Source organism: Vicugna pacos, chromosome 9, assembly GCF_048564905.1.
Source record: "Vicugna pacos chromosome 9, VicPac4, whole genome shotgun sequence".
Taxonomy (NCBI): Eukaryota; Metazoa; Chordata; class Mammalia; order Artiodactyla; family Camelidae; genus Vicugna; species Vicugna pacos.
Genome location: NC_132995.1, coordinates 72,803,232 through 72,875,320, shown reverse-complemented (window position 1 = coordinate 72,875,320; position 72,089 = coordinate 72,803,232). Strand labels below are relative to the sequence as shown.

Below are 72,089 nucleotides of genomic sequence, written 5' to 3'. Positions count from 1 at the left end.
ACCTTCCGCACCTCCTTCTCAGAGAGCCGGGAGATAGCAGTGCTCGGCGGCAACGGTCAGGCTGGGTAGGGTGGCCCCGCAGACTCGGAAGGCTGCCCCAGGAAGATTCCAGGAGAGGAATTTCCATCTCTCTGTTCTTCAGTTCTTGGCATCTGGCTGATGCTCCTTGGGTGTGAGTCACCTCTAGGGGCAGCCAGTGAGGTGCAACTGATTAGCAATACCAATAATAACAACTAAGGAACCCTCCTCCCAAGGATGACAAACACTCTCTGTCAAGACTCATCCTCTTCTGTCAATAAACTGGAGACATATTTACATACAACGACTCATCAACGCAGGTGCTTGTCTCCCTTCGGAGTCAGCAAGAAAAACGCTCAAAAGCCAGGGAAGTACGTAGGCAAAAACAGATGATTTTGTTGGGATTCGCATTCAGATGAGATCATCCTGTGAGCCCCGGGATGCCATTTGCACCATTTATCACAACATCTGTAGTAACAGGATCTCGATAGTATGCATCTGGAGATTTTCTCACTCACCGTAGCATTTGGTCTTTCTATCTGTCATAACTGGGTATCATGAAGAGTCATCTATAGAAGTGAGCTGTCACACTGCATAAGACTTTATCTTTTTTTCCCCCTTTATCACCCTCATTTTCTGAGGTCTACCAAGAAGGAGGTTAGCCAGAAGCTTTTCACTTACCCAAGCGTAGTGTGTAAAGGGGCCCGTGTTCCTTTTTGAGGAAGTTATCCCTCCTGCAGAGAAAAGGCTGCTGTCTGGGTTCGATGTCTTCGTAGTGAGGGTCTCATGATCTGTGCTCACTGCTGGCAATTTCCAACATTTGTCGCCTAAATAATCCAGAAAGTGAACTCAGAGAGGAAGAACCCGTCTGACCTCTCCGATGGTCTATCAACAGGACTGGTCCTATCTCATCTCACAGATGCTACTTTTTACATCAAGAAGCTACAAAGCATTTGTTCTAAGGCAATAAAAGCAGCAGGAAAGACTCAGCTTTACCTGCAGCACAGATTTCCAAAGGTGCCATAATTTTGATAAATGTTGGTTACAATGGATGTTTCCTGGGTTCGTAATGGGATTTCAAGGCTGAGAAAATCTCTGTCTTGAGATCCTACTTGAGTCATTAGCATGGTGCACATCTGATGTCTCTGTGTTTGACCAGAGCAGTGAAGCTGAAGTCAGAATCCCTGTCAATAGCCACTCAGTTTTTTCTGTCCTTTTGAGCAGCACAATAACGGACAAGTTACATGACTCATCTGAGGTCCGTGTTCCCCCTCTGTTAAACATAGGAAGCGTTTGTGTGGACTGAAGCAATGTGTGCAAAAGTATTTCAAATGTTATAATCTAAATGTTAGAAATGTCAGGCATTGTAGATGTGTATTTGAGAAAAAAATAATGAACGCATTCCTCAAAATTAGGCTAACCACAGTACTAATGAATATACAAGAATAGTGTAATAACTAGTTCGGGTGAAGAGCATTGCTCTGCGGTCAGAATCCTGGGGTTCAAATTCTGGCTCCTCTACTTCGGCTGGGTGACACTGGGCAATTTTCTCAACCTTTCTGTGGGTCAGTCTTTGAGAGAGACTGCAAAGTGATGTTAAGGAAAGTGCCTGTCTCAAAGCACAGCTTGAAAGACTTAATAGTTAATGATCTAAAGTTCTTAGAACATTTTCTGGCGTAGAGTAAGTGCTCATGAAAAGTTAGCTGTTACCCTCATCCTTGTTACAACCCAAGGTCACATTTAAAGCGTGAATGTAAGTGATGAAGTTATTTACTAGAGAACATGGCTTTTACCTTGGATAAAAGGTATTCCTGTGTGCTTTCAGGAACAGAGTAGCTGCCTGTACTATTACATAACTGCAACATTTATTAACTGCTCATCTTTATCCCTAATAAGACACCTGCAGCTTATACAAATGTTGTAGACTGTAACACGATTCCAGAATACCTTTTTCCCTAATAATGTAAATCTTTTCCTTTCAAAACTAGTTAACTAACTAACTAGCTTAAATATGAGCTTTCTGTAACCCTGGGTGCCCTGGGCAACGTCCCTGGTTTCAGCAGGACTAATCCACGAAGAACTTAGGTACCCGGAATCTCCTCCTCTGACCTTGTTCTCTATAATTAAAACCATGTGGCTTGTTTTGGAGTTAAAGTCTTGGTGATGTTCAGTAAATATTAGCCCTGAATAACTGATGTATGATTTCTTTCATCAGCTTAACTACCCACTGTGTGAATAAATTAAGAATTCTCCTTAACCCAGGTTGAACTTAAGCTGGCCAAAATCATGACTTTTTCTCTTCACCTGTCTATGATTCAGTCAAAACAATGCTTTTGGGAAGCTATCTGACATAGGTTTACACCCCTCCTAGCACAAGGATAAGACAGAAAATTAAGCTGATTTATAATTCTTGTTCTGGAAGACTATACAAAGCTCTAAAACATGTTCACAACGTGGCATTAACTGGAAAAAAATCAAGTGAAAAATGCTGTAATGCTGCAAAACTCATTTTCTTGAGAAGAGGACTTAAGGTAGACCTTAAAACGATGGTGGTGGTTGGCTGAGTCCTGAGGCATGAGTGGCTTTTGTGCGTTCCCTTGTGCACGTCAGTATTGTCAAACGTCCTGTACAAGGTAGGAGTTACCATTAGCACCTGGAACAGGAAGCACATGCACGACAGCAACAGTGACGCATTTTTCTCCTGTGACGCAGAGAAGTAAAGGGAAGGCGCACCCTTCACGGGGCAGCGGGCTCTGAAGGGATCAGGACTTTCAAAGGAAAGTCACTGGGGGAAGTGCCACGTGGAATCTGGGGGGAGCTTTTGGGCACTGACTTGAATAGGAAGGAGAGAAACACGTAAGGGGCAGTGGAGAGCTGTAGGAGAGAGAGGTTAGAAGGGTGTAGAAATAACCAGGGATGGAGCAGGCGCCCCCCTCGGTCTTCCACATTCTCCTCTCTTTATGTTCCCTCATCAAACATGCTCTGTAAAACAGAAGATTCTCATTCCTAGACCCCTTTGCCTCCACTGCCATGGCTGGGCTCCAGTTCCCCATGCCCTTGGCCGTGCCCTTGGCCGTGCCCGCCCTGGCCATCCTTTGGATGCACAGAAGGCCAGCCTAGATCACAAGCTCTTCAGGGGCAGGAGGATCTTCCTTGTCTTCCTCTCTGCTGGGTTCTGCCAGGTGCCCTGGGTGTTGGAGAGTTTCAGTTCACAGAAATTCAAGAGCCCTTGAGCCGGAAGGTCGTCCCTTTGGGAGGTCGGGAGGGGAAATCCCAAGAGCTATTAGCTCATTGCAGGCGACTCTGAGCCCACTTTCGGGGGAATTTAAGTTAGCGGACACCCCTGCTTGTCTTCACAAAAGCCCTTCCCCTCGTCAGAGCTCAGACCTGGACCCTGCCTCAAGGTCTGTAACAGGAAAGATGCTGTTCTTGTTACACTCTGAATTCCAGATGTATAATCAGTCAAGTGCTCTCGGGCCCAGGGCTCCCGAGGTCGCCAGGTGCAAGGCGACACTTTCCAGCACTCCCCTAAACCCCCAGCACCAAAGCTGGAAATGCTCGGTGCCTGAGCCCCAGATGTTTGCTCATCCATGCAAAGCCACCTGTACAACCATCCTGTCACAGAGGGGCCCCCTCTTCTCGGAGCAGAGCCCCAGGTGAGCCTCGCAGTGCCCTGCCTCAAACATGCTTCTTTTTCAACAGGATATGCTGAAAGTAACCGGGACCCCTGCAGCTGCTAGAACTCCTATCCCCGAGTTCCCACCTGAACCCAGTAACAGTGTCACTCTCAACCACATTCAATATATGTGAGATCCAAAGTTTAAACTGGGCTCTACTCTAATGAAGTGAAATTTAAAACAAAAAAATTTAAAACATAAAAAGCATGTTTCACACTTCTGTTTTTAAATGTTATATGTATGGTGTTATGCTGCACCTCTAATTCTGCAGCTCACCTTTTCTCGTAAAATTCTGCTACACGTAGCCCAGGTGTGTTTTTTTTTTTTCAAACTGGGGTTGCTCACGCTATAAATGTACCACAATGTATTCATTATTTCCTTGGATACTTAAACTGATGAACTGCTGTCCTTGAAAGTCAGAATCTTCAATCACCAGAGTATCCCTGAACCCCGGGGGTGTTCTGTCCCTCGGGGACAGGGGAGCTCCCTCTGCAGCCCGCAGGAGACATAAAGGCCCTTCAGCCAACAGTCTCCTAAGAGGAGGCGGCTTTTTGATTTTCCCTCACTTTCCCAGGTGGGAAAATTCAGGGGACATGGTGAAATGTAATTACAGCTCCCTTTTCATCTTATGTATGGCATACCGAGATGTTCCTTTCTAATTTACACACATAAATTAGAGTAAGAAAGCAGAGCACTTCAAAAAAGAAGAGGAGATTTAAGTGTTTTGCAGAATGTGTTTATTCAATCTCAGGGCCACTGTGGAAAAGTCAAATATAAGGACTATTAAGAGCGATGGTCCCAATGTTTTCATCTCATTGTCTCATGGCATTTCCCATAGATGTCCTGTAACAGCCCTCTGATTTCGCGCCTTGTGAAACTATGTCAACACGTATTCTTATGTGTGCTTGCACACACGTGGCTGGAAAAATAGGTACCACAGAGCAAAGGTTATCCTCTTTTGGTATCAAAATCATGGGGACGTTCTCTGTGCGCAGCGTGACCCCACATCCTCTGTGCTGGCACTAAACTGGACTCTGGGACACCGTGGGCAGCTCCACACTCACAGCCCAGCCCTGCACTACAATTTTCTGAATGCTCTGCTCTAAACAGGAATTAATTTTAAAATAAGACAAGTAATCAAAGTTAACATTTTAAAAGAACCTATCAGATATGCGGTCTGAATTAAGCTCTGAATGGGAAGAGAGCATTTGTATTAATTGCAGCTGTTTCACTGACAAGATAAAATTGCATCGTTTAAGATGCTGCTAATATGGTTGAGTAAATTCTTTTGCTGAGATCACCGTAGCCATTTAAAAAAGAGAATGGGGATAGGGAGGGAAAAAGGGATCAACGTCCACGGCTTCTACCTGTCTGGGAATGGGGGCAGGGTGGGGATGGAGGTTAGCTGAGCAGAGCTGTGTGAGCTGGACTTCGGTGTCCACAGCCCTTTCTGGCTCACCCTCCCCACTGGTGGTCGGGCTGCCGAAGCTCACACTTTTAAGGTCTTTTTACAGAATGACTATAAACTTACTCTCCTAGCCCTGACTCCTCTTCCTTTCAACTTCCAGCACAACCACTCTGAACATTGAACCAGAAATAATTCTAATATTACCTGATGTTTTTACTAAAATTAATTTACAAGGAAGTTTCAGCCCCTTTGCCAATGGATGTATATTTTCAAAGTTTTCTGGTTTCTTTCTTTCTTTCTTTCTTTCTTTCTTTTTTTTTTTAATTTCTCTGATCAGGACTTCTTAAATTCTGAAACCATCCGCAGCAACTTCATGGGCATCCAGCCAGGTGAATCCCAACCTGGGAGACTGGGAGTAACCCGCAGTCATGCCCACAACCCATTCATTTCTTCAAGGGGACAGCCACCTGCTCATTTTGGCCTTGCTCTGTTTCTCTCTCCCTTCCATCTGAAGGGTAAGATCTCTTAGGGCAGCTCCAGGTGTAGACTTGCCAGCTGTTCATCCGCAGTGGTGGGCAGGGCTCTGGCACTGAGTAGGCACTTACTGTTACGTCATGAGTCAGTGAGTGGCAGTCTGCACGGGCATTTCAGTAGAAAGTCAGGAAATGCTGCAAAGGCAATTTCAATACCAGACACCACAGGAAGCTGGAATTCAGTGGGTCTGATCAATTTGTCTCCATGGACAGAGAGCGCATGTACTCTGGCCTGGCCCCTGAAGGAGAGCCACGGGCTCAGTGCTGGACTAGCCCCTCATCTCCCAACCACAGGGACACCCCTCTAGTGAATGGTTCTTCATGGCCTGGCTCTGTGCTACAACTGCGGCTCCTCCAGCCACCAAAATAAGCATGTAACCCTTCAGCAGAGACTTGCTACTGGAAAATTTCATGCAAAAATCTGCTTTTGTCTTTGTAAAGCCTACGAAGCAGGCAATTCAGAACCAGGTCAAACGGCGCAAACTGTGGACACGCGAAGAGGTCTCTTCTCTCTGCCCCTTAACCTGAAGTCCCTCCCAGGAGCCTCAGAAGGAAGCCAGCTTTAAGGCTTTCTATTGTTTTCTCTTCAGAAATCGCCAACCGAAAACATCAAAACTGAATTTCTTATCTTGCCTTCCCCCTTCCAACAGCTATTCCTCCCAGACCCTACCTCTTTCTTCAGATCATCTAATGGAGCAACTCTGAGATCAGCTTGGGTTCGTTCCGTCCCTCACTCCCTGTACTAGCCTGCTGAGGCCGCCTTAGCAACAGGACGCAGGCTGGGTGGCCTGAACTGGAAGCGTATTGGCTCTCAGTTCTGGAGGCTGGAAGTCGCAGATCAAGGTGTCAGCAGAGCTGCTTTCTTCTGAAGCCTCTCTCCTTGGTTTGCAGACGGTTGTCCTCTCCCTGCCTCCTCCTACCATCTTCCTTTTGCACAAGTCTGGGTCCTCATTTCTTATTCTGACAAGCACACCAGTCATATGGGAGTGGGGTCCCCCGCAATGACCTCATTTTCATTGAACTAAAGAGCTTATCTCTAGATACAGTCACATTCTGAGGTACTGGGGGGTCAGGACTTCAACCTATAAGTTTTGGGGGCAGACCATCAGCCATAACCCTCTGCCACCGCTCAGTGTGGCCGAGTGGCACCTGGAATCCAGCTGTGCTGTTTACACCACGTGGGCTTAGAGAGCAGCCCTTGAACATTCTGAGTCGGTCGGGTTTCTTAGTTCCTAGCAGGAGAAACTAACCCTAGCTAATTTAATCAGAAAAAAGTTTATTAATGCTATCAGTGGCCAACAGAAACTGCAAGAGGGTCAGAGAGCCAGCTTGGGGATTAGCAGGCAAATCTCACATGGCAAGTCCAGACACAGCGCTGAACCACAGGCCATCTTTCCTGTCACAAGTGCTTCATTTGCTCTCTGTGCCTTCCTAACCTCACAGGCACTGAGAACCTAAACGTTTAAAACAAAAATGTGAAACATGCTTTCTACGGGATTGTCCGCGTGTCGTAAAAATATGAAATACACTTAAGAGTGATGCAGATAAACTTCAGGAGATTCACTGTCTTAGGGGAGGAAAAAAAATGACATCACGAAGGGGTCCAAGAAAATTGGAATTTCATCTGTAATGTTTTGTTCCTGAAGCTGAGTAGAGGGCACTTAAGTGTTCATATACTCAAAACCATTTTTGGTGCCAGAAATATTTCAGTCTTTTTAAAAGCAGATGATATAATTGACATCAGATACTTGAAGACCCGGTGTGTGAGTGGTGGAGGGTATCCTGTGACTCGCAACCAAGACTATGATGAAGGCAAGTTTTGGGTCATTCTTTGGAAAAACCTGAGAGGGTTGCGTAGAAGATGAAGTGTCTCCCATATGGTTCAGGAGCGAAGGTCTTCAGGAACAGCAAATCGCAGTGGAAACAGAGTACACTTCCCTTTGCATTAAGAAGATGGATTTCTTTCCTCCTACAAAATTCCCAATACGTATCTGGAGAAAGGTTCACATTGCGACGGCCTCAGGGTGAATACCCGCCCTTCAGTCTGTGCCCCTGGACGCTCCGCAGCCCCACTGGGCTTCGGCTTCGCGGCTGGCGCCCCCCCACCCCCTGCTCCGCCCGCCGACACCGCCGCCTGGCTTCCGTCCCCACCGCCCACCGTCCCTCCTCGCGCCAGCCCGCAGGACTCGCCGACATCCCGGTGAGATTAGGAGTTCCCCATGGTTGGAGATATTAAAAAAGAGATACAAAATGATTTTTTTCTCTGCATAACTCTTTAGTAATATGGACAGATTGCAAGTCATGGAGCAGGCTTAGGGTCACTGTTCTTCAACGGTGGGCATCTGTTTTTCTTCTCACTCGCTGGGACTCGTTGTGCTTCAGCGTCGCTGGGACACTTCTCCGCGCAGCTTCCAGGGACCATCCTCTTACTCTTGCAACACCTTCTATGATGGAATCATCAGGACCTTCATCTGCAACCCCCAGCACCGCAACCCCCTCGGGGCTAACGTGAGCCCCTCCCTGCAGCCCTGTCCGCGGCTCTTCAGGGCCGGGCTTGTGAAGGAGGGTTTGATCCCTTTATTCAAAGGACAGCAGGCACCTCCATCATCTTCTATCACTTTCTATCACTTCTTTCACTTTGTTTTTGACTTTGGCTTATTTTTTTTTAAAGCCAAAAAAAAAAAAAAAAAAAGCCCACAACAACTTTAGACACAAAGTCAAACTGAAACCACAGATTGTGGAAAGAGGCGGGGACTTAGGGAAACAGGGACAAAAGCGGCCAGAGCCCACCCCACAGTCTGAGCACGGGGGCCCAGCGGGCGGCTGGGGCAGGGTGTTCACTGGCAAGCACGCCCCGCACTGAGGGCTCACCAGCGCCGACTCCAGTCCCGTGACGGCCGGGGAGACCCCGCCCCTGTCACTCGGCAGGCCTGACACCGGCCAGGAGAAGGGGCCCACGCTCCCAGCTCCGCATCTGGTCGCGGAGGCTAAGGAAGGGACTCTGGTGGTCTCTGGTACGTTGGAGCAGGTGAGCTCCGAGTGTTTCTTTCTATATGTATCCATTCAAGAAATACTGGATGTTCACTTTGTGCAAGTCACCTTACCTGTTCCCTTTCTCTAGTTCTAGGCTTCGTTTTCACAAAACAGAAATTGAGACCCAAAGGGAGAAGAAACTTCCTTAAAACAAACCATCGGGCAGGTGGGCTGTGATCTGCAGACTCGTCACTTTGAGTCTTACTGGCAAGAGCACGTCAGGAGTCTCAGAACATTTTGGAGATAACCGTTAAGTTCACAGACTCAGAGATACGTCACCAGAGAAGAGAGCGCAGAGGTCACCTGATTCAAATACTTCCTTTTACAGATGAGGAAACTCAAGCCTGGGGAAGTTCGGTGGCTAGCGGATTGCCAGATACAGTATTTCCTTCCCAACCTTGAAGGTCATGGTCCTGAAAATCCCTGAGGTAAGGAGAAATTACGTTTGAGGAACCCCTGACCTAAAGAGGAAAAAGGGTTCGGGGAGTTAGACAGTGAGTGAACTGAAGAAAGTTACCGTAATTGTTTTACATTTACTAACATAAAATAATACAGAGGCCACTGATAGTCCCTTTATTTTATAAACACATTTGTAACGATGAGTCCTGCAAGGCTGACTTTTATTTACGTTTTAGAATTTACGTTTCGAACCTACCAAGTGTGTAGGTTGGCCCTGTGTACGGTATTTAAAAATTTCTTGTCGTTTGTTTTCCTTTTTGCAAGTAATAGTTACAATAGATAGTTTTGTTTCATTTTGAGGGGGGAGGTATTTAGGTTTCATTTATTATTGTTTTCAACGGAGGTTCTGGGGATTGAACCCAGGCCTCGCACACGCTAAGCACACGCTCTACCGCTGAGCTAACCCCTCCCCTCGCAATGGACAGTTTTCTGTTTCAGATCCTGTGGTCTCTATTTTTTGTGCCTTTGATGTGACCCTTCTTACTTGCAATTCTCTCTTACCTCGACTCCCTGACAATTTCATGTCCTCCTGGTTCCCCTCCCGCCTCTCCAGCTGTTCCTTCTCTGTGGCGCTTTCACGGTAGCCGCTCGCCAGGCTTATGCCCTAAGCTCTCGCCTCCTCTCACTCTCTCCTTAAACAATTATTACTCTTTGATAACTAGGACCTGTCAGATAAACCTGTGGAGTATTGTTCTAATCTGTGTTTCCCTGCCCTGCTACTACAGCCTTAACTCAGGACACTGTCCTCTCTCACCTGGACCCCTGCAGTGATCTCTTTGACTTGTCACGAGCTTCCATCCCTCAAATGCATTATCTGCATTGTGATCTGAGTGACATTTTTCCTGTGACTGCCTACAGCTTTCAGTGGCTCCAAATTGCCTATGGAACACTGCCCAGACTCCGAAGCATTTCATCTAAGGCCCGTCACCTTCGCTCTTGCATCCTTTGCTCCAGCTTTATTAATCTACTGAATCTGCGTAATGTTTCCTGATGCACCAGGCGGTCTGTTATCTTTGTTCGGTGACTTGGTCACTTGGTCAACAGACTGTCCTTCGTTAGGAACACCCTTCCATCTGACCCTCCACTCTACCCATTTCCCCTCCCATGGGCACACTCACTCTTCTTTGAAGACTCTGCTCAACCATTATGTCCTTTCTGAGGGTGCCACTCCCTAGTCTCTTTCTGCTCACTCCACATTTCATTGAGAAGAATAGGAGCTTTCTACCGCAAAATCTGAAAGCCTCTGCCCACAGTTTCGATTGTCTCCTTCTCTCCTGCAATCTAGAGTGTCTTCTTTTAATCAAAGTCCTTTCCCTCAGTCCTGCTTGGGACTTCCATTCCTCTCATCTTCTCAGGAACTTCGATGCTTTTGTCATATCTTCTCTACTAAATTATTCCCATCAGTGTATAAAGCTAATCTAGTATTACGATCCTGAAAATTACAAAAAAAAAAGCTCTGTATCAATCCACATCGCCCTCCAGCTACCATACCATTCTTCTTCCCACTGCACAAAAAAACTCCATAAAATCGTTGTCTGGACAGAACACCCTCCCTTTCCACTCCATGTTCACTTTGTAGTTTACTGGAACCTGACATTCACCCTCACTATCCAGTTGGTCATTAATGACCTCCACGTTGCAAAATCCACATTAGAACATTTAATAATTGACCATTGTGCTGTTACGATTCTGTCTGCTTTTGGCTTACATGGCTCTATACTTCCCCAGTTTTCCCCCGCTCCTCTACACATTCCTCCTAAGTCTCCTTTGCGTCTCCTCTGTGCATCGTATCTCTAAGTATTACATTTCCTCAATATTCGCACCTGAGTCCCAACCCTCACGTTTCCAAAAATGACCTTCTCCATTCTTGTGACTTAAAATACCATCTTTAGGTGAACAAGTCCCACATTTGTAACTAGTCCTAACCTTCCATCTGACCTCTTAACGTCTATACATTTCACTGAAACAGATCCAGGACCCACTTTTTATTTTCTGCTGAGAACCCCTCTCCATCTTCCTTTTCTTTGGCATTAACATCTACCCAGTTGTCTAGAACTGAAAGCTGAGAGACACTCATAATTCCTCCCCATCTCCCTTCCTCTAATTGATCACTAAGTCCAATCACCTTTTGTTTCCTAAATGTATTCCAAGGTGACCAACCTCTCCCCATCTTCAATGCCACACTCCAGTCCAGGTTATCATGATTTTAGACCTAACTTCTGCAATACCTCCAAACTGATACCCGTGCACACAGAACACAGCCATTCCCATCCCTAACTGATTCTGTACACGACCACAGAAATCGTCTTTCCAGAAACATAAATCCCAGCATGACACTCTCTGACATAAAATCCCTCTTTGCACTTTGTTGTAAGTCCAGGCACATCGATGGGGCTGCCCTGCCGGTCAACCTCCTGCCCGGTTCCCCAAGCTCATGTAACATGGTATTCCCTCATCCTCCAAACTCCAGTCACTGACTGCTGGCATTTCCTCAAGCAGAATAGTTTCTTCTTCATCTCAGTCCATCACACCGTGTTGCTTCGGTTTAGAACTCCCCTCACTTTGAGGTTCTCATAAAGGACTCATACATCCTTAGGTGCTGGCTTAATGTCATCTCTTCAGAGAAACTTACCCTGGTGACTTTATCTTCACTGGGTCTTCCATTCATTCTTTATCTCTGTGCCTTGTTTGTTCCTATAATTTGTAATTATATATTTATTTACTTATTTTGTTGCTCTTTGATTCTTCCCATTTCTTCTACTTGACTCTGTAGAAGGCTCTGCAGAATTGACCAAAATATACCCAGTGCCTATCAGAGTGCTTGTCAACTAGTAACTCTTAATATTTGTTGAATAACTTATTCTGCAATCATATAAGTGGTTTTTTTTTTGATTGACTGAAAATAGATTGCCTGAGGTGACGGGCAGGATCAAAGAGCGAGAAGTTGAACTTAGCACCACTTTGGGGTAATATTACACATCGAAGTCAGCAGCTCTTCAAGACACAGTTAGCAGCATTCCTGGGGCCAGTAAGCCATTATTCACTCGAGTCCGCTTGAGCACATTAGTGTCTCCACTTACTGACCTTTTGCATAGAAATAAAATAGAGAGTGCGTGGAACCATGAATACCTGGAGTTTGACATTTGAAAATTCATCCTCAGAAGAAATAATATCCTGATTCTCTTTGATTTTCTAAAGGGTTATTTTTAACATTGTATTTTGTTTTGAATACTCCATTAGTGCTCCCCAAAGAAACAGAACTAACTAGATGTATAGATATATAGATATGTAGATGTATATGTAAAGAGATTTATTATAAGAAATTGGCTCACATGATTACAGAGGGTAAGAAGTCCCAAGATCTGCAAGCTGGAGACTCTAAAGAGCTGATGTGTAGTTTTAGTCCAAGTCCAAAGGCCTGAGAGCCGGGAGAGCTGATGGTATAATTTTCAGTCCAAAAGCTGGCAGGCTAAGAGACCCAAAAAGAGCCAATATGTCAGTTTGCATCCAAAAGCAGGAAAAGACTGATGTCCTAGCTCAACCAGTCAAGCAAGCGGAGTTCGCTCCTACCCTCGTGAGGGTCAGCTTTTTTGTTCTTTTCTAGCCTTCAACTGATTGGATAAGCACCACCAACCCACACTTGGGAGAGCAATCTGCTTTGCTCAGTCTGTCTGTTCAAATCTTAATCTCGTCCAGAAACACTCTCACATCACACCCAGAATGATGTTTGATTAAATACTGGGCACCCGGTGGTTCAGTCAAGTTGGCACACAAAATGAACTTCACAAATATGTGGCACATTGGCAATGGACTCATGAGGCTCAAAGTTAAAATTCCCTTTGTGTTTATCAAATAAGTTTTACAGTTTTCCTCATGTAGGTTGCCTACATTTCTAGTGAAGTTTTCTATAGATGTTTTAGGTCTTTTGCTATTATTAATGGAGCTTTAATTTTTAAAAATATTTTCCACTTGGTTGTCGTCTATATATATGAAAACTATAACAATAGAAGTAAATAGATAAATTTAATCTACATAAAATAATAAATTATTTCATGTTCCTTTATAGTTAGTCTTCAGTTGATTGGCAGTTGTGGCTAAACACCTATATGTAAATCATAATAGATTTACCTCCTTATAATTTTTATCTTCAATTTCTTTCTATTTTTTAATTTCATAAATGAATATTCTCAAATAATAGTAAATAATAGGTATGTAGGAGGTGATGGTTGAGATACATATTATGTTCTTGACTTTGATGGAAGTTGTTCCACGATCCCACCATTAACAATGATGCTGGAATGTAATTATGTCAAAGATGAGTTTTAGCAAGAGTAGGGTGAATATGCTGTGCTAATAAACAACCTAAAAGTCCCTGTTATGTAAATTATTTTTTCTACCTTGTTGATGATGTTGTTTGGGTCCCATCTGTCCTTACTTATTTTTAGGTCACTTGATCTGTCTTGGACCAAAAGTGGTGAAAAGAAGCCTTCTACAGCTGACGTCTTCCTATTTCTCCATGAATTTCTGCAAATTCTGCTGTATTATAGGTGCTGCCACTTTTATGAATATATTCATATCATTATAATTTCATTGTCCCCTTTAACATTACAAATTTCGTCTTTATTTTGTTATGCCTATTAGCCAAAACTCAACTCGGCTACCAAGATTTCAAGCCCTACTTAACAAGTGTACGTGTCCTTGTTGGTCATTTGGAATTGGTTTTCCTGATGATTTTTCATCATATAAACTCAAGTCTTCTTCCGTTTCAGGAAAGGTTTCTGAAATTAAATTAAATTTTTTTCCATTTTATTGTTTTGATTTTCTTTGGGGGGAAATTTACTACTGCACAAATTAAGTCTTCTTTGTCTTCTATAGTTCCATTTTTTCTGTATGATTATTTTTCAATTTCTTTCTTCATTTCTGCTCCACTTTGCTTTTCTAGTGTCTGTCCTCTGCCTTTTACACTCTGTAGTGTTTATTCCCTCAGTGCTAAAAATTAATCTTCACTTCTGGAATTACTTATTTTATCCACTTTTTTCCTGAGTTCTGACAGTAACTGGGTTACCTCCTCCTATTTTTTTTGACGACTTTGTTTTAAGCAACACATCCATGATCTCTTATATTTTTCTGTTCTGTGGTTTTCTTTTATAACAGTAATTGTTCAGTATTGTTTTAAAGTTAGGTTATAATTTTTATCTTCTTTGAAGGTATTTTTTTTTCTTGCTGAGTTTTTTTCATTTGTAAAATAGTTTTGCTAAGTTTTAAAGGCATTTTGTCTTGTAGTGTCTGTGTGTGTGCTGTGCTTAGCCTTGGTTTGGCACTCATATTGAGTGAGTTGGATTTTTCTGCATTTGTTAATAGCCGGAGTCACTTGGAGAAAGGAGTAGGGGTAATGTATCTTTCAAGAATTTAGGTAAAAGACTCCTTTTGCTGCTACAAAGAAAGATATTGTCCTTAAAATATGCTGTCTTCTAGAACCTAACTTAATTCAGGATGATTGATTCAGCCAATAATACATTTTCCTGGTTCCTTCACCAGCTGCTGCCCCTCCTCACACCCAGGTAGGTACAGGCCTTGCCTTCCAAGATCATCCGCTCTTTTTAGAAGGTACTTGTATTGATTTGCTTATTTACTTACTATTTGTTTGTTTTTGTAGTAGATTCCAAGATCTACCTTTGGGCCCCAAGATCTACCTCACCCCTCCCTCTGCTCCCCCACCGTTTGGTTCCTGTAAGCGCTCAGTCTAGCTCCCAGCAGTTCTTGCTCAGGGTGGGGGTTTTTTCTTTCTTTTTCACCATCTATGTTTTCTGTGTATTTTTGAGATCTGCATCCACTGAGCCCCTCACCCTGCCCACACCTTCTCCCCATTCTGTCTCTGTGTTCTTCAGAGCACTTGACTCACTTATTTAGAAGATTATACGCTTGTTTGTTTCCTAGTTTCAGCGAAAATAGAACTGGTGGCTATTTTTATACATACTCTGGTTGCTCTGTTTGTTTTCCAGGAGGAAACATGGAAGTATTCAGAGTGAAACTGCTGCTGCTTTCCTGCAGGAAACCCTACCAAACTCGTTCTTTGTTGCCATCAGGCCTGTCTCCAACGTTTACAGTTATAGGAGCAAAATTACATATGTAGGCCAATATACCATATGCCAAATTGTTGAGGATTAAAAGTCAAGCTAACAAAACTATTAAGTGAGACGTGTTCTCTTCTCCTTCCCTAACAAATATATCTTCAAAATGACCTAGTTGGCCAGACTCAAATATATCACTTTCAGACCATGTTGATTTCCATTCTAGCCCTCATCCGGCGCTCCACCTCATTCTCTTAGCACCACAGTCTGCATCTCATACCATGAAGGGCCTCCTGCACCCGTGTGGACATCTCAGCCAGATGGTCCAAGCTTCCCTAGCTTGATCTGCAATCAGCTGCCCCTGAGCTATCCTGCAGGCCTGAAGGTGTACCCAACTGCAGTGTAGTCCCCCACTGGGATGCCCAGGGAAGACGTGAAAGCCTTGGAGGTGAACGTCTGGGCAGAGAATGTGGGGCCCTGGTTTCCCAGAGCATATTATACGACAGATCTGGGAGCACTTTCCTTTGGTCCTGTGAATGCATCACCCAGTGGAGAGGAGCATTGGCCTAACAAGCCCAGAAGAGCACTGTTAGACGTGGGGACACCCTGTGCTTCCCCAGTGCTCTTTGAATTTATACCATTAACATTTCTTTTATCATAAAAAGCTAAGTTTTTAAAAAGAGGACTTTTTAAATTTTTTAAACCTTTTTTATTGAGTTATAGTCATTTTACAATGTTGTGTCAAATTCCAGTGTAGAGCACAATTTTTCAGTTATACATGAACATATGGATATTCATTGTCACATTTTTTTTGCTGTGAGCTGCCACAAGATCTTGTATATATTTCCCTGTGCTCTACAGTATAATCTTGTTATCTATTCTACATATGCCTGTCAGTATCTACAAATTTTGACTCCCAGTCTATCCCTTCCCACTCCCCTTCCCCTTGGCAACCACAAGTTTTTATTCTGTTAAAAAGAGGACTTTAAATGAACCAAAGTTTTTTTTTTCTAAATCATTTTAAGGATATTTTGTAACTTTTCTATGGGAAATTTAAAAGCTAAGTAAGTGAAAAGTAGGATTTTTGATAATTTTAATTTTCTTCTTTGTCCTTTTCTACAGGCTATGGATTTTCTACTCTAAATATGTACTATTTTCATAATCAGAAAACAAACTTATTAAAAATGGAAAAGAGGAGACTTCAAAAATAAGTGGTGAATACCCTGAAAAGGAATCTGATACCGATATTTATAGGCAAAAAAAAAGGGGGGTTTTCATCTTTTTCTAGTGAGCCAAGGCATATTTTCCAAGTGTTTTTCTCCCCACGTACACACATGCGCGTGCGCACACACACCCACGAGTGCACACGTTCTGGGTTTTAAGAAAGGAGTGTCTGATTTGACTGATTTGGGTTTGGACCTTCGGACACAGCCATCAGACAGAAGACGCATCTGTGTGGCGTCTGTAGCTACGGGCCTCATGCGTCGTCCTCTCTGATGTTTGGGTCCATGTCTGCATGCAGGCCATCCACGGACAGCTCCCGGCCACGAGCCTTCTTTCAGCTGGGAGGGTGCCTAGGTGACCACTTCTGTCTGCATGGATATGACTTCCGGCAGTGGGTTTCAGCGAGGAAGCAGTGAGTATGGAGCTGCCCCTGTCGGAGGAGCATTAGGTCTCGCACTTCCCAGGATCCGTTCCAAGGTGTGGGGTTTTCCAATATATGATTTATGTCCTTGCTCCCTTTGGTTCCCAGGTCTCTCATTCGGGGAGCACTCAGAACTTCTGCTTGGCACATTTCCCCTTTCACCGGGGCACCTCTCATGGGACAAAACTGGTAGTGTTGTTGAACTTTTATTTTAATTCCCAATACTTGTGCAGCATCCAAACAAGACTTGATTTACTCTGTTTATAATATTACATCTGCGATTAAAGTGATATTTCAATTTTTTTTTGGCTTGGAACTAGTGGTAAGAACCAATTTCATTCATTTCAAGTTCACTGTTTCCCAGTGTCCCTAACTCACCACTTGTTCTTCCTCTACAGGACTCCTTTTCTTTTTTATTAATTTTTAAAGAAATGTAGTCAATTTACAGTGTTAGTTTATGTTACAGCCAAGGGATTCCATTATACATACATATTTTTTTCAGAGTCTTTTCCATGTCAGCTCATTACTGAAACTAAATATAGTTCCCTGTCGGATTCCTTCAGTCAGGCCTCTTTGAGGGCGCACATCGCAGAAGACCTAGACGAGACTATTTGGGGTTTTAAATCATTCTTGTAGGCCTCGAATGGATGGCATTCTAATGACAAGCTCACATCTCCCTTTGGAGAAGTGCACCTCCATCTTTGACGTGGGCCCTTAGGAGCTGCAGCTTCATTTCCCCAGCAGTAAAACCACAGCATCACCTTTGTGACCAAATAGCTTCTCTTCATCCCACAGGTGTGTCTTCCACTCCCCTAAGTGCTCTGCAAAGCGTGTTGAAAGTTTGTTTTGCATTGTAATATTTTTTTGTGTGTGCTCTCTTGGTTTTTCTTTTTTATTCTAAGAATGGTTCTTTCTTCAAAAAAGTAGATCTCTACTTTCATGGGTTTTTTTTTTACTTTGTATTTTATACAGTTTTAAAATGTACATTACATAAAAATTAGGAAGACTATTTAAAGGGAAAAACACAGGAGAAAAGAAAAGAAAAAAACTCATCCATAATTCCACTATCCAAGATAATCATTGTTACTACCCTCATTTTAATGCACAATGAAAAACAGAATTTTTTTTTTCCTTTTCTTTTCGCCTTTCCAAATCCACTGCTACACATAATGGAAGCCTCTCCAAGGACAGCCCTATTCATGAGCAATTATTCTAAAGTGTTTCATTTCTAAATATAGAATCTAGAATCTGAGAATTTACTAAATGCAAGGATGACATCATCTAAACAGATATCTAAACCTCTTATCCCATATACATGAAAGTGCTCATTTCTGTGTTTGAAGATGTGTGGCTCTTATCTTTTTATACCATGTTGTGCCTGAATTTTATTCCTCCTTTCTACATGATCCAGCCAGCCATCCTGCCTGTGTAAATACAACTCAAGCTTTCTTCTTTTTGATACTCGGAAATCCATCTTCAACGTTTTTGATCAGTGTGCAGTGCATTAACTACTACAGCAGATGGTGCTTTTTGATGATGTTTTCTACATGAAGCAACACTCCGTCCTGTATGCTGCATTATCAAAAAATCAAACATGTAATTATGCAAATACGCATGCCTTTATAATAATCAAGTTTTATTGTAAATGGCTGATGCACATCAATTTGATCCTGTAGTGCTGTTCTAAGTGCGGTTTAAGTGGCTTTTCAGTGTACCCAGAGGCAACACAAATGCATCTCTGGAATATTAATAAAATTCTGAATCTTTGAGACCCCAACTGGAATCTCATTGCTGGTCCTGATTGAAACAAAATGCTAATCCTTTTCTTTAAAAAAAAAAATCCCCTTTGTTATTTAAAACACTGATATTAGTATGATATGAAGGGCCATTTTATTTTAAATTGTATTTTAATGTAGTTGTTAAAATAATGCCTAATCATACTATATTCAGTCTTCACAATGTAAATTTGATGAGACATGAATCCAATCATTTTGCAACAATGAACGCAGTCATGTATTTTAACCAGTCCGGTTTTCCTAATTCCATAAATTTCTATTGCCAGTGGCTGTTTACCGGTTACACTTTGGGATGCATTAGCTGTCCTTTGTGGGGACATGCATTGTGAATATTCATTGCAGAAACAATTGACTTCTTAAAAAAAAAAGAGGGAATTCTTTAAGTTGAATTCCTATGAGCATTTTCAAGCAGGATTATAACATAGACAGTGGAATTTATTACTGAACAGAATCTGGGTTTTAGACATTAGCTTGTTTCATTGGTACATAATAGTGCCTGCCCGTCTCTCCCCAGATACAAACACTCTCGCACATTCTGTTGTGGTTAAACTAAGCAGATGGACTGTGGGTACTGATCATCTATGATTGTAAATTATTTTTGCTTGTTTCTTCCTCTGGAAGAGAAATAAAAGGATGAGAAACGCAGGATACAAAAGGAGGAGCAATGTAGCTTTAAAGGAAAGAAAACGACCATATAATCTCCTTTTTCTATTTCCATTCTCCTTCTCTTTACATTTACTTTGTTTATTGGGTTTGCTGTAATTACAGGGTGTCTTTTCAATGGCTGCCACTCCCTCGCAAGATGAAATCTGCACTTTTTCCCCTTTGGTCTCGTGCCTGCGCCCCCCCCCCGCACCGTCCTTCATCTTCCACCAGAGCGTTTCTTTCTTCCAAATATATGGATTCGTTTGATGTTTTCTTTCACTCTCACCTATTGTCCATATGCTGCCATTAAATCTCTGGCTATTTTTACTTACCTTGTGCTCACATTTCTGAATCACAGTCCCTAATGCACCACTGTCCGTGTTCACCAATCTCTCCTTTTTCTGGTTGCTCTGGGGTTACCTGTCTGCTGTCCTATCTGCTGTGGGCATTTACTGGTCAACTTTTCATCAATTTATCTCTTTCAAATTTTTGTATCTCCATTTATCCATTTCTCTGACTCATCAGGATCAAGATCTATAAATACAGAGATAAATGGATAGTTTTTGGCAGTGGGGCAGTCCATGCTGGACTGGAGATTGCTTTATTGCTTAGATGTTTATCTATGACCACATGTTGAAACAAACCTCAAGGATTCATATCTGAATATTTGAAAATAATTTTAATGTGCTGTCACTTTCTGAGATTTTTTTAAGAGCTTAAAACTTCCCTATAATGACTCTCATAGATATTAATTATCCATGTCCATTACACTTCCTCCAGGCCACGTTAGTTATACTCTTGATGGTTGAAACTCCGTTCTTTGGGTAAGTCATTAAGAATGCTATGGGTTTGTTACTTGCTACTGTAGAGGGATTTTTAATACAAAAATGGCACAGTCCAAGGACTGTTTAAATTGCACATACATACACACAGACATCTACATTCAAATAGCTGTTAAGTAACATTGGTGGACATTTGTAAAGGTCTAGGCACGCTCTGGGAGGTTTTCAGGTTCCAGTCCACGTGGTTTCCTTCTCTATTCATAAGCAGAGTTCTAGCCGAGGCTCCTAGAGTCAAGAGGAACTGAGCCTGCATTTACATTTGAGAGCCCATTGTATCTGGGATTTTTCTAATTATCATGGTGAGTGAGGATTAGGGCTGATCTGAGGATCCTACAAAAACTCATATCCTTAAAACCATGTATGGATAAAAAAAGTGATTTCATTCAGACTTTATAATCTTATAGGTAAATTTTATATAAACGTAAGAACTAAATCCAAATACTTTGGGGTTTTTTTTCCCCAATAGCCACTTTAGGTTTTGCAAAGTGGGACTCATATATCGTCTGAAGTGTATGTTGATGTAGAAAATGCAATAGCGTCTCTGGTCTTTACATACGCAAATATAATGCAATACTTTTTTTTTTCAGTTTTTGAATTTAACTTTAGATGACATGACATTTCCAGCTAAGTTTACAGATTAAAAACACAACAGTAATATACACAACTGTAGCACTGATTTTAATAGAGTAACAAGAACTGTAGTCACATATTCCGCTTCTGTTTCCCCAGCAGAAATTGCTTCTGCATCACAGCCTATTACAAATGCAATTCACTAAGGTCTTATGGGTGACAAAGCTTTAATTAGCATCACATTGTTTCCTAATGTGATTTTGCACTTGTAAAAACAGGATTAGGAATCAAAATATAAAAGTATATAAATGCCAATTTTAATTGCATTACTGATAGTGTGCAGGTCTTTAAGTGCCCCACGCAGCTTCTCACATAATACCTCTCTATTTGAAGGACTAAGTGTGAAACATAAAGATGGCATATATTGTCTAATAAAACACCTTTAAATCAGAAGAGGAAATACGGTCATTTGTGGTATCCAACACTCCATCCAGCATCAGCACCTCCTGAAGTCCAAGCCCCACAGCAGTCAGTGCCCATGAAACAGGTAATGCTTAGTAACTGTCTGCTGTTCTGTTGCATAAGAGGGAAGTTGGAGCCGTGGTGCACAGTGGGCGAGCCTGCTTGAGAATAAACCTAACGGCCCGTTCGCTTCTTTCCAGGCCCTTTGCTAGAAGATACGCACCTTATTTTCTCCATTTAACTTCCTCACCACTGTGATCTCACTTTTGTGTTTGTTGCTGTTATGTGTGATCGACTTAAGGAAAAGGCTGTCTTCTTTTGCACAGAGAGAATTTTCTAGAAGATCATGGTGAGTAGATTGGATTCCTGAATTAAAGGTGTGCTTTAAAAATCACACCATTCATGGCTATACTATGTCTCTCCTCCAAGTGCTTAACAGACTTAATGCTCAGGCATGTGTACCAGACACTTCCAGAAGCAAGCGACGACTTTCCTCACCTTTTAAACAGAGGAGATGCAAAGACACCGTGGGGTTAAACAACGGAGCAAAGGTTAGCCAATATTTTGGCTGGAGAAATACACCAAAGCATGGATTTTTATTTCCCCGCTCGCAGCAGTAATTACTAGACCTGAAGAAGATAGAAACAGGACATCATATGAAGGATTCTTGTTTCAAAAAAACAAAACAACAACAATTGAAAATTTCTTTGCTTTGTTCTGGTAGATGAAATAAATAGTGCTTCTGAACTTTGGCTGGTTGGAGAGCGGCGGGCACTGAAATGATCTTAGTTGAAAGTGACAGTTTTAATTTTGAAATGCTGCCTCTATGCTACAAATGAAACGGTGGTTTGGAGAGCTGATTTTTATTCTTCAGCAGAGCTGCGTCGCCACAGCTATTTCCGCAAAGCATGTTTGTGTCCATTTAGCGATTCGCTTAAAATCAGTGGGAAGAGAAGACATTTTCTATTTCGAAATAAATGTAATTATGTTATTTATCATTTGAGTTTTAAAACTTAAAGCTCTCTGTATTCTTACTGTTTTCTCCACTAACTTTTTATTAAAAAAACATTTCAAACCAACCGATAGAATGCAAGCACAGTACAAGTTCGATTGTCTTTAAATCTTGATTTTCTAAGAGGAAAAAAAAAAAAACTCATTGCCAGATCAATGTAAATTTTTAAGTTTTTTTCACTTCTCTTTAATTGCTTCTTAATTTCTTATTGATCCACTAACTAAAGGATTATTGTTTGACTTACTGAGTGAGCTGGCAAGATTGTCTGGGTGAAATTAAATCAGTTGACCCAGCCTCTTTTGCTGGAAATTGGGTTGTGCAATTGCAATAGCTCTACACACTCAATAAGGCAAAAGGAGAAAGGACAGCCCAGCCAGGAAGTTCCCTAATATGCCTCCGAGTTTACTGCTCACCATGCTTCTGCTGCGCCCGTGAGGCAGAGGACTTTGCGGGAGAAACCCCCACGTATTAACAGTCCTGGGTCATTCCCAAAGCCCAGTCGTGGCTCAGGAGTCACGAGTTTTTATTTTTTGTTTTATTCCTAGGTTATGATACGGAAATCGCAAAACAGAAAGGTCAGTCCTGAAACTGCTCCATACTCCCTGTCCGACTTCAGCCTGCGCTTTTCGGTATCAATTTTTGGTTTAGTCTCAGCTCGCTCCTTCCTGCCTCTCCTTCTTTCCTTCACCCCATCCCTAAACTCACTGTAGTCTCTCTGTCTTAATTCTTCTTGTTTGTCTCACTTGTGTTTCATTCAACTAATGCAGAAACACCTCCCTATCTTCTGCTCGTCTGAAGACCTGGGGCACTTCCGAATACGAGCACAAGCCTTGTGGCCTCTCACAGCGCATCTGGATGTGGGGACCCCGTGACAACCACTCGGTCCTGTAACTCGACTCATATGCCACCTTATGCTCCTGGACACTTAAACAAGGCCTGCCTGGTTACCTAATTATTTCATATCTGTTTGCTTCATGTCAGTAGGCCTTACTTTTTTATGTCTCTTTTGTGTCACCTTCCCCCTACTTTGCATAGGAACAGATCTTACCACGCAGGCACGTGGAGAAGTGAGGTGTGGCCTGAGGGCTCAGGCGGGAAGCAGCAAGCGAGTTCCAGCGGGCCAGGTCCTGAAAAGGAAGGGGCTCCACAAGGAGAGGGAGTAGGGGTCAAGGAAACAGCCCAAAGTACAACACAGGGAAAGTCAGGATCTGAACAGGGTCAACTGTGGGATGTTCCAGAATCAAAAATGGGTAAGTGCTGAGAAGTGTCTGGACCCTCTGTGGTTACAATACGAGACTCAGCCTCCAAACTGACCTCAGGGTGTGAGCAGATCCTCACGGCTGCGGGGAAGCAGGTGGGAACCTCCGCGGGGCAGCGGGGGTGAGGAAACAGGACCCTAACCGTTTCTGACAGAGCCACAGTGGTGCTTAATAAATGCGGGATCGTTCATCTAAGTCCGTTCGTTCGGAAGGGCGCTGATGAAGTGCCTCTATCTGGGATGTAGCTCAAGCTCTGACAAGTGGGCAACATTTGAGTCCAAATCTACTAGCATGTATTTCCCCAAAGTCTACCGATCTAAAGATGTTTTTCCCCTACGTGCCAACTTTTCGGACACTGTATCCTAAGGACCACTGACCAACAATCTTTGGTCACAGGAATAAAATGTTTACACGCATCTTCTTTCGATAGGTTCCCTCGGATTTTTTTTTAATTGCCGAAGGTCTCTTAGCTGTTTGCTATCTTTTATCGGGGACTGTAGGTATATTCTGGTGGCCCTACTACATTTAAAGTCATTACAGAGACGTGCCTTTTAATTCCTCTTATGAGCTACGGGTCTCACTGGCCCCTGTGTGCCTCCCCTTCAGGTGTTCGCCAGTGGTCTTCTTGATCCCTGTGGGGTGACACTTCATCATCTCACACATGTTACCTGATGTACAGACAGGTGCTGGGACTCAGCTTACCTCCATTTCTTATCCATGGAAGTTAACGGTAGATGTAACAGAGGAGGAATGTGAGCTTGGTTGCTAAGAGACCGCAGTTCTAGTTCTGTCTGTGTTGCCAGCTTCGGCCTTGCCTGTGTTGCTTCTTCTGGGATTCCTCTGGGCCTCGGTTCTCTCGTCTGTGACACAGGAGGGTCCATCTGTATTGACTACGGTTCCGTGTCTTAGATTGTACGTTTTCTTTTCTGGAGAGGATCCAAACTTTAAAGTGTGGTAAATTGTATCTAAATAGATGGATTCGTGGGGACAAATCAAGGTGCCGGTGAAAAGAAGACACAGGAGTCTGATCTATGTCTTTGTAATCTTCTGGCAGCTTTGATCCAGAGTAGGGAATTTTTCTCATGCCGCTGAGCGGTCTCCTGATGGCTGGGTGACTCCTTGTGACGCAGCCTTCATTTTTGCCTACTTAATCCTTGACTGTTTGAGGTTAGGTTTAATAAGCCTTAATTTTTATTCTCATAACTTCATCATAATATTGATCCAAGTTAACATTTTTGAGCACTTATTATGTGTCAAGCGGCATGCTAAGTGCTCTAAATCTATTTATTCACTTAATCTTGTGAAGACAAATGCTGTTGGTATCTCTGTCTGCAGACCAGGACGCAGAGGCACCGAGGGTTTGGAAAATGTCCCAGCAATTACCTGGGAGAGGTTAGGGATCTTCGCCTGGAAACCAGACAGTGCAGGTCCATAATCAACTTGTGTTCTTTAATGGTGACATTATGTTGCCTCTTATCGTTCAAAGTGCCTGAAGAGAAAAAACATAACCTTGGCTAATGTTTCCAGACCAGGTGAAAGTTTTCACATATGCTGTTTAATCACCATTTATTATAAGGTAGCTGTTACCACGACAAAACAGTTGGTTAGACTTTCCTGCTTCACAACACGTACTCACCAGCAGGGACAGAATGAAGATGCGATGCTCTGTGAACACCACCCCATCTGGAATTCGAGGGAACCAACCATAACAATCAGCTGGGACACAGAACATCTCCACATCAAAGAGGAGAAGTTAGTCACGAGTGACAATCCAGTGTTAAATAACTGAATTGTTTTAGCTGTTAACTGTAAGTGAATGTTGTTTTTAATTGCACTTTAATAATGCCATGCCCTTTATAACCAAAATTAATGTTTTCTCTCACTCTGATTTTGAAGTATGTGTCGGTTTAATTAAACTATTAATGGCAGACGGATTTTAAGGACTTTATATTTTTTCATTAAATTGTATCTGTCCAACAAGCTTATACACAGGAAAATGGAGCTGGTGAGGGACAGATGCACGTCTTCTGATGCGTCACTCATCATCGGGCAAGGCGATGGCTGGGTGCTGGTTGAGGTGCTTGCCCGTAATAAAGAAGCCCACCTCCAGGTTATAATGTTCACTGAGCTCATTTGAAGGAAAGGTGACTGCTCCTTCGGAAAACATAGACCAGCTGAAGGAGTTTGTGCAGCTTTTGGGAGACAGGCAACCCACACCGCAGGACTTGATGAACTATGGCAATGGCAGATGGTGGCTTCAACTCCCTTGTGATCACAGGCAGCTTTCTGCCGTCTAACTCTGACAATTCAGGGAGGAGAGACCATAAGAAGGGTTGGCTTCCTCTCCTCTTCCCTTTCTGGATTGCCTTATTGTAGCCGAGCCTCCTACAGAACACACGAAGCCAGCCTCACACAGAGCAGCCATTTGTTTTTATTGCCAGAAATGACAACTGATAAAGTAAGCACTGTGCACACCCCAAGCATCTCCTGGATTCAGTTCAAGAGAATCGACTGAGTCTGGTTTAAAGATCAGGAAGAACCAGAGCAGGATAATTTCTTGTCTCTTCGGTCCATTGATGACATAATGCAAATAGGAAGGGGACTCTAATTGGCAAACACTTAAAGAAGCAAGACAATGTCTAAATTACACTTCTCTAGTGAAGGGGGTGGGGGCTACACCTGCTGCTTACAGTCTAAGGTGTAGCATGTTGTAATAGCGACAAGTGTGTCCCTCCTTTGTGTGGCAGATCAATCAATAGCTTTCCGTGTGATCTTGTTCACTATTATGTCAGTAATGAAACCCTCGTGTGATGTGACAACCGCGGAATAACATTTGGTCACAAAGCTGGTGTTAACAAGCACAACTGGCACTCTGGTAATTAGGCTGATTTCTGGTCTCTTCTTGCACAAATTGTCGGTAAGTGCAGTAAACAGGCCGTTGACTCCCTTCTGAACAGCTATATTAAGCTTCATATTCTTAGAAATTCATCTACGAGGTTTGTTTGTACCAGTGAAGCCATAGAAGAGAAAGATTATGTGACAATCTTTCTTGGCCAGCCTGTGCAGATGTAAACGTTTATATGTATGTATGTGTCTATCCATCCGTCTCTCTCTCTTCTACCAGACTTTGTCAATACAATTTAAAGCATATATTAACATTTAAAATTTTGATTAACCGGCAGTTGGCCAAGAACAAGACCCTGACAAACAGGGACCTAGCGCAGATTCCTGTGGTTTACAATTTACTAAAAGAAGTAGAAAAGTAGAAATATACATTCAATGGAGAGCCAAGCACATGAAGACTAACCATCTCTTTTCCACTTTTGTACAAGAAGAGGTCTATTTGGAATTATAATTAATTTACAAGCTTTGCCCAGGGAAAAAGGTTAAATGTATGAATCTAATATTTGCCTTATTATCCATCCTGACAATCCTTTTTGGCCCTAATGTTTTCCCCTTCTCTGTGGATTTTCTGCAGAGAAGCAGGACAAGCTCTTAAATATTAAGCATGAAAATCTGACCCATCTGTAGACAGTCAATGGGCTTGTCTCTGAAAACATCTTCCATTGTTATCGAAAGGTGCTAACTGCATTTAAATGTGAGTGGCCCTGAGTGAGTGCTGCATGAAGGCTACCCAGATGGGAGCCCTGCTTTACGGGAGTTCTGATCTGAGCAGACAACTCTAAGAAAGCCTTACGTGACTTCAGCCAGTTAAAAGACAACTTTGCTTAAGTAAATCACCATTTGGAAGCCGAAATGAGAACGGAATCAAATCAGGTTCTTTGTGAAGATTCTGCTCTAAGTCCCTCTGTGTTTCAGCCCATCCCTGTCCCAGACATTTGTTTCTGTTTGGTACACAGATGCTTAGAGACAAAAATATATTTTGTCACATCAAGTTTTTTTTTTCCTCCTGGACTTGGAATTTCATTCTCTGACAGGCTTTTAGATATCATTTTGTGTTCTTGTTGAGTTCTACTGGATACTGAAATATTTCAATGTCGAGTGTCATTTCTATCCACAAAGACTTATTCTTGTGCTGATCCCCATGTACACTTTTGCCTAGTTTCCCACTTGTAAGAGAGTGGCACAGAGGTTGGGGCTCCATCTCTGGTTATCAATATGATCGGTTAAAAAGCTCTCATGGGAGTCAAGCCCATGCCCACAGCCTCATGAATGCGACTTTCTGACCATGTGTACGCACAGCCTTATTGTCACAAGGGTGATTCCCCATCGTTTACAAAAGACTTCTACTGAGAGGTCTAAGGAGGGTACAGAGATAATAAGACACAAGCCCTGAAATCCTTTCACAATGTTTATCCCTATATCAGTCATCATGCTGCACATTTTGAATGTCATGCAATTTTGTCAATTACACCTCAGTGGAAGAAATTTTCACATGTAGAGGTATGGGGAAGTCATTCTGTCTTATATATGATTTAACTTAAACTTTAGGCTGACCAAAACTGTTTGTGACCTCTTAAATATACATGGTATATCTGATTTAACTATTAATGAAAAAAATGCATTTAAAAATCAATATGGAGTAACAGTGGTCCAGGCATCCAAAATGGAGTTGGGTGGCCATTGTTGCTGTGGTTTCAGACATGTTCCCGCATCGCTGAGAACTTGAATCTTCTGAACTGTGTCAGACTCAAGGACATGCCAGCCTTTCTCAAAACCATGGAGATGCCAAGATGCAACCCTCTGGCCTCACGGTCTCCCCTTGTAACTCTGAAACCATTTTGTCCCCAACCAATTTTCGCTTAACAAAGACCTTTACTTCTAGCAAGGTCCAATCCTAATTCTTGAAAGACAATTTATGTAATTTCTTTCAGTTTTTGCCTTTATGAACCTCTCCCATTTTGTAGTGCGACTCCAACACAATTCAGGTGCTTCTTGAATCTGTATCTCCTGGGCTGTAGTCCTCAGTCTGGCTCAAATAAAACTCTGTTCAGTTCCTATTATAGATTGGTTTATTGATTATTTCTGTTGATAATCTCAATAATGCTGCAAAAAAAGTAAAAGACATAGCCCCTGTCCTCACCATGTTCACAATCGTAAGGAGAGCTTTTCTGTAAGTCATCCTAAGAAGTCTGTCTTCATTCAGAAAGCATGATGAGACACTGAAGAAATTAAACAAGAGAAATAAATGAATTTGAATGATAGTAGAGTGGAAGGTCCACAATATTTGGCACCTAGCTGATACATTAACCAGACAAACGATTAAAATCCTTTCTATGTCTCCCTTTTTCTTTTTTTTGAGGCAGCGGTGGTAAAAATGAGAAATAAGACAGAGTTTACTCCAAAGGCATGTAGCAAGTGTGGTCTCGGTCAGACAGAATGGCACATGAAGACCATGCTACAGTGGCACAGAGGCTCTGAGGGAGGAAGAGTTCAGTAAGTTCAAGGGTGTACTTCCTGTTTATCCTTTAAAGGCCAGTGCCCTGGGGTGTGCTGAGTCTGGACCTGGTATTTTCAGTATAAGCGTCTTTGCCATAGACATTGTTGCCACCAGCATTTTTGCCACATAACTAATTGGCTGGAAGACAATTTTGCTGCAGAAGATAAAACAACTGGTCAGAAGTTTGTTTTCAACTGGTTGGCAGTTTGGTTTCATTTTTCCATTGATCCAATACTCCCATTTCTGTATTATGTAAGTCTCAGCCCTCTTAATGGTCTATACAGTGATGAATAGACATGGTGGTCTTAAAATACTGGATGATAACAACTAAGTTGTAGACTTGGTAGAAAATATGGTGATAAGACTCACTGGAAGTGTGAAATAAGAGGGGAAAGCCAGATTGCATGCTAGACTAACAAATGATAATGTATCAGTTTGCAAATCCATCAGTAATCACATAGAAATTTGGAATGTCTATCAATGGGCATGTGATGATATGCCAAGAACTAAGAGCAGAGTAGAGACAGCACAACACAGAGCTCAGTTTACAAATCTGGAAATGGGTACCTCTCTTAACGAAGGAATACATTTCAGCAAAAAAGAAAATGTTCAATGCCAAATGAGGGGACAAAACAAGAAAAAAATGTACAAAATATTATGAATGAATGACTGGGAAGACAGTGCTTAGCTACAACACACACAATAAAATCAGGTATTTGTGCAGTAAAAACACAAACATATAATATATTCAAATATTTTATGTGTCTTAATGACGTCTTTTTAATTTTATTATTCATTTCTCATGTTTCATTATGTTCTTTTTAATGTCCTTCTTGTATTTTTTATTATTTTATCCTTTATGGCAAAATTACTTTACTGTCAATTAGTTATTCAGTGAAAATGCTTGCAGCAAAGATGTCTATGAAAAGAGGCTTACAATGGAAGTAATTAGAACCCCCTGCATCCAGGCTCCAGTAAGATGACTTAAACATAGCTCTTTGTGAAATTTTATTAACTTTTCCAGCAGTATTTTGAGATTGTTGTCATTGTCCCATCTAATGGGTTAAAAAAAAAAAAAGGAAACTCAAAGGAGGTAATTTGCTCACCCAATGTCATACAGCTAGTAAAGAATGGGCGGAAGATTAGAGCAAAAGTTAGTTGACAGCAAGGCCCAAATATGCTCTCTACCACATCAAAAGTTTAAGGGACTCATAAGGCATGTGATGAAACATGGTCCACTTATTTGAGATTCTCAGGACACAGTCTGGCCACCACCCTCTCCATTTCAATTATGTGAGTCATGGAAGGTTAGCCTTCAGTTGGCAGAGTCTGGACCCTAGGCGAGGTCAGAACTTTGAATTCTGCTCAAGAAAATAGCCGAAATTTATGGATATTAAATTAAGAGGTGAAACAGTCAAATCTAAAGAGCCAGCAGAATGCCCTCACATAAAAGCTTAGATTTGGCTTCCAGGCAGCTGCAAATCCCTAACTCTTGAAAAGAAAAGGAGACAAAAGACACCAGTAAGCTCGCCGCTTGACTGTTGAATCTAGAGATCATTTCTAAACCTGCCACATGTTGTAAATCTGACTGTAAAGGCCGTGTGTGTGGAAGAGTGAAACTTTTTGATGAAATATGTGGGTATCTTTTGTCCACATCACTCATAGACCTTCACTCATAGCTTCTCTCTCAAGCTCTCCCACGAGTCATTAACAGCTACAGTTTGAATCTATCTCAGGCCAGGCAGCGTCACATTCTGACTTACTCCTGAGAGCTACCCAGTGAATTTATCAAAGGAAGAGCTGACCCTTTGTTCCAGGCGATATCACTCTACGTGTTGGAGCTAGAATTCAAACTCAGCCCCGTCTAGCCCCTCTCACTCTGCTTCTCACCCTCTTGGGGATGAGAGAAGTCAGCAGGGGGATAACAGATGTAGTCCCAGGATATTAGCCAGAAATACTCCCCACGTCTTAGCCAACATTTGATGCTTATCCCACTGTTCCCAGTTCTCTGGCTTTGGACATCTGTTCTTAGTCCCTGAATTTGACGGCCACATAGATTTCTCTTGTATGCTTCCCACCTGTATCTGCTTTAGACACTCTCTCTGATATTAGCATCTACTGTCTGCAAAACTATCTTTATCAGACTCAAGTCCACAGAGCTGGGGTGTCTCTGCCTTCATAAACACTTCTCATAAAAGGAGAAACATTTAGATGCCATATAAAGATGCTAATAAGATAGTGATGAAATTGAAGATTAATTTTAGAAGGAATTTTGGTGCAGCACAGAGAGTGGATTGTAGGGAGGCAAATATGAACGCAGAGAAACAGTTAAATGGCCATTGCAGAATGCAAATTAAGAAGTGGTCTTGGCTTGGACCCGCGGAGTTCCCGAGGACGGGAATGAAGAAGAGACACTGGAGCCAGTGTCCCAGCTTGGCCGCTCCCCAGCTCTGGGCTCGGGCAAGCTGCCCAACCTTTCTGCATCCCACTGCTCTCACTTAACAACGAAATGAGCAGTAACAGCAATGGCACCTAGCTCCCAAGGTTAAGAATATTAAACGAGTTAACACATATAAAAGTAGCTGGCACACGGCAGTGCTAAGATGTTAGCTACTAACGAAGGCAGTGGGAACGACGTAAAGAGAGACTAAGATTAAGGAGGTAAAACACATAAGTCATTTAGCTGATTTGCTGTGGGAGAAGAGTAGTTCCCAGGTTTTTGTTTTGAAGCATTGTTTTCGGAGATTTCAGTCCCCAAAAGTGCAATTTTGTCAGGAGGGAAAATTGTGATAGAAAAGCCTGGGTTTGGGGACGTCGGTGGGGCGGGGCTGTCTTCTCAGGGTTTAGCAAGCACTCTCATCGGTTAAGCTACTCGCCTGTTAACACAAGTCCGAGAAATTTCTTTTTCGTCGTTGAAACCATGAATGTTAAGCCTCAGGATTTCCTGTATTCACTGTATCATTTTCGTCTTCCCAACCAAGTAAAGTGAGATTCAGAGAAACGACCTGCCAGGTTCAAGCAGCCACAAAGGAGAGACACACACTCTTCCCTGATGCCAGAGCCTCGGTAGTTTCCCAGGGGCCGGTGCCCCACAGCGACTGAAGGACACCCAGGTCCTAGACTCGGGACCTGGAGGCAGTGAATGCAGGCGGAGCATCAGCTTAGGGCTGCGAGATGATGGATGACGACGACAGACGTCGTTCAGAGTGAGCGCCTGAAGGCGGTGGTGCCCGAGGACTGATTCAGCGCTGCGGTACTTGAGACATTTGATTATTTTGTTCTTACTCTCACACAGTATAACTAACTTTACAAGACAATGCTTATTAGAACTATTCTATCTTCAGAATGGTTTGTGTCATCTGCTCTTTGGGAGTCTTTTGTTTGTTTGTTTTTTAACTACATGGTATTTTAAGTTAAAAATCAAGTAGTCAGATTGTATTTTCACAAGTACGTAATGGAGATTTAGGGAAGTTAATTCTATTCAGGGAAATTAAACTCTTTGTTATTGAAAGTCCGTAATAGTAAGATATACAAAAGATACAAACCTTTACAAATGTGAGGTAAATCCTAAGGGCTTACTCGTGAGTGAGTAAAATTCCTTTTTAAGGGTTAGAAAATGTTTTATTAATTAACCAGAATCTTCCAGATAATCATTGTTTACATTTCTTTCAAGATATTTCTATCTTAAAGCATCTATCTGCCGTGTTATAAATCATTGCTCATGTTAAGGGGGGAGAGCTCGTCCCGGGTACCTGCTCCACCGTCTCCAGTGGAATTGTTGCTGTGGGCAAACTGGGTCACTGTTACATCCAGGTGTCAGCTGGAAGGAACTCTTTCTTCCAGGCACTTTCCTGTACATTCTGTCGGAGAGAACTGAACAAACGAAAGCAGAGAAGTGTGTGGCTGGACAACCATGCGATCAGCTTGAATTCTACTCCTCTGGACAGACACAAAGAGGATTTTGATACATGTCTAGTAGTCTCTGCATAATTCTGTGCCTTTTTAAAAATCATAATAGAAGAAATGTTTATGGCAAATTGCCATAAGTTGTTCCACAAGCCTTGATTAACCTCTCTCCTGGGGCATATAGTTCACTTCCAATTTTTTATTATAAACAAAAGAACAATTAATAGTTTGTAGTTAATTTTTTAGATTAGATCCTTAAGATAAATTCCTAGAAATAAAATCACTGATAATATTTGAAAAGCTTTATTATTTTTTTGAAACTCATTTCCCAAAAGCATTATAACCTTATTTCATTTACCTACAGAGTTTCTTTTACATTCTTGCTGGAAATAAATATGAACCTTTTTATTCCTTGTTCATATGAGGGAGAAAAACACTGTCTCACTGTTTTAATGTGCATTTCTTTGATTGTTATTTAAATCTATTTTTCCCTCCCATTTTTTAACTAATTGCATTTCTTTCATTTACCTCTTAGAGTATGTGTGTTGGATTGCGTGTTTTTATACAATGATTAGTCTTTTGTCCTGTTTGTTATCAGTATGCGTTTTTCTTAAGTACTTCTAAATATTGTTATTAGAAGCGATTAGCATTTGGTATAGTAATAGTATAAAATTAAGCTCCAGTAATAACCCTCATTAAAACTTGTGGCTTCTCTGCTCAATGGGATTCAGCAGTCACCCCTTCTATTGCTTGCTCCTAGAACTTTCAGGCTTATAACACAACACAAGCCTGAGTAACTTCACGTTATTCGTTCTCTTTTGTGACCCTCAGCTGTGGTTTGGGGAAGTGCTGTCGAGTCCTAGGAGAAGTCCCAGGAAAACATGTTCTCCGTTCCCTTCAGAACATAACTTCAAGTACGTGATTGTGGGTGACGTTGGTCCACCTCATTCAATTTGTCCTTTGAGAGGAGTTTGGAAGCGGACGACGCCAGGTCACATGAGAGCTCTGTTCATTGTTCAGCCTCTTCTGCATCGTCAGGGGCCTCATTCTTTCTCACAAAGACTCCCACGTGGTACATTCTCAAACAACTTTCTTTCAACCCTTTCTATCACTTAAGGATGTGTTCTTAAGGAATTAATATATTTTCTTAAGTTCATGGTCAATATTTAAGCATGGATATATGTGAAAATTTGATCTTTCAAAAACGTATGATTGCATTTTTGTAGGAACATTTTTTGGATTCTAAATACATGTGTCAGTTTTTACTAAGTTATATTGTGATAAACAACCCTAAATCAGAGCAGCTTTCAAATTCTCCAAAAAAAAAAAAGTTTTTTTTTAAGTTAGAAAGTGAAATAAAGCCAATTTAAGAACTAAAAAAGTTACCTTTCAATAAGACCTACTCTGATCACCTTATTTAAAAATAGAAGTCTTATGGCCCTCTCTACCCATTGCTCTTTTCTGATTAATTCTTTCCTTCATCATACTATTTCTTTCTAGCATACTATATTATTTACTTTCCTTGTCTCTCTCTCTCCAGTAGACTATAAGTTCCACGAGGGCAAAACTTATGTCTGCTTTGTTCACTCATTCATGAAACCCAGTGTCTAGAACAGTCCCTGGGACATAGTATGTACTTTAAAAATAATCATTAAATGAATAGGAAACATTTCAGTGACTTACAACCACAAAAATTTTCCTCACTCTTGAAACATGTCTTTCAAGGATTAGAGGCAACTTTGCTCCATGACGGTCTCATTCTGAGACCTACTTGTCAAAATAGCCATAATCTTGGAAACACTGGCCTCATTGTAGAGAGAAAAATTGCTGAAACTCAGGGAGGCTCTTACATCCTTAGCTGGAAGCACAGGTCACTTCCATTAACATTGTCTTGGCCAAGGCAACGGACCTGGCCAGCCAGCGCACCAGTGGAGTATGGATGTATGATCCTGTCACAAGGATGGGCAGTGGCTATTTGAGAAAGTTATAGTCATCCACGCTCATGTTCTTCTCACTTGCCTTCCCTATAATACATATTAAAAAAGAGTCATCTGAAAGCATAGAAAAATCTCAACAATGTATCTATAATCTCTTGAAAGACAGCAGTGCAAAAGGAAGTGATAATGGAATCTGAGCTGTAGTTTGGGAGTAACTGGGCGAGAATAATTGTTCTCCAAGAGTCACAAGTAGGCGTAATTCTGAGTTCTTCTAACTGCATCCTCACGTGATCTTGCCTTTTCTCTCCTGTTGTTACAAGACATTCCATCGAAAAGCAGTAACTTTTTGAAGATGCAATAACTATAATATTGCCTGCTCTAGATGCTAAGTAGAATTCTCAATGCAATGTTCAGAATGAGAATTGGTTACACATGTAAACGTTCTATGAGGCGTAAGAAACCCCAAACCAAACATATGGCAAAACTTAACTGGAAAAAAAAAAAACTTTCTATAGTGACAAAAGCAAAAAACATCAACCTCCATGAAAATTTAGAAACTTTACTCAAAATTGAAGTCATTTTGAATAGCAATAGAGAACACTTGGCACAGCTTCTAACCAGCTGGTAGGTGGAGTCCCCGGGGCTGCAGGGGTTAGCTGAGGTTTCTAGGGGAAAGGCCAACACGTGTATACAACCCAAAGCAGAGACAGCAAACTTACCTAAACCGTTTATTTGCACTGAATTGATTTTGAGCTTGTATGGAACGATCAAATATACACGTATTATTAATTTGGCCTGAATATTACAGGTTAAAAATGGCTGTAAATGCCCTTCCATAAATGTACGTTTTCATTAAAGTATTACTTGATAAGCCACTTTCAATTCTGACTTCCTCCCTTCATCCTTGTTATTTTTCCTTTTCCTCCTCCCTTTGAATTTGCCCCCAATACACCAGGAAGTAGGCTGGGAGCTAAGGATGCATAAAACAGGTTCCCTGCCCATAAGGAGTTTACCGTCTGGTAGCACAAACAGGTTAAGTCAACAATTAAAAAGACACTGAGTTCTTTCAAAAAGCTATTTATGTGGAAGTACAGAGAAAAGGCACCAACTCCGTCCTGAGGTGATAGAAACTCAAATATGAAGGATGACCAGGGGGGCTTGGGAGTGAGAGGAATAGCAGTTGGATGGACCAAGGTGTGCAAAGTGAGAGCAGCCCGGGAGAGCCCGGCCCAGGGGGCCTGATGTAGGAGGTGTCTAGGAAAGCAGAGGGTGACAGCGCTACACCAATGGTTCTCAGTGTGTGTGTGGGGGGGTGTCACCCACCCAAGGGTCATTCTGCAACGTCGGGAGACAGTTTTGATTGTCACAACCCGGTGCCACTGGTACTGGCATCCAGTGGGTAAAAGCCAGGAATGCTGCTAAACCTGCTCCGACACACATGACAGTCCCTGTCACATAGAGTTACTGGGGCCACAAGGTCAGCAGTGCCGAGGCCGAGAAACCCTGGACAAGGGAATGAGAGAGGCCATGATCCTCCTACCAGCATCTCTCAGTCTTTTGGAATAGAAAGCCAGAAAAAAATAAAAAAAAATAAAAACCCTTTCCTACCACTGTTCCCCTCAGCACTTGGTGGGCAGAGATGCTGCTGCTTGAGTAGATAAACCAGTGATGAATGTGATTATCTCATTACACTGATGCCAGGGCCTATCAAGGGACATTTGGACTTTACAAAGATCCTGCCATAGACTTGCTATTTACGTGGGTAAAAATCTGTGATGACTGTAATATCTGTAATGGATCAAATCGGTGATTTCACCCTGAATCCAACAGATTGGTGGAACAGGGTTTTCAGAATTCTAAACAAACAGTGCCGCTCTGCAGTGACACAGAAAAAAGCCACCAGGCTCAGCGGGCCCTTTAGAGTTTATCCCTCAATCTTACCTTCTTTCCTAGCATTGGAATGTTTGAATTCTTTCTTCCTTTTTAGAAGACAGAAGAAAAAAGTCTTCTTTCTAGAAACAGAGGACAAAAAATCATTTTGAGTCCCACAGTATTTAACTACTCTCCCCTCGCCAACCAGGCAAATCGCTGTTTCTCTTGTAGGATTTTTGTCTGAAGTTATGATGCATGTTGAATGCACAGATGAGCAAATTCATTACATCGAAATAAGAATGAAAACCGTTCTAATTACCATGGAGTTTTGTATCAGCCACCTAACCCTCAAGTGGTTTGGTTAACACGTAAAACCACTCCAAGCTTCTCTTAGTTACATGAGTTTATGTTACATTATGCATCCTCCAGAAATGAACTATGGGATGCATTATATGTCATATACAGCAAACGTACTGTGTTTATTTATAGTCACAAACCTCATACAGCAAAGAGAGGGGATCACCCCTTGTTACTGGAGTCTTTTCTATTCATTGTCGGGATTGACATTGAAACTCTGGGATATTTTAGGTCACCTGAAATAATTCAGGGGCCTTCTCGTTTGTACACGTGCCCTGTCTCTGACTCAGCTATGGTTTCTTTCTTTCATGTTGAAACTCAGGACAAAGTAAGATTCGTACAATTACGCGTGCAGTTTCCGATACAATTTTCCTTTCTAGTGTAAGGAAAATCTTGTTCTTCCAAACCTTCTATGAGAATTGGTTAAATTTACCCCCAATTGTTGTTTGTGGTTTGCCGATTAGTTTTGCTAATGAATTAACTAGTGCAGCGGACCACTTGCAGAGCTGGTCCCGGTATAATGAATGTAATTATTTACCACTAAACCGGGACAGCGTCTTTCTTTTTCTGTGACAAGCATAATTCTTTATTCTCCCATTAGCCAGGTGTCCTGGTCTCTGTAAACTAGTTATTGACCCGCTCATTTAAGGAGCTTCACTCTAAATGCTTCTTCCCTTATTTAACTCAAGTAAGCGCCTATAATTTCTCCTCGCCATACGAGGTTAGCATGTAAAGAGTTCATTGTTCATTTATTGTGAGTAAAGCAAGGCGTCAGGGAGCTATTCTTAGATAGATGCTCAGAATCCTGAGCCCTGCTTCCTTGTCCCTGGTTATAACGGATACAAAACCGTATGGGGCTGAGCGAGCATCGTGTAAGCTCCATAGGAAATCTGAGGCAATGAATCATGGAGCCGGACTCCTGCTGGGGGCTGTGTGCCTGAACAGACTACAAATAGACAGAAAAGCAGCTTAAGCGAGTGGCTTTCATATGACGGGAATGCATATATTAGGCATCGGAGGAGACCATTTGGCTAAAGATGTTTATATATAAAGGACAATAATAATTCTCCTAGCCAGACGCCGAGAGAGCGAACTGTTAGTGCGGAACGCTGCCCCGTGGGCCCACGCTGACGTGTCTCAGCGCGTCTTCTGCCACCATTTAATATCCTTTTTTTCCAAAAAAATGTCACCCGGTATTGAATCACCGTGGCCATGATGTATTGTGTCAGGGCACATGCAATGAGACATAGTGAGATGTGACTGGCGGAGCCCAAAGTAAAGATTAGGTGTCACAAATTAAAGGAAAAGCTGCTGCCATCATTCACGATTGAGCTTTCCCCTTTGAACCTGGGGAAAAATTAAAAGATGAAAACTACATAGGAAAGTAAGTTGTGTATATGACGTCTGGGGGATAGTGTTCCCTTTCCCCCATATTTTCTTCAGTAGCAAGTGCTGTATGTTACACTTGACCTCTATCTGTAGAAACGTAATCGTCCTGGTAAAAAAAAAAAAAAAAAAAAAAAAGTAAGCAATAAACACCCCTACCTTGGGGAACCCTTGTTAACATTTTTATTAAATTTTTATGTTTGAATAATGATACTTTAATGTATCTTTCTCTTGACTGCAATTCCCAGAGTCCTTTTAAGAGTAACTTGGCTTGACAGCCCAGGAATTTTGAGATAAAGAAAAGACAAATTAGGACCTGGTCTAGAGGGGGAAACAAGATTACACTGGAAAGTGTACGGTGTGAAGAGAGCAGGGACCGAATCTATCGGTTTTCTTTCAGAACTGTTTATGTATATGTATGGTAAGTGAGAACAGTCCTGCAAACAGATACATAAACATGTTTACGTTTGTCCCCACGCATGCTCCCTGGGCTTTCTAAGCTAACCGGAAGTGTATAAGGATGGATGGAAACCATCCGTTCCTTTCAGAATAACAAAGGTGACTCAAGCTGGAATTTGCCCAATGAAGAAAACATCCAATTAGGAATATTGTCAAAGAAGAGGATACGCTAAATAAGGAAAGGAAAAACTTCCAGCAAATTACGGTGGAGGTGTTTTGAATCTTTTGCTAGAGCCCTTCTGTTGTGGGTTTGGTGAGCAGGTGGCGGCGTTACTGGGCGTTCTAAATAAAATAACGCCTCCAGCAAGCACAAGTTAGGCAGCAGCCTCATCACGTTCTCGAGGCACGAAACTCAGGGATCGGAAATCAGAACTCCCTGCTCAAAGCATTTAAAATAAGAATTTAAAGCTTTGGAAATAATGCACGTGCTTGAGGATAGCTGTAACCACAAAAGGTAATATGAGTGGGTGGCAGTGTAAACAGAACTTGTTGGGTCACTGCTATCTTTGTGCCACAAACCCTTTGGTGTAGAATATGTCCAACGAGTAAAATAGAGTTTAAAGAAAAATAAAATAAACTCGAATTTTAAGTGAAGTTATACAGTTTATTAGCTGACTTGTACGGTTGCTTTGATAGTAAAAGGAAACAATGCAAGAAGTTAAGATTCGAAATTCTCAGATAAATGCTAAATGCATTTTCACTATGTTTTGAATATCATTTAATACATAAACATTTTTAATTGAGATGTCACCGAATGTTTGTTTTTCTCCCTTCGTGGCTTACACATTTATGCTTTCCCTGAACTTCATTAAGATCTTTTCTTGTATGATCTTCTTTTTAAAATTATGTTTTTCACTTTTAGATCTTAAATTCACTTGGAATTAATTTTTTAAGTTTATGTGAGGTAGGGATATAATGAATACGAAATCATTTGTCCTAACTATTTTAAGTTTTCCCTTCTGCTGTGCAGCACCACACCTAGAATACAGTTATTTGCTATTACTACATTATTATTATAGTAATTTGCAGAGCTTGTTTTTAAGTAATCTGTTCTGTTTCAGAAATAATTTTCTACACCAATACCAAGGTATAATTACAGTTTTATGGTAACACTTCTGGAAACCTAAGATGGCAAATCTTCCCACCTCGTTCTTCCTCAAAATCTTCTTTCTTGGCCAATATTGGCCTTTGCATTTCATAAGAATTTTAGGATAGACATATTAAATTCCATGAAAAATCTTGTTCTTTAAATCAGATTTGCATTTAATTAATGTATCAATTCAGCAAAACTAAATGTTTTAATATTATTGAGTCTGTCCACCCATGAACACATTACATTTCTTCATTTGTTTGGTCCTCACTGTGTCTCCCAATGTAGTTTTATTATTTTCCACATCAAAGGTGAGCCTTCTTTGTGAAATGTATTGCTGTGCTCATTCCAGGCTTTGTGCTCCTTCTAAATACAAATTTTGACATTACAGTTTCTAATTCATTTTTGTATAGTGAATTTGGATCAAGAATATTTGCTTAATGCTTTTATTGATTCTAATAGTTCACTGTAAATTTTCTTGGATTTCCTATGTAGACAGTCATATTGTCTCTGAAAAGTGAGATTTTTATTTCCTTTTTTCTATACAAATACATTTTATTTCTTTTTCTTATTTATTTGTATTAGCTAGGCCCTTTACTATGAATTAGAAGCAATGATAGTGAGCACCCTTGTCTTAATCATCACTTAGGAAATAAAATCATCTAATATTTCAACATTAGGTTTAGTGAATATCATTTTGTTAGGTTATGGAATTTTCCTTCTATTCATATTTTGAATATAGTTTTATGTTATCATTAACGTATGTTGGATTTTTCCTTATCTATTCACACGGTTATGTTTCTTTTATCTTAAGTTTATCATGAGAAATTACAATAATGTGTATTGTCAAGTATTAAAACTTGGGTACACCCAACTCAATGGCAGTCTAAGTTTTTTCCTCTAATAGCATTTTTAAAATAGCTGAGAAATTTTGTCTCTTTTTCTATTTTTTGGAATATTTTACATAAAATTGGGAATACCCATATTTAAAGAATTAGTAGAATTATTTTAACTGCCTAGGTATGTTATTTGGGAGTATATGGACAGGATATATTTTTAAATAGTGATTAAACATGCATAATAATTGCAAGTCTAATCATAGCTTTAATTTATTTGTGGGTAAGCCTGACAAGTTATATTCTTTTGGTAAATTATTTTTGCAAGCCTTGAAATTTATTAACTTATAAGTGAATTTATAAGAATTCCAAATTTAAAGTTTTCATAGCATTATTATATTATAGTTTTTTTTTTAACTTCATCTGTAGTTAAGTTTTCTTTGTCATTTCTAGTGTTGTTTTTCCTGTCTTTTCTTTTTCTTTTTACCTTTAGTCAATTTTATTAGTCTTGGAACCACAAGAATTTAACTTATTTTAATGTTTTATTTTCCACAGAACTAATTTTATTTTTGTTTTTGTTTAAGCCCTTAAAATGTTTATTATTTGGGATTGTACAGGCTCCTTAAAGAGAATGTAAAAAAAAAAAAACAAAACATAAAAATACAAAGAAAAAAAACCAGCCGTAATGCCTTTACCTTACAAATAATAGACATTACAAACATTTTGGATTGTTTCTGCTCAATAATTTTTAAAGCACATTTTTACATGGCTAGGGTAATACTGAAAATAAACCTTTGTATCCTGCTCTTCAGAGTTTAAAAAATAACATCTTGTTCTGACTATAAAGCAAACACATGCTCATTATAGAAATTTTTGGAAAAACTAGAAAAATATAAAGCAGGAAATAAAAGAATCACTGGTAATGTTGTTACCTCAAATAAGCACTAGTAATATTTTGGTGATCTTCCCTTCTGGTTTTTGTTTCTTTTTCCTGGTCCTTATCAAAACTGTAGATTCACTAGAGTGGGCTGGGGCCATTCCTTAAATGTCCAATTACCATTTAACCAAGATTTGAGTTTAAGACTCCTGGAAAAGTCAAGTAGTTTAATAAAAATTGAATGAATTTCTTTCCCAGTTGACGTTTTTTATTGTGACCCTTGGATGTGGAGAATAAGTACAGTATTATCTAAGGAAAAAAGTATTTAAAATACTTTGTCCCTTCTCTATTTTTTTTTTTGTGTGTTTTTCTTTCTCAATAGTTTCTACTCATATTTATTATTCTCTTTACTATACTTTCTTGGTTTAACTTATGTTTTTTAAATTTTTTAAACTGGTTGCTCAACTCAGTGATTTTAAATCTTTCTTTTTCTTTTCTAACAAACATTTAAAGATAAATATCTCTCTCTAAGTCACTTTATTTAGTAATAGTCCACAAGTCTGATATCTAATCTTCTCATTTTCAATCAATTTTAAAAGATAAATATTTATTATAATTTTTGGACCCATGTGTTACTCAGATGCTTGTGTTTGAATTTCCATGGGGATTGTTTCCATAATAATTGTTACTGATTTCAGTGATGATGCAATGATTCAATTGCATTTTAGAGAACACGACCTACATCTCATTGATTGTCTGCTGTCTGCGAGACTTGCCTTGAACATATGTCATATTTCATAGAGGTCCTATTTGTGCTTGAGAATAATACTTCGGGTTTTATATAAAATCTATTAGAATAAGCTTGATAACTAGACTGGTCAGATCGTCTATACACTTACAGATATATTTTCTGTGAAATTGACCAGTTATGGACAGTGTTTTGTGCAACTTAGCCAATATGATTTTAGACTAATCAATTAATCCTTGTAATTCTATCAAATTGTTTCCTAATATATTTTGAAGCTATCTTATTGGGTACTGAAAAGCTCAGAATTTTTGTATTTCCTTGGTGAACTGTTCCTTCTTCATTGTGGTGTGACCCATCCTATGCCTAATAATGTCTTCATCTCTACGTGATATTAATAGAGCTGCCTCAGCTTCTATTTTCATTCGAATTTACTTGTTGCATTTTTTCCCTTCTCTTTACTTTGAACTTTTTATGCCTGTATGTTTTAGGTGTGCCTGATGCAAATAACAAGATTTTGGGGGACCCACCTGAAAAATCTCTCACTTTTAACTGTTAAATTCAGTTTGTTTATAGTACTTGTCTATCGACATGTTTATACACATGTCTCTATCATCTTGTGTTTGCTTATTTATCATATCTTTCGAGAGGACGGGGTCACTTTCTTCTTTCCTGGATTCTAGCTGCTGTAGATCTGTGCTTTTACCTTCCTCCTCTACTGAGTTAGAAGTTACACATTTTATTTCTGTGCTTTCCGTAGTTAGCCTTCAAATTTTAACATACCTTAATGAATAACTTTTCTAAATTTAATCATAATCTTTATTTACTCTCAAACAATGCAAAGTCTTAATGCATTAACTCAGAACTCCTTCAGGTTTGCACGTATTGCTGGATGATTTTATTTCCACGATGAGCGGTCATTGTAATTACCTTACGCCGTCAGTAGCTAACCGGATGCGCCTGTGTTTTACCAGTTTATCTGCCTACTATTCTTTCCTATATCTCACTCCTTTGTATCATTAAAGTTCCTTCTTCCCGTTTCTTACGTCTCACTCCTTCCTTTTCAGTTACTTCTTCCTGAAGCGCTTCTTTTAGAAGCCCTTTCTGTGAGGGTCTACGAGTGGGACATTGCCTAACGATCTTCGTCAGACAGTATTTTATGTTACAGAAACTTTTTACATCAAGTTTACAGTGACGGCTAGTTTTCTCTCAAAATTTTAAAGTTAGTATTCTGACATCTTTTGACCATAACTATTGCTTTATATTTGGGATATTGCAGTTTTACTATAATGTGTATCTATAAATTGATTTATTCACTATATAATTTATTATTTTATTTACCTCTACTCTGATAGTAATATTTATTATATTAGAACTATATTAAATTAAAAGCAAAAATATAGTTGTTTCTGTGGGGAAAAAAATCACTGTAGGACGTTCATCATTACATTTTATTATATCTGGGAAATTCTCAGCTACTACCTCTAGCGGCAGGCTCAGTGATGGCCCCCAGAGGGACCCACACCCCAGTGCCCAGAGCCTGTAAATGCTACTGTCTGACGAAGGGGATTCTCATCAGCTCCGATCTATTTTTCCATCTCTCTGCTCTCCTCAGCAACGTGCAAAATGCTCTTTAGCTCTCCCACTCAGTTTTTAATTTCACTGACTATATTTTTTCTTAACGCTCTTTTTGAATCTTTTTCCTATCTTCTTTCTTTTTATTTTTATAGCATTTAATTGTATTTTTAAGTTATAAGTCCTTCTACATTTTAATAAATTTGAACATACTTACAATTTCTTAGTTCTGCATCTGAGGTTCAGAAGCATTTAATACTAGCATTTGATACACCTGCTATTTGCTTATAACATTGAATTGTGAGGTTATATTCAGATGGACTTTATCTGTGGAAATTCTGTGTTTGGCCCAGTTGGAATATATACCCTTCAAAAGTAGATTTGAATGTGTATATTATAGATAACACAGAGGTTTAATCAGTATGAAAATAATTTTTGAATTCCTTTTTTTTCCCCTAGTTTAGGGATTCCTAAGCTCTCAAATATAGTCTAAATTCAACTCCAAACCTTAAAGAGGGCTAAGTCCACAGGCAAAAATCTCAAAGCAGACTTTTTTTCCTACCCAGATCCCAGGTCAAAATGGGCAAGTTTCAAGTTTCCTTATATACCTACTGTGCTGTTGGATTTCCCTCTCCACCCCACATTTTCTCTATTTTTAAAATTATTAAAATATCCTTACAAGACCCTAATTTTATTTTATTTTATTATTTTTGGTGTCAGGTCCCACTCTCCACCTTAAATAGGTCCATAATCTGGGCTCCTATTTCCACTCAGATGCTAATCCAAGAATGTGTAGATTACCTGATAGAAAGATTCTTTTAGTGTGGCTTCAACATTAGCTCATTTATTTTCAAGTCTGGTTTTTTGTTTGTTTGTTTGTTTGTTTCTTCATTTCTTGTCTATAGAGATTTTTCCCAGATTTCTTAAGAATTCAGCTTTTACAAGGATGACTGTTATATTTTATCACACATTTGTGGAATTTGGTAATAAAGAATTTTACATTATTTTGTTTACAATTTTGCTGGAATGGAAAGTCCAGTAGTGACTTTTTAAGGTAATATTTTAAACCAAACCCATCCTTACCTGCACTGAAAGTATTCAGGCAGAGCTGGATGTGTCCTTGATGCAGGTGCTCTAAGGGTTTCTGCTTTGAGGGGAAGTTGGAAGAGATTTGCAAGATTACCTAAGTCTGCCATTTGTTTTTTCAGATTCTATCAGTAATCCTGAAATTTCAGTTTGCTTTTGTTAATGTTATTGATTTAATTAATTAAAAGACTACTTTTCTTTAATGAAGAAATACCTATTAACTATGGTTTTCCTCTCACAGTGTTGTTGATATGTTAATAACCATAAGTCTCTTATTTTAGAAATAATAATCTGAAACCAAAAGTAGCCCATGGATTGAATATAAATTGGATATGATTGTAATACATTTAGTGAGACTTGATTCAGCCTCTGAGCTACATAAGCTTTTTTTCTTTTTCTTCTGTTTCTTTTGTTCATTTTTTCCTAATAAAGGGTTAGGATGTTGATTATAATCCATGAGGATATTAAAGGAAAAAATGATAATTATCATATATTTGCTAGTATTTATTAAGTGATTACCCTGGCCAGACATTGTGATAAATGTTCCATATATTATCTAATTGAATCATAGAATAACCCCATAATACTAATATAATTTTACCTGTTTTTTTTAGGTAAGAAAACTACAGCTTTGCAACTTGCCCAAGGTCACACCGTAGGTATGCAATGGATCCAGGATCTGAATACAGGGTTATTTGACTTTAAAACATGTGCCTTTAGTCCTCTGGGAGCATATAGCCTACAGACTAAAGATATATAAAAAAAACAGTAATAATTTCTAGCTAGTATATAATAGTGTGTAGTAAAAAAAAATTAACATTGTCTAAAAAGAAGTCTAGTTTTTGTACTTAGCTTCGGAGAGGTAATCTCTTAGTCTCTGGAATGTCGTATCTGGTAGGGTGTCTTCGTTTGCCTGAGGTCATGCTGCATAGCTCAGCAAAATCATTTCGGGTGGGGGCTTTGGGTCACAGGGTATCAGTCACGTGAGGACTGAGATCCACCATGTTGCTGATCAGTCAATCAATCATGCCTAAGTGATGGACCCCAATAAAAACCCTGGACCCTGGTTTCAGGGGAGCCTCCTGGGGTGGCATTATTCCATGCATATGATCATACATGGATGCCGGAAAGTAACACTCCCTGACTCCATGGGGAGAGGACAAAGGAAGCTCCGACTTTAACACTTTCCTAAACTCTGCCCTGTGCTCCTTTTCCTTTGGCTGATTCTAAGCTGGATCCTTTTTCTGTAATAAACCATAATGACAAGTGGAGCAGATCTCACTGCATTCTGTGAATACTCCTGGGGAAGTACTGGAAGTAAGGATGGTTTGGGGAATCCTTAGAACCTATGGTTATTGTCAGAAGTGAAGTGAAGGGGAGAGGAAGTGGACTTTACCTCTTGATGGAAGGCATGTCAAACCTACTGGGAAAGGACTCAGAGACAGCAAAGAGTTGTGTCCAGTTTTGCAACCTACTACAAGGGTGGAGATGAGGAAATGAAAACAGACAAATACTGCCTACCCTTGTCAATTAAGTGTTGATGAGAACACAGTGCAGAATCTGATGGGAAAGGAGGCAAGTGGCAGGGCTTTTATTTCATAAGTAGGAAAATAAAGTTTTTAAGTTCTAAATCTTGAAGACTGTTGCATCTCCATGCTTATCATTCGCACCCATCTTGCTTTCAGCTACAAGTCACCGCAAACGCCATCCCTCTCCAAAGTCTGGAAATGCCTGAACATGAATACTGATTGGAAGACATAAATCAGAGTGAGACATTTTATCTGATCTGGTAGGACTTATTTCTGTTAAATACCATTTTCCAATTAGCCACTGGAGTAATCTTTCAAAACTGCCTTTTCTACTGTGTTGATTTAGGTCCTTAAGAAACACAGTCACCAAAAAAGAGTGTAAGCGCAAGAAAATTATTAAGGAAACATTAAACTTAGGGTTTTCTACATATAATTTAATAAATTATCACAAGTAGATAAACAGTGTCTTATCAGCCTTGAGCAACATTTCCATTCCATTTGATCTTGGTAGACATTTAAACTAGCTGTTGGCACAAAAATCAGCTGCTCTCAGTTTTGATTTTTGAAAGCACCACACTGTAAACTGGCCAGTGATGCAGCGTGGAGTCCTCCAGCAACAGGAACCCAGCTCCTCCTTCATACCGCTAGTTGAGATTCACGTACAGGGCTTTGTTTATGATGTCATTATAAAGCAACATTTTCTGGGAAGAGAACTTAATGATACTTGTTGAGATATAAATTTAATAGCACTTAGTGAAAAATGAGAAATCTGTGTCATCAAGAGGATGCGCTCCCTCACGTGCGCCAACGCCATGTTTCTAGTAACAACAGCAGCGATAATAACAAGGACGGATAAGCAGTCACACGCATTGTAAGTGAACACGACGTGCGTCGCTCCAGGACTCATCAAGTGGAAGGGAGGGCTGGTCTCTGCAGGCTGTAAGATGATCATTCATTTTTAATAGCGTTAATGTTTATTAGTGACAGATGATTGGCTTTAAATGTCTGATGAATAATAAATAAACCAGGTGGGTGTCTGGCGTCTGCCACAAATGTGTATTCAGGGCCCCTGGATGCTGCCCTTGACTTGGCTTTGGAGACCCTGCATACGCACAGGATAGAAGAACGTGCCTCCAGGAGTTGGGGCCGGCTTCTCATATGTTAGCACTGGAAACAGTGGGGGAATTCTTGGCACTTCCTCAAGCCTCTGAGATTCTACCGAAGTCCTGAGATGTACGCAAGTTCATCTCAGATGTTTTAGCAAATAGAAAACTGCTGGAAAATGTTTCTCTTGTTCCCCGGCCCTACTGAATTCATAACACTTAAACACCTGTGTCCATCAAATAGCACACACAGGATCACAGCTAGAGCGGTTCTTGACTTCGCAATTTCATTGACTGACAGTTTAATATCTATTTATTTTCACATCTGACACCAGTAAAGACAGGCTGGCATCATGAATGTCAAGACATTATGCTGACAAGTGTTTTTTTTTTTTTTTTCACCATTTGGGGGGTGTGGAGGAAGGTTCAACATTTCCAAAGAACTTGTTCTTCTGAAGCACTGCAGCGCCAATAAAGGCCAAATTATAGCTCAGAAATAATTGGCAGTAAGTACTGATAGGTTACCTGTACATGTTTATATAGGAACGGGCACATTCAATTTGAGATTTACTAGCAAACGCACTGTTACTGCTATACTCTGGAATGAAATGTGTAATTATACTATTTAAATCGCTGGAACAGCTGCCATTACTGTGGACTGTGTAAACAGTGTTTTCCACGCCGAAATTGAATGTTTAGAATCCGGGCCCTTATTTTCAGCAGCTCTTGTTTAGTGTCTGAAATACAAACAAGAGGTCTAGCTCCGGCCCGGTTCCCCGATATCAGCAGGGCGCTCGCGAGAAGAGGCAGTCACAAAATCAAAGTGAGATGCAGTTTCAAAACCTGAAGCAGGACCACAGCGTTGCTCAGAATGAGCCACAAAGCAGAGAACACAGCACTCGCATCGGGCGCTGGGCACACCGCGGTTCGTCCCCGCAGGCCGAAGCAGGTGGGGGGAGGCGCTCTGTCTCTCTCGTTTACGCCTGCTGGCTAAACGGAAAAGAATTCAGCTTCACCGCCCCTCCGGGTGTGGCTGGGGAGACACCATGACGCTGTGAGGTCCCTGAACTTCTCAGTCGGCCGTCTGGAGAACGTTCTCCAGGCCACGGGCAAGCTCCGCTGGTTCGCAGACCTCGCTGCCCCGCGCGCCGTCGGGCGGGAGCCGCCCCGCGAGCCGGGCGGGGCCGGGCGGGGCCGGGCGGGAGCGGCGGAAGGACGACGGCGCCGCCGCCGCGGTTGGGCCGCAGGCGCACTATCCATCTTAGAGCTCTGCTCCCCAGCGTCGCTTTGCCAAGTGCTCTAAGAATGCAGTGTGCTCTCCAAACTGAAATTTTGTTCAGAGTGTATTCATTCACAGAAATCAGGCCTGAGACTGACTGTGGATTTCCACAAAATCGCATTAATTTCAGTTCTTGGCAATTACAGTGTAATTAGTGTTATTGATGTAGCAGCCTCGTAAATAGATATTCTCTCGCCATATAGGGGTTCTTTGTTTGCTGCCTGTTTTGTTTGTATGTTTGTTTAGGCTTTGTTTATGCATGAAATTAGGCCTGGGTGTCTTCCCTCTTTCTTACGGAGGAATCACACGGGGAAGGGTAAAGAGAAAGGCTGGACCAGGATCCTTTCTTCCGGTGTGCCGAGTCTCCATCTCAATGGCACATTCCTGCCAGCGCCATCCTGACTCCCCCTGTCCTGAGCTCTGTTATCCCATGTCCCCAACCCACAGTCAACTTCCCCGTTTCGAGCACCATCAACCTTCCACACTGGCCTCTCCTAAACTGTCTCAAAAAGATGCAACTTTCCGTCTTTTCTCCAATACTCCTAGTAGTCTACACCTGCTGTTTTCCTTTACATCACCTTTGCAAATCTAAGTGTCCTGACTTACAAGATGCACTAGATTTGGAGTCAGGAGGGGTTGACCTAAGTCCAGGCTCTGCCACTAATGTGTGCTCTTGAGCAAATGCCCATTTCTAAAGTGAGGGTGATAACTGGAGGGGAGTGGATATAGCGCATGCTTAGCATGCAGGAGGCCCTGGGTTCGGTCCCCAGTACCTCCACGAAAAATAAATAAATAAGTAAATAAACAAACAAACAAACCTAATCACCCTCTCCTCAAATTAATTAATTAATTATTTTAAATTAAAAAATTAATTATCTACCTTAAAGGATTAAATAGAAAATATATGTGAAAGTCTGTTATAAAGTATAACATACCTATCGTGTATTTTACACCAGTGCTAATAAGAAAATAGTTGCCTTTACTTTTGTTTGGCTATCTCAGAAAAACATCAGCTTGCCACCATACAAAGCCTAGCGTTCTAAAGTTGGTGAGAAGAAGTGAAAGAAATAGAAAATGTTTGCAAAAAAACGGAAGGTACAGGAAGTTATTGGGAAGAGTGGGAACAGAAGAAAATGGCAACAAAACAGAAAAAAAATAGAGATGATCAAACTGACAATATTAAGAGCACACACACAGAGCATATGTTTTTTAAGAAGAAGGACCAATGCTGAATTTACAGGGATGGAGCAGTGGGGATCCAAGTTTAAAGTGGAGAGACTGTGTTTTTGGTCCACTTATGCCCCACCAGCTGTATCATCTTAGACAAGCCACTCTAACTGTCTGGGCTACATTTGACTAGTCTATGAAAAGAGACGGCCAGACAGCTTGATCTCCAGAAATTTCACCTGCTGCCTTCCGTGACTCTAAAAAAGGGGTCTTTTGTCATTGAAGTTGGCTTTCCACTAGGACCCTTGAAAATGCCCGTTAAACGCAAGACCTGGGATACTTTTTCTATAATAGAGAAAACATTTGCTTCACTTTAATAAAAAATTGTGAATAAAAAACACATAACCAAGTTTAGCATCTTAACCATTTTTAGGTATACAGTTCGGTAGTGTTAAGCACATTCACATTGTTGTGCTTCCATCACTTTTAAACATTAAAAAAATAAATGATGACATATATAGTCTCTTTATTTAAAAATTGATAGAAATTTAATCTAATGAATAATCAATCTTTGGATTTTTCTGAAAGGTATATTCTATCTATAGATGTATAGTTTTCACCAATATTCATTTGGATGAAGGAAACAACCCAAACACTCTATTTCTGTAGTCACTAAATGTAATTCAAATCAATTTCACATATTTGTCCTAAAGGTATTCTTGACATTTTTTTCTGCTTTCTGAGAATCTACAAAGGCATCAAGGGAGAGGGTAGTTTTAGATTTCCACCCAGATTTAATAGTGGATTTTATAATTAAATAGGGAGAAATGGGCTCCTGTACTTGTGATATGAAATGAGGAAAACTTAAACCTTTCCTGACTGTATGTTATACTCCCTCCCCCAAAAAAGTCCAAGATGATTTTAATCTAAGTATGACTACAAAGAGACATTATATTCCAGAAATAGTAAAATTTAAGTCAACGATATTCTCATTTTAAGCCCTGTGGGAAAATCCTGTCTTTATTGAGTGGAAGAGAACTTATGTGGGTGACATCAAGGGACCAAACACTGATGCCACCACTGCCTCCTTCTCTCTCAGTGATCAGTGACTCCCCTCTCTTGTCCACAAGCAGCTCCTGCCATGCCCTGAAGTCAGCATTTCAGGCCACACTCAGAACTCTTGGGTTCTCACAGCCTTGAGCCTGATTGCTGCTTCCACGTAGCCCACCTGACAGGACACGGGGTGTCTCAGTAGGAGGAGGAAGATGGGACCACCACATGGTTACAAAATGTCATTGCGTATAGCCCCTTCAGGAAAAGAACGGAGTTTTCCATTATTATGTCACCCTTAATAACAAAGCTATTTTGCTAAAGAGAGATAGGCAGACAGAACTGAAAACAAAGCAATGTCGTAAAGCAGGTGCTCTATCTGGGCACTCAGAAATACCGCAGGCAGTATTTGCTAACTTCCAACAACTTAAAAGGGCCACTCCTTTGGATGTGAAGTTGGTAGGGTTTCTCACACAGCTCTTCCTGCCACAGTCAGTGTCCAATGTGAGGGGTAGGAGAGACAAAACTCAAGAGAGTGACAAGTTCTTCCTAAAGTAGCAGCAAAAATTAATGAAAGGACCACCTTAGCATGTTTCTGTGTGGAAAACCTACATTGCCTTTCAATCAATAACCCAGCAAAAATGTCCTCAAGGCATTTTTCAATCATCATCTCTGGTTTTAATTTGGGGAATGAAAAATTTGCCACCAGGCTTATTGGTACTTTTTTAAATGACACTTATCACTGAGACGTATTTATGAGTATTTTATTTGTCCACGGAAATATAATTCTTAATATTGTAATATGAATAAGAAGTATATAAGAATAAAATACGTCTGTCTCATCACTCCAAAGCCAGTTTTTCTTTTTTGTGCAATTTTTATTTGTTTCTTGAAAAAAACATTTTTATTGTGTAGCTGACTATGAATAAACCATCAATTATGGTAAGCTTCTAAAACCATAGCTGCTGGGGAAACAAAGCCTTGTACCATTTCCTATTAATACTTATCTAAGAAAGTATACTAGAACTTGAGTTGGATCATTCAAAAGCTGCAAGTGTAAAACACGTTCCCATCCTTGAGTGTCAATCCTGAAAGACTAGTCACGGAGGAGAAGATCACAGCAAAATACATACTTGTGATAAATTTTGTTATTTTAAATATTTCTGTTAACTGCTGATGAAGGTTAAAAACACAAAATGATCTCCAGCCTTCAGGGTCTTTTTGGTTAGTTAGCACCTCGAAATGGGGAAGTCCAGGCTGAAATGACATACTGTTAGCTCAAATATTCAAACACAGAAAAACCAGGGCTTAAAAAATTCTAAAGCAAACGGTGCTTCAATATTTCACTTTATTAATAATTCATTTGTCATGGTGATTGTTGTTGTTAATCTCGTAGAGAGATTTACATAAGGGGAGAGGACCTATATAAATTCTGAGTAACTGTATCTTCATGGTTTTTGTTGTAAAAAATAAAGTTACAAAATAACGTTTTGTTCCCAGTTTAAAAAATAGAATTATAGACATTTTTTCCCAAAAGAGACCAATTCTGTATATCTATAGAGATGTTTTGTAGCCAATTCAGGGTAACACCTAGGCAAAGTTATACGTGTGTGTGTGTGCGTGCACAGGTGCATGTGTGTACAGGTGCGTGTGCACGGATTAAGAGGAGAGAAAGAGACAAGTTGCTGTTAACTACAGTGGTATCTTGTTTTGTAAGCAAGCCGGTTTGTTCAGTTTAAGTGCTTGTTTCGGTGCCTCCACACAGGTCAAGTCTTGAGAAACACGGTCTGAGGACTGGAGGAATATGTCTGAATTGTCGGATTTTCTGTTTTTTTTTTTTTTAAAGAAGGCTTAGCTCCTTGATTCTACAAGAATTCTTATCTTTCTGAAAAAAATAAAAAGAAAAGAATTCAGTTCTTTTGAATTAGAGAAAGAGCTGCCATTGAAACAGATGTGGTGTCAGGCCTTACTATGCAAAAACTAGAGACAATTGGATTATTGTCACTAGAGTGTGAGATTCCCTGAACACAATGGTTTGAGCTAAACAAGAAATACTAGAAGATCCACGTGGTGGGACAAATGGGAACAAAGTAGGTAAGCAGCCAAGCTACTGCACATGGTTTTAGTCAAAACAGCGGGCACTCTAGTTTAAAGATAATGTAATGCCATTTGAACACTAGTAACTACATCTACCTCCCTGTATTACTGATTTTAAATATGATTGTCCCTTTCATTTTCCCAAAGGACATTTACCCTATAAAAGAAGCTGTTCATTCACTCTATAGACGACCTATAACATAGACAAATGTGCTAAATTGACATTTAGAATTATCTCCAAACACTTTTATGATAACTTACGTTATTATTTCCATATGATTTGAATTTGAGATTTTAAAATGTGTTTTAAAGCCATTTCACATAATAGCCAGATATCAGGTGGCCATTAGGGTTATCTGATAACGATATTAGGGTTTTCCTTAACAGCTAAGTAATTGCTTCTTTTCCATGCTGAAGGCAAGTTGAACTCTATGCCCTCTTCGAGATTTACACCTGTATCCTATGAAGTAATGGGGCAGCAGACTGACATTTTATGTACTATGACATTGTTTTATAATAAGGAGAAATGCTTTTCTACATTGCCTTGATAATTTGGGAATCGGTGAGAGCAAAGCAGCAGAGAGTTATCAAGATTGCAGACGCTGGCTGACCCCTGATCCAGAGCTGCGACCTGCCAGCTAGATTTTCTCTTCGGGACATCTTTTTACTGCACAGGAGCACATCCTGCCTCCCCAGTTGCTTCCCAGAATCTTACAAGTCACAGGGAACACATTCAACAAAACCATTTCAACAAGCTTCAGTACCTTGGATATCTGTGTTCATTTGACATAAATAAAAAGCCTTTGGATAACCCTTGGCTATAATTACATCAAAAGGAGTACAGGCAGCTTTGTTTTCTGGTCTCACGGAAGGTGAAGACTATAGGCCTTGTTATAAAGCAGAATTCAATTGGAGGTGGATTCCTGAATCCTTTATCCCTTGGAGGAACATTTTCCTACATGATTTTAGCATCCTTGACACTAGTAACTGAATGTTTTTCCCACCCAAACATATTCTAGAAATAGAAAGTAAACAAATAGATATACTTAGGATTAAAAGTATATGAAAAAAAGATCCAGTATCCGGTCCCTAGAATTGAGAGGGATTTGGGTACACCCATCACCGGTCTATTTTAGTGCTAAGTGTGAACCCTGGGCTAACAGGTACAGCCACGCAGGCTTAGTGAGCACTGTCAATGCACTTTGTTACCGTAACAAGGCCCGGGGGGCTCTTATAAATACACACCTGTGCTACTGGAACAACTCCTGTTGCACCTCATGAAAAGAACGCCTAATTTTAAACACCTAATGAAACTGGGGGGGTGATCCAAGCTTCTGAAGATTTCCATAGACTTACAGCTAATGACAGCCAAGTCGTGGACTGATTGGTATCAGTGGGAAGCTCTGCTTTTTGCTCGTCTAAAGGATGGAAGAGAAGTGTATAATGGCCTTTGCCTAGAGGCACTTCTCAGGCTGGCTTTTCACTTAAGCAAAGGTCTTCTCTTTGCCCCCAGGGCTTCCTACAGAACAGGTATATATGGAGACCTTCTTAAAGGTCAGATTATTTTTAGATACACAACTGCTTAAAAAGAGATACTGTAGTCAGATCTACTTATTTGAGACAGACACCCCAAAGTTTGCTCAGTTTCATTCCCATCCCCTCACCTGTGCCTCTTTTTTTTTTAAAACTGAATTTAGTCAAACTAGTTGAATTGAAAGACATGGATCTTTTTCATAAACATTAAACAGATTCAGTTGCTTTTAGCTTTCATCATAACATATTATTCAATTTATGATATATAAATTACTTCTCCCTGCCCTTTGTTATGAGTTATTTTTGCATCATTTAATATCCAATTGGTACAAATTGGAACCATGGAGTTTCCATGAAAAATAGCCATTGCCTCTCTGTGGGTATTGATATGAAATTTAGTAATATTCACAGCATAATAACAACAGGCACAATCAGAATTACTCTGCACAGAGCATCATCCAACAAGACACTGTGGGATTAAGCTATTTTGGGGGCATTAAATACCTGTCATTTCATTTCCATCACTTTGCGGTGGGTGGTTGATTGGGATTAGTGGGTAGATGAGTTTTTTTATGGAAATGTTTATATGTGTTCAACAAGCACACCATAAGTGACTGGCTGAGTCCTGCACTCATTTGCCTGTGATAGTTATGTCGTCCATGGCGCCTACTATTTAAGGGGGGAGCGTGCTGGGGGTGGGGAGACACCTGGGGTTAGCATGCACCTCAAAAAGCTTTTGGCTCAAAAATATTGATTGACTGCATGTGTTTTTCTGCTCCAACCTGTCTCTCCCTTAAACCCCTAAGTGAGAAAGAGACTCTCAAGGGGGAAATGGCAAAAACAAATTTCTGAGAGGAAAGAAGCAGCTAAAGGACTGGTAACAGAAGAGAGAAGTGACCCAGGAGGGACTTACTTGCCCTGTAGACCCCAAAGAGTTCAAGACACAGAAGTACCAGGTGTGAAGGGAAGTCAACCAGAAAGCAGAGGTGTTAATTAAAGTCTGTCCACAGGGCATTTGGACTCCACCGTCAGCACCACATACAGGCATTGCACGAAATGCCTGGTAGTTAGATGTTTTTTCCCCAGAAGAGTTTGGATGTTTCTTCACAAAAGAAATAAAATGAGTTGTTTGAAGAGAACTAGTGTGACAATAGAACAGTAGAGAATGCCCTGGCGTTTGGGGTTCCCAGTGTTAACAGTAGGCTTGGAGAGTCATCAAATCCTGCCCATAAACATAAGGCTCATGTTTTTAAACAACATTGTTCAGAATGAAGTAAAGATCATCATTTTAGGAAAGCTGGTCACTTGGAATTGAACAACCAAAATGAACACCCAGAAAAAGAAATGCACCTTAAAAAGAGATAATAAAACTTCCACGACAAGATTATACTGTATAGCACAGGGAAATATATACAAGATCTTATGGTAGCTCACAGAGAAAAAAATGTGACAATGAATATACACATGTTCATGTATAACTGAAAAATTGTGCTCTACACTGGAATTTGACACAACATTGTAAAATGATTATAAATCAATAAAAAAATGTTAAAAAAATAAAGTGAACAACATGATGATTTGCTAAACATAAAAAAAAACTTTCACAAAATAATCCTGATAATTGGAACTCAAAGACTTTTGAAAAGAAATCACACACACGCGCGCGCACACACACACACACACACAAACAAACAAAAAAGAGGTATGATATATTAGGCAAAGAAACATCAAAAAATGAGAGATCCCTTGGATAATAAAAATATGACACTAAAATACAAAATTCAACAAAAGTGTTAGGATTTAAATATGCATTAGTGCCCTAGAATATAGAACGAGAGAAAGAAGCATAAAATATGTGAGAAAAGGTAAGAGACATAGAAGACCAACCTAATATAGCTGATGATCTGATTAACAGAAGCTACAGAAAGAGAGACTAGAATTAACTAGCAGACAGAAACTTACCAAAGGAACGTTGCAAGAGAATTTCCTTGAGCAGAAGCATCCATGTCTTCAGACTAAAAGGAGACACTGAGTACTCAGCATAGTTAATGCAGAAAGCCCTAAACCCAAGCACACCATTTTGAAGTTTTATAACTATGAAGAATGATCCAGAGAGAACCATTGGATCATCCGCAAAGGAATATTATCAAATTGGTAACTGGTTTCTAATGAGCAAAACTGATGACAATGGAGCAAAGCAGGAGTCCCCTTGCTTCACGTCTCCCCAGCCTAGAATTGCACATACCTAATCGAGTTATCAATTAAGCATGAGAGAGAAATAAGGACATTTTCACACACACAAGGACACAAAACATGATGCCTCTCATGCATGGAAAGTTACTCAAGGATGGATATACAAAAACTGTAGGAATTACAAAACCAAAACCAAAATGAAACAAAACAAGCCCTACTTCTTCAAATGTGACTTTGCCACACGTCTTCCCTGAGCACCGTGTTTAATAGAAATTCTTGTTATTCTCTCATCCCCAATGATTTTCTTTCTCTTGACAATACTTACCAGCACATAACGTGCTGACCTCCTTATTGTGTCCTCGTTTATTGTCTTCTCCATCCCCCGCCCCCAGGACAATATAAGCTCCATGAAGTCAAGGACATTATTTTATTAATGATTGAACTTCCATACAGATGCTTACTAAATTATTTATTGAATGAGCAAATGAATGACTAAGTAAAGACATCTGGGAGCTGTAAGAGAAGGAGAATCCATTCAAATCTGACTCCAGGAAAACTCACTTTGAGTGCCAAATGTTTTGCGTCATTAAGTCTGTGGAGGAGGAAATATAATTGCTTCAAACTCCTTGACGATAAAAGAATAACATTTACATAACCATGTTATAAATGATGAGGAATAATTTTCATTAGGACTCATTCACACACAAATAACAAAAGGTTTTCCCGTGGGTAAAAATGGAATTTAAATTAAATCCACCTAGACAATGTAAAAGTAAAGCTGGGTTGGAAGTGATGTTTAGAAAGGAACTGAGAAGGCGAGGTGGAGGGAAGCGTGTGAAGGTTAATGTCTTTGTTTTAAAAATTTAGAATGAAGAGTTACTGCTATGGGATAAGATGAGGAGGTTAAAAATATGGTTTGAAATTACAAGGATGACCAACGAAGAAGCTGAAAATAATGTTCTAAATATTTTGCATGATTGAAGAGAGAGAAAGAAGGAAGTGGTATAAATGCATTAAATTCTCATCCATCATAGCTTAAGGTAAGAGACGATGTTTAAAGGACGTAAGTAAAAAATGTTAGTATGAGTGTCCTATTTAGAAGAGTGGGAGAGCGGTGGAAACACCTGGAGAACAAAACCAGAAATGGCTACAGATGGAGCCTTTGGAAAGCAGAAGTGGGCATGGGGAGAGATGAGGCAAGGGAGATGCTATTTCCTATTATCACTTGTCTCTTTTGTGTTTTAAACATTATGCTTGTATTAATGCAATAAACATAAAAACAAAACTTGATTTTAAAGAAGCCCTGTATAAGGAGAGAATGATGGGATGGCAAATATACCAGCCACCCATCCAGGACCATAATGTTTGAGTGAATCTGCTGTTTAGTTCCTGAGGTGACCAGAAGTGAGTTATTTAGACTCAGAAAATTTTTCACCTCTCTGATTTTCTGTGATTCTATGATTTTTTTCTTTTCTTCCTTGACTTTGGGAAGCTACATAACACATAAGCATGATTTGGAAACACACACAAACACACACACCCAAATTGAAGATACAACACTTTGGTGATTGCAAAAAAGACATGCTCATTCTTTGACTCTCCCTTTATAGCTGCAACAAATATTTGAAGACAACACAACGTTTTTGGCCAAGATTAAAAAAAAAATCAACCAAGGTCTTTCATTAATTTTTACCTTTCAGAAATAATATCTTTCATTATTTGGAGGTGAAAATATGAACCAAATAGTTCAGGTTAATTTAAGACTATAATTTTGATAAGTATCTCTGCTTATCTTATAAAGGACAAAATGTCTCTGGTTTTCTAATTCCATACACATAATATTCTGCATTTGGCCCTCAAAGGAGACAAGCGTATTTTCTAAGATATCATAACACAGAAAGGCATCTCTTACCTATGCACACCTGACAACAATTCAGAATTGAATTAAAATTGGTATTCTACAAGAGGGTCAAAATTCAGTGTATGTCTGAATATTTACAGTTGTTTACTGGCTTCCATATTTATTCATTTTTATTTTATTTATTTTGGGGGGGTATACAAAGTTTATTCTAGGAAGTGATGACAAGTCCGCAGCTAACATACTCAATGGCAGAAAGCTGAAAGCTTTCTCTCCAAAAATAAGAAGACAAAATAAGAATTTGACTTATAATACTATGTTGAATAAAAGTGGCGAGAGCACATCTATTCACCACTTTATTCAACATAGTATTAGAAGTCCTAGTCACAGCAAGTAGTCAAGAGAAAGAAATAAAAGCCATCTAGATTGGAAAGGAAGAAGTAAAATTGTCTTTATTTGCAGATGACATGATATTATTTATAGAAAACCCTAAAGGCTCCACCAAACACTATTAGGACTAATAAATTCAAAGTTGCAGGATACAAAATCAATCTGCAAAAACCAGTTGCGTTTTTATATAGTAATGTGAACTATAAGAGAATTTTTAAAAATCTCATTTATAATTGCATCAAAAGAATAAAATGCCTAGGAATACATTCATTTAACCAAGGAAGTGAAAAAAAAAAACTATATACTAAAACTGTTAAGACATTGATGAAAGAAATTGAAGAAGACATAAATAAATGGAAAGCTATTCTGTGCTCATGGATTGGAGGAACGAATATTGTTAAAGTGTCCACACTACCCAAAGCAATCTACAGATTAATACAATTCCTATCTAAATTCCAGTGGCATATTTCATATAAATAGGGTAAAAATAAATCCTAAAATTTGTTGAAACAATGAAAGACCTTGAATAGCCAAAACAATGTTGAGAAAGAAGAACAAAGCTGAAGGCATCACACTTCCTGATTTCAAACTATATTACAAAGCTAATAGTAATCAAAACACTGTGTCACTGGCATAAAAACAATCACTTAGATCAATGGCACCGAAGAGAGAGTTCACAAATAAACCCACACATACGTGGTCAATTAATTTACAACAAAGGAACCAAGGATAATGCAATGGGGAAAGGATTACCTCAGAACATAACGAGACTGTCATTTCACACCATACATAAAAATCAACTCAAAATGGATTACAGACTTGAACAGAAGATTTGAAACCGTAAGACTCCTGGAAGAAATCATAGGTAGTAAGTGCCTTGCCACTGGTCTTGGCTTATTTTTGGATTTGATATCAAAAGCAAAGGCAACAGAAGCAAAAATAAGTGTAACTTCATCAAACTACGGAGCTTCTGCACAGCAAAGGAAACCATCCAAAAAATGAACAGGAAACCCTGACATGGGGGAATATATTTGCAAACAACATATCTGATAAGGGGTTAATATCCAAAATATTCAAGGAACACAAACAACTCAATAGCTCAAAAACAACCCAATTAAAAAAATGGGCAAAAGATCTAAACAAACATTTTTCCAAAGAAGACTTATAAATGACTTACGGATATGTGAAAAAGTGTTCAATAGCAGGAATCATCAAAGCCACAGTGAAATATCACCACACACCAAATAGGACGGCTATTACCAAAAAGACAGAGGATAACACATACTGGTGAGGCTTTGGGAAAAGAGAACCCTTGTAACTTGTTGGTTTGAATGGAAGCTAATATGGCCACTATGGAAAACATTATGGAGGTTCTTTAAGAAATTACACATAGGACTACCATATGATCCAGCAACCCCACTTCTGGATATATAGCCAAAGGAAACAAAGTCATTATCTCGAAGAGGTTATTTGTACTTCTGTGGTCACTGCAGCATTATTTACAACAGCCAAGGTACGCAAACCGAAGTGTCCATTAACAGATCTGTTCATATATATATATGTATATGTGTGAGTATATATATATATTATTCAGCCTTGGAAAAGAAGAAAATACTGTTATTGCAACAAAATAGGTGAACCTGGAGGGCATTACGCTAGGTGAAATAAACCAAACAGAAGGAAAATACTGCATGGTTTTGCTTATATGTAGAAACTTAAAAAAAAGAGAGAGAGAAAAAAAAAGTAAAACCCATAGAAACAGAGAGTAGAAAAATAGTTACCAGGATGTGAGGGGTGCGAGAAATAGAGAGTCTGGTAAAGGAGTACAAACTTTCAGCTATAAGGTGAATGAGATCAGAGTCTAATATGTACCGTGGTGGCTGGAGCCGATAAGCCTGTATTGCACATTTGGAATTTGCTAAAAGAGTAGAACTTAAATGTTCTCTCGCACACACAGAAGGTAAGTACGTGAGGTGGTGGATGGGTTAACTCGATTGGGGGGGTGGGGAATCCCTTTACAATGCATACAAATATCAAATCACCACGCTGCACACTTAAACATCTTAAAGTATTTGTCAATTACAGCTCAATAAAACTGGAAAAATGTCAGCATAGGCATACATTCAAGTGACACAGCAACTAAAACTGCAACTAAAACTGCAGGTTGAAAGGAGTTGTTTCTGCATAGTAAGAATGTGAAGATACGGGACATAGGACAATAGCTTCTCGAAATCAGCTCTTCTCTGCCACAGGATTTTCTAGTTATGTTTACGTGCTAGTTTGATTAAAAATAAGACCTTTTAAACATTAAATGGACTTAAGAAAATGTGTGATTTTAAAGATTCAATGAGGCTTAAATCAGTCTTCAAAAGGAGTATTTTGGTAAACAAACCTGATCCCAAATACTTACCCTGATCTGCACAGCTCTTGTACGCTCATGAAAAATGATTCGGACACTTGATGCGATGTCTTTCTCGTGCCTGCCTGGACTTCAGTGACTCACTCTGCTTTTAGTTCAGCATCTGAACCCCAGCCCTTAACTTTGCCCCGCGGTGGACTCAGCTTTAGTTTTCCTTTGATCCACTGATCTCCATACTGTGGCCGCATCTCCTGGGCTGAAGCTGAGAGTCTTCAGCAACCGTGCTGAAGGCTGGTTCTGTCCTGCTTCTTCACCCTCAGCCAGAACCATCCTGACCATCTGAGAATTATGATTAGTTTCCCACTAGGCCATATATTTCTTAAAGGAATACAGACTCACGAAGCAGTCATGGTCTGGCTTTACAGATCATTTCTAACTGCTCACGTTAAAATTATTTCTGACCTCATCAACAGAAGGCAGCCAAATGGGAAACGTTACCTCCGGACCATCTCATTGTTCAAACAGAGAAACAATCGCTGACTGTAATCCCTACAGCTTGCCTTGCACCTCCCATTCCCAGCTAACACCTGTTAAACCAACAGTGTTGCTTTACTTAGGATGAGGAGGGCCAGTAGCACAATCTTCTTTAACGCCACTCTCAGCCAGGTGAAAATAAAGGGCACAGGCATTTGACTGGTGCCGTTTTAATTACACACATCTGAACGTGCCCACTTTTAATAGTTGGCAAGCTACATCCTCTATGGCCATTGGGATGATAGCTGGTGCTGCAAAGTTACATCAAAGGTTGTAACACACAGCACGAATGTTTACAGCAGGCTAAACCAGTTGTTGCAGTACTCGCTTCTAAATGAATTACCCTGTGGGTAGTCGTACCTGAAAACTAAGAAATAAGGGTCGGATTCCTCCTGTGAGCTCTCCCAAATGTAGTGAAACCGCGTTATTGACTTAAGCACACTTCCTAGTGACTTGCCAGAGCTGACCTGTAATTTCGATCCTGCATAATGCCAGCCCTAATAAAATGACACTTGTGAATGTGAATTAAACTCACGAAGGGGACAGATTGCATGATTCTGGTTTCTTTCAGATGCCTGTAGGCTATCACAGGTTCCATATGTGAAGTAATTATGTTCACTGAAGGAAAGAATAAATGCTGTCAAATTGTGTACTGAGAGAGAGAGCAGCTATTATATTTCAGCAGTCACTAGAGCATTGCCCCCAGACAGTAGCAAGATGTATAAGAAAATAAAAACGGTGCCAGCCATATATTACACATCTGCCTTTATATTTGTAGCTCCCTCTAAATGTATATTACACAAAGCCAGTAACTTACCGCTGAACATTTCGGCTGTCTTCTTCGGTACACGTTCTGTGGAGCCATTTTGGAGTGTGTAGCGTGATGGTTATAGAAGGGATAATGAATATAGATGCTTCTTAGCTCTGTTTTGCCTTGTGTTGTACTGCAAAACAACAACCCTGTTGGATCTCTGATGTTCGGACTTTGTTTTTCCCTTGAGCGATATCTCAGATTCAACCTCAGACCTGCCCACTGCTGTTTCCTTAGAGCTGATGGGAATGAGTGTGAGATGTTCTACATTCTAAAACTTCCTTACCTACTGATGCATTTTGTAAAAAATGAATTTAGGTAGAATAGTGCTTAGTAATTATTTGGTACTCATTGCGCACTGTGTAATTTATTAGATGAATTTGCATACTTTATCTTGCTCACTGTCTGTGATAATGAAGCGAATGGTAAAAATTAAAAAAAAAAGTGTATGGTTTCCAGCATAGAGTTAGTGGGACCTCACTAAATCATTCTTCCTTGCCGAGGGGAAATGGCCTTGAGACCTGAGTGACACAGCCAACAGGCATAAGGCTGGATAATCACTGGAGGAGGGGAGCTGTATCTTTTTGCAAATCTTGTCCCTTCCTCTGAGAATGGTAGGTAACTTGTGAGAATGGTGACCTCCCATCTCCCAATGTGTTCCCCAAGGAGTCTGTTGCCCTCATGCTGGTTCCTAACCGACCAAAGAGGCTCCCAGTCAGGCTCCTGAACATATTCTAAACTACTTCATTCTCCAATCTTCTTCTCCATCCTCTGAAAACAAAACAAAACAAAATCTAGCATAACTCTTTAAGAACAGTTTATTTTAGCTGAATATTAAAATAAAAACAACAAAATGTGAGTGCATACTATGGTGTTGGCAAATGGGAGGTGGTTATCATTATTTGCACTTTACAAAGGAATATTTATTAACCTAAATAAGTGTTTCCAGACTGAGTGATAAAATGAATTACGGAATCTCAGATGGAATAGATTTTAACATGCTTCTACATCATTTTAGAAACAGGGCTTATCAGTTTCCCTGTGAACAATTTTAGTGCCTTGGAAGGTGAGACCTTCAACGAGGTTCTATTCTTTCCATTGACTGCTAAAAGAGTTCTTCATAATGAGGTAAAACAAAAAAATGACATCGATAATATTTACCCTTTGATAGCAGTTTTTCCTTTTAGAGCTACAAAGAAAACCTAGCTTCCTCTCCTTCACCCTTCAAAATTTAAAGGCACTGACCACATTCCCAGACCCCAAAACTCTTCAACTGAGTTTTGCCTTGAATACATGCAAAACAGCCAGAGTGTTTCCAACATGGCTGCAACACTTCACATTTCCACTAGCAACGTACAAGAGTACCAGTTTCTCTACATTCATGACAACATTTATTTTGTCTTTTTTATCATAGCATCCTAGTGGGTATAAAGTGGTATCTCATTGTCATTTGACATATATTACCCTAATTACTAATGACATTGAGTATCTTCTCATGTAATTACTGATCATATATCTTCTTTATAGAAATGTCTATTCAAATAATTTCTCAGTTGGGTTTTTTACATTTTTGTTGTTGAGTTGTAAGTGTTATTTATATATTCTAGATCCTCCTCTCTTATTAAATATATAATTTGCAAACATTTCCCCCATTTTATGTCTCTTTACTTTCTTGACAGTTTCCTTTGAATCATAAAAGTTTTTAAGTTGAAGTCTAGTTTACCCATTCTTTCTTTTGTCACTTTAGTTTTTGGTGTCAAATCTAGCAAGCCTTTGCCTAATCCAGATTCACAAAGATTTACTCCTGTGTTTTCATCCAAGAGTTTTTTAGTTTTGGCTCTTAATTTAGGTCTCTGATCCATTTTAAGTTAATTTTTGTGTGAGGTGTAAGGAAGATGTCCAACTTTATTCTTTTGTATGTGGATACTCAATTATTTTAGTAATATTTATTGAAAAGACTATTCTTTTAAATGACTATTCTTTATACATTGCAAATTCTTGGTAAACATGTTGAAAACCAGTTGACCACAAATGTATGATATGTACTTCTAACCTCAAATTATGAGAGACTAAAAAGAATGAGAAAATATATCCTATGAGTTAGCCAGAACATAAAAAAGAAATAGGTTTGTTGATGGGCCAAGACTAAGGTGAGGCAAGTGAGGTATTTGGTTCAGGCACAAAATTTACGGGAATGCCAAAGGCAATATTTAAAAAAATCAGAATTGATGGAAAGAAATATGTGATGAACAAATCATCAAAATTTTAGATACAAATTTTCCTTTTGCCTTAGGCTCAAATATAGCTTGGCACAACACTGTTTCTAACGCTATCTTTATTTACCATTTTTTGACTTTGTTTATCATGATTTTTGGCATTAATTTTTTCACATATTGTATTGAAGTGGATTTATTTTGATTTTTGGCACCTTCTACCCTTAACCTTTGCACTGAGGCAGGGGCCTCATTCACCTCACTCACCTGGCCTTGGGCCCAGCCTTGATGACAACTACAAATAATGACTTCACACCCTAAATTTGCTACACGAGTTGTTTGCGAGCTTGACCAGCTAACCAGAAACAAATGCACATTCATCTAGTTAACCAGACAAATTTCTCTTTCCCTACTTACTCAGAGAAAATTATGTTGCACAATATTGGTATCTATTAGTTAAAGTGATGTTAGATATTATGATATCTGATGCAGTTTGTCTGCCTGAATAAAAGTGTATAGTAAGCAAATCAAAAACAGAGAGCCTAATTTCAGTTTCTGTAGGACTTTAGAAGTTCCATCCTTTCATTACTAATTCTTAATATTGGCTGGTTATCTACCAGTCTACTGACCAGGCCACAGAAATGACATAAATGCTCATGACAGGAGTGTGATGCTTCTAGGCAGCTGTAATACTTGCCCCAGAACACTATGGAATTAGGCAATTACGGAAGGGCTCCACTGTGTTAAACATAGATTATGAGATGTGGCCGGTGAAATGGTTACTGTGGCAGGGGTGAAAGCCAGTAAATATCAAGAAAGGACGGGTGAGACAGGAATAAAGTGAGGCTCCTGGACCACTAGAGTCTACTCTTCCTTCATTTTCATAGTGACATTGAAGTTTTCCTATTAAAGATAATTTGGTTTTATCTTTTTGTTACTGCTTTGGGTTTGGGCGGTCATGACTGGAGTTAACAAAGCCAGTATTTCTTAATAGCTCTTAACAAATGTACCTGATTACTTTTCAAACAGGAATAATGATTGGCTTAGTGCCCAGAGCTGATGTCATCTAACATGCTGAACTACACCTTAAAATGAAAATTTTAGATTTTAAATAGTTTTAGTGATATTTTAGAACTGATGATTCCACTCAGAGATCAGCAGATAACACCTGTTAGAATTCTGAAGGACTTCCACGGCTACTGTGATTACCTTTCTTAAGTTTAGAGAGATTAATTTGCTAGGGAAAATGATACATTATGTACAGTAAAAGGTATAGAATATATATTTACTAAGAAAGTCCATGATGTGTAAAAATGTGAAATATAATACATGTGATATAACACTTATATTAAAATTATACATTATAGAATTATTAGGAAAAATTATACACATACACACATTTTTTTCTGAACCTTGAAAATGAGAATTATGAATACATACTTTTGAAGGACACTCTCCACTTTCTGTGTGCAATTTTTTGTTTGTTTTGTTTTACTTTTAAAAATAGACTTGGCTTGTAGAGTGGTAAAGTTTGTTCCTTCTCCCTTGAGCCTTCAGAAAAGCTCCCCCCTACACCCTCTATTTGGGTGTATTTTTTAAAAAATACATTTATTTTGAGATAATTATAGATTCACAAGTAGTTGTAAAGATAGTACAGAGCGAGATCTTGTATACCGAGTTTTCCTACTAATTACCTTTCATATAACTATGATACAATATCAGAATCCAGAAAATTACCTTGGTGCAATGCATGTATGTAAATAGTTCTGTGCCATCTTACCACCTGTGTAGATCCATGTAACTATCACTGCAACCAAGATACAGAATTATCCTATCACTACCCCTCACAGTCTTACCCACACCCCTCCCAGTACCATCTCTGACCTCTGGCTAATTTGTTCTCCATCTCTATAATTTTTTCATTTCAAGAATGTTATATCAACAATAAAACCATATAGTTTGTGACCTTTTACATTGGCTTTTTTGTCCACTCAGCTTAATGATTTTGAGATGCATTCCAGTTGTATATCCTCTTTCTCATTAAAATTAAACGGTATTTCATGGTATGAATGCACCACAGTTTGTTTAACCACAGCAAGTGGATGTTTTTAACTAAGGATCTGAACTGGACTCAGAAAAGAAAGCACAGGAAAGAATTGTGTCTACATGCAAGGCATTCTTCTGGAACTCAAGAGGTTTTTCTTATGAAGGAAGTAACTGAGGAGGGAAAAAGATAAAGCTAGGAATGATTAATGTAGTTTTCAGATTAAATTTTAAAATGCTGTGGAATAGAGATTTCTAGAAGATGGCGTAGGTCCTGATTTTCTGTTTTAATATCTTGTTCCTAGAAGTCAAACTTTACACAAGTACCAATGTTCAAAAATCCATGTAGTTAAACCAATCAAGCAGAAAGACAAAGCAAGAACCAACTTACAGACCTAAAGCCAAATCTGGTTTCAAAATCTTGGTAGTTCAGCCCTAAATGTGTACGTTCTAATGAAGCTGTCAGAATTATTTTTTAATGTATGACTTTCTTTGTAGAACAATATGATCTTGACCAAGGTCTGAAAGAAATAAAATTAATTACATCTGTACAAAGCCCTGCTTTTTCAGTATTGTAGGTATTTTCAAGGTGCTATCAGTCATATTTCCCCACAGTTTTGAATTAAGTTGGGTTTAGAACCTATAAACCACTGAAGCAATAGCTTATCCTGATTTTCATTCTGATTGCTAGAAGGTTTATGGACTCAATTATCTTTTTTATTGCTTTTATAACTTAAAAGACTAGTATTAAAATCTCTAGTAGAACAATTACAATCCATTTTCTCATGAGAATTGTGGACTATCCCTTATTTTTCAAATTGAATGTTTACTATTTCTAGAAATCATTTTTAGAAATAACTTACTTCATGTAACCATCAAAATGTGTCCGTATTACACCACATCTATGATGGGTAGAACTATATTTTTGCAATTCTAAGTAAGAATTGGTATGTGATAAACAAAGGCTTGCTATCTCTAACATTTAAAGATCTCTTAGAAATCAATAAAACACAGATTCCTGAATAAACACCTGCTTTACAAATGAATAAATATAAATGGCTCATGAACATATTTAAAATGTTTGATTTCAATAGTAATAAAGCAACTAGTCACACAAACATTAAGATCATATTCCACATTTTAGAAGATTTTTTTCTTCTTTTTTAACTTATAACATCCAGTGTTGGAACATATGCAGAGAAATAATTACTCATATGCTAAGCTGAAATGTGATTTAGCAATGTGTATCCAAATTCTTAAAATTTTGCAAATCCTTTTTTTAATTTCTTTATTTTATCAGAAGGAAATGATAGTAGATATACTAAATGTTTGTGTACAATGCATCACTGCAGTTTTAATATGAAAAAAATTAGGAAAATCTGTATAACCAAAAACTGGAGATTGGTTAAACAAATGATGGCATATTTATATATCAAAATTCTATTCAATAATTAAAAATTATGTACTGAAGGAAATATAATTGATGTGAATATATATATTAAAAATAGTTCGGTAAAAATCATTTATACAGTGGTTTCCCTTGGGATGCTTGTGTATATGTACATGTGTCTGTGTTTCTGTTCATGGTAACCATCATTTCATGCTGACTATTCATAGAACGTAGTAAAAGATTGGGAAGACAATTGCTAAAATAATAGCAGCTGTGGCATTTCAGATATTTTTCCAAACTTATTGTAACTATTATTGAAGTATTTTTTAAAATTTATGCAGTCATTATATTTTACTATCATAATCAATATTGGAAAAAAAGATGATTTAAGAAGCTAGACAAAGGTACAATATTCCTCTTGATAAATGATCACTTTAAGATGAGAATTTAGAGACTCCTCTTGCATATTATGAATCCTTATACAGAGAGCAATTTAATTTAGCTAAAAAAAAAAATACTGTCGATTCTAGAATGGAGAACAGAAGCATAATGACTCATCTTCATTATGCATTCATCATGGTAGGCTCAGAGGTGAAGAGCAGGAGAATAGCAGAGCTCAGGCAGTCTCAGACTTTTCAGTTCCATTGGGAATGAAAGTCTCTCTCTCCTTTATGCTCCATGTTTAGCAGGTAGTTCATCTGGCAGATCCCTCAGCAACCACTCAGGTCTTTGACATAATAATCGATAAGCTGACCAACTGTAGCGTGCCTTCATAGATCTGTATCTATTGCTTCTGCTTACGGGAATTCCAAGTCTCAACCTGCATTCTCTTGTGACTCCAGGATGCATTTGCTCCCACATGTATTTGCCAAAATGTTTCAACAAATCTTGGAGTAAGGAGGCAACGTAGAATACAACTCTTCCTATACAATGTCTCTGAGGCAGACTGTTACACAGCCCTGCTCAAATATGCTGCACATTCAAGAAAAAGGATTCTGTTTTTAGTAATCCTGTATGCCTGCGTACACTCTCCATTCCTGTCATATCAAACTGTTCCGGCTTCCCAAACACCTCCATGCACTTTCACAGTCCATGCCTTTGTCTACACAGAGACCACAGTCTGGTATATCCTAGCCCTTCACATCCTACTGTTAAAAGCCAACTCACCCTAATTACTTATTCTGTTCTAAATGTCACTGAAATATATTAGTTGTGAATGGACGATTTTTCCGCCATGACCATCCAGGGATTGCTTCTTTCTCTTTAAACCCTGAACCTCTCCTGTTAATAGATGCTATAAACTGGGTGTGTAGAAGCATTTTGATTTGGGGGGTAAAACTGCCCCTTAATGGGTCCTTGGGTAAATCGTGGATTCCTGAGAAAGACGATCCAGACCTTTGATTAGGCTTTTCTGAGAAAAAGGAGGGAGAGTGGAAGAGAGGGAGAGAGTGTGGGAGGAAAAAAAGAGAGAGCAAAGGGGAAGGAGAAGAGAGGGACAGAAAAAGAGGAAGGGGTAAGAAAGGGGGAGGGTGGAGTAGAAATAGAAAGAAAGATAATAATAAAATTAGAGCAAAATCTGAACGAAATCACATACCATGATACAATATTATCAAGTGCTAAATAAGTAACTTTGACTTTCTGGTTTTTTCCAAGAAAATTCTAACGTTCTTATGCACAAAGATTCTGTCATTGACAATGCCCTGAGTTTAGGATTATATAACTTCTGTTAGCCTCGTGCCTCTCTGACATCAGTTTTCACAGAAATTTTATCTAAACCTTTGATTGATTCCAGAATTATTTTTTAATTTACTCTTGTGTCTACTGCCTGATACGGTTTTTAGTTCTCAAGCTCTTACTCTTTCCTTACAGTCAATAAACATCGCATCCATGGAAAATTCTCAGTGCTAAGGGTCTTGATATTTCTCATGCCTCTACAGCTCTCTGCTGAATTAGTTTTAAAACACTTACACAGTAGTATCTCCGCACTAGTCAACAGACCCATAATATTCACATTTCATTGATTTAGAGACTGATTCTATGTGTGGTGCAACCTTTGTTTTCCAGTTGGTCTTGAGATCCAGTGGGCTGACTAATAATAAATGGGTCATTTTGACGTGAATAACCCACACGTCGCTTGTTTGATCCCATTCCCACTGCTATTAGAGAGCCTTCAAGCATCATAAATCTTTTCTGGAACTTCCCAAGGGCTTCCCACATGGGTTCGGAAATAAAATCGCTAGGCACAATACGGCTTCTCATGGGCAGTGCTGACGTTCCCTGAGTCTCACTCGCAGGAATACTGGCCCATCCTCTACCCTCCATGGCTGCTTAGCCAGGCTTTCCTGCTTCATCCTCTGGTACCCTTGCCACCTCCTTCTGGAGCTGCTCATGCATCAGGATGGTTATGGAGCTGAAGCACCAATGAGTCCTGTTCCTGTGACAAAATAGAGAGTGTTTCTTCCCTCCCTCCTTCCTCTCTTTCTCTCTTTCTTTCTCTCTTTCTCTCTTTCTTTCTCTCTCTCTCTCTCTCTTTCTTTCTTTCTTTCTTTCTTTCTTTCTTTCTTTCTTTCTTTCTTTCTTTCTTTCTTTCTTTCTTTCTTTCTCTTCCTTCCTTCCTTCCTTCCTTCCTTCCTTTCATTTTTCTTTCTTTCTCCCTCTCTTCCTCTCTTCCTTTTTCTTTTTCTTTTCCTTTCTGGTTGAAATAGGCACCCAGGTTGCAGAGTTTGCTCCTTAACTTATGACAGAGTTTCTAGTGAACATAGATCTTTCAGTTTTTATTCACAACCTTCGTTCTCTCTGGGCCACTGATATGAAACTAAGCAGATGTCAGAGACTCTGCTATAATTAGAATCCCTCCCTCCAACAACTGATTTGTTGGTGACTGGGCAAATCTAGGCTACCTGACTCCCTCTTCCCTAAAGAGGTATTGGTTCCTACCAGTCTTCTCAGCCTTTGAAATCAAGACTTCTTTCCGGTTTGTCTAACTCAGACAGGTCAGGATACATGTCTACAAGGGTCTCGCTACCATCAGTGGACATTATTTAGGCACAAATTAGGAGCATCACCCTACAAGATAATCCAGGTTTAATCTCCCTGATTCCTGTCTTTTGACCACTTTACAATTTTAGATTTTCTACTTCTTGCTAATCATATAGATGATAATTCTCCAATGCAGTAATTTCACCACTTAGTTAATTCCAAGAAAGATTATGTTGAAAGAGAGAAAAGCTATTTGAAGACTATCCATAGATATCAATAACCCATGCAACTCATTTTTTCCATTTCAACGTTAATGGGTAATTGACTCGTTTGGCAATTAAATCTGAATTACACTACTTGTTTACTATTTAACAATACTTTGTTTTGACTAGTCAGTGTGTTTCTAAAATGAAATTGCATCCTATTACACCCAATCAGCTTTATTATTTTCATACTTAAAAATAAATGACAAAGAGAACCTCAGTTAAAAATGTGTTCATTTGTCAATCTTTTTCTCTGAGGGATCCCCACTGTCTAGCAGAGTGCTTAGAACATGCACCAAGCAAGCTCGATGACTGATTGAATGAAGGAATGCTTCAGTCAA

General features: G+C 39.6%; 1 long non-coding RNA gene across 2 annotated transcripts; it reads left to right on the top strand.

Moving 5' to 3' along the window:
* Nucleotides 1-24,236: 24,236 nt before the first annotated feature.
* Nucleotides 24,237-46,740, top strand: LOC140698293 (uncharacterized). 2 transcript variants are annotated; one of them, XR_012075998.1, is made up of 4 exons: nt 24,237-24,342; nt 25,007-25,238; nt 45,572-45,616; nt 46,643-46,740. It is a non-coding gene; the product is annotated as an uncharacterized lncRNA (long non-coding RNA). The 2 variants fall into 2 exon arrangements; XR_012075997.1 differs by lacking the exon at nt 24,237-24,342 and having other exon boundaries at nt 24,609-25,238.
* Nucleotides 46,741-72,089: the final 25,349 nt, after the last annotated feature.